At 36.2% G+C, this 72,089-nt stretch overlaps 3 non-coding genes across 3 annotated transcripts; all 3 read left to right on the top strand.

Moving 5' to 3' along the window:
* Positions 1–13,901: 13,901 nt before the first annotated feature.
* Positions 13,902–14,008, top strand: LOC121205847 (small nucleolar RNA R71). Its single transcript, XR_005900920.1, has one exon. It is a non-coding gene; the product is annotated as a small nucleolar RNA R71 (small nucleolar RNA).
* Positions 14,009–30,325: 16,317 nt separating this feature from the next.
* Positions 30,326–30,432, top strand: LOC121205569 (small nucleolar RNA R71). The gene has a single exon (XR_005900645.1). It is a non-coding gene; the product is annotated as a small nucleolar RNA R71 (small nucleolar RNA).
* A 12,526-nt stretch (positions 30,433–42,958) lies between these two features.
* LOC121205216 (small nucleolar RNA R71) lies at positions 42,959–43,063 on the top strand. The gene has a single exon (XR_005900301.1). It is a non-coding gene; the product is annotated as a small nucleolar RNA R71 (small nucleolar RNA).
* The last annotated feature ends 29,026 nt before the right edge of the window (positions 43,064–72,089 follow it).

Raw genomic sequence — 72,089 nt, 5'->3', positions numbered from 1 at the left:
GTGAAAATGATGGGTTTGCATGTCAAATTACCCAAAATTTGAGCTAGTGGTTGGCCATGCTATGGGTGGAAACATGTTGGGAACATGTTGGCCTAGTGAGGTATGTAGGAAAAAAATAAAATAAGGGGCATGGGCATAAAATAATGAAAAGGAGTATGATGAATACAAAAAAAATGTGTGTAGTTGTTTCCCCCCCCCATTGCCGTGAGCTAAAGAAAAGAAAGGAGAAAATTTTTGTTCATCCTTTCTCATCTTCATTTAGCCGAAACTAGAAAGAAAAAAACAAAGAAAAAAAATGCTCATCCTTTGGTTCATCCTTGGCCAAAAATTTTAAGGAGGAAGGAAGAAGAAAGGTTGAAGAGGTTCGGCCATGCATGTAGCTAGGCTAAGGTATGTTTGATGATGTTCCATGAGATGCATGCATGTTTTAGTTGTTAGCTTGAGTTCTACCTAGCCCATGGTCTAAATCTTGCTATGTGATGGAAATGACACTCGGCCATGGATGCATCATTCTTGGTTGATGTTTGATGTTGTGGTGATGAGGCATGAGGATGAGTTAAGATTCGGCCTAGGTGGAGTTTGTGTTAATGCCATTGCATGCTAAATAAGAAGCTTGTTAATGATGCATGTGATGGTGGCTTGATGATTCTTGAACCTCCTTTTTAGCATTTTTGAGTGAGCACATATGTGCATTGGTTGCTAAATGGAGAAGAATCGGCTAGCAAGTTGTGTGCTAAGGCCGAATATAACTTTTGCATGTTAATGAGCAATGCATGTGTTAAATTGATGGAAAGGGAGAGGATGCTTTACTAGTGTGTATATGTGTGTATTAGCCAAGTTTTGAACTTGAAACAAAAGGGTGTTTAGTCAATACAAGTGACCATACTTGTAGAATGTATTAAGTGTTGAAATCGGCCCCAAAATAGACATGCATATTCGGCCAAGGGGGAAAAATTAGCTAAAATGTTGAGTTTGATTCATGATTCCGTACATATGTGTGACTTTAATGTCTAATGTATAAATATGGGCTAAGTGCCTTGTGTTCCTCTTTTCGATGCTCAAATGATTAAATCAATTTATTTGTTTAATTAAGCTCAAGAGCAAAGGGGAACTAAATCCGATAAAGGGAAGGAAAAAGTGGTCGAATAGCTATCGGAATCGTTCGACAACACCCGAGGTAAGTTCTTGAGTAAGAGAGCTTAAATTATGATGTGATTAGATCATGTTTTAAGCAAATTAAAATCATGGTCTTTGTGTGGCTATTGAGCCGAATTTGCAAGAATGATAAATGTCTTGTGTTTGAGTTTTGCTAACGAAAATGAAATACGAATGGGCCATGATTTATTGTTAAATGTGCATGGTTATTTGAATGATGTCCGGGCTAAGTCCCGAAGGCTTGTGCTAAGTGACAATATCCGGACTAAGATCCGAAGGCATTTGTGCGAGATACTAATTCCGGGCTAAGCCCGAAGGCATTTGTACGAGATACTAATTCCGGGCTAAGCCCGAAGGCATTTGTGCGAGTTACTAAATCCGGGTTAAGTCCCGAAGGCATTTTTGCGAATTACTATAACCGGGCTATGTCCCGAAGGCATTTGAACGAGGAGCTATATCCGGTTAAATTCCGAAGGTACGTGATTTGGGAATGAATGAACTTGCTGTAAAATTCCAGTTAATACTCTCGAAACATCCCAACATTGAGGTATGTTTCGTATGTGCTTGAATTTAGTTGAGCCCTTACAAATAAGTATTCGCTCAGTTGATAAACGAGCTACCGGCCTTTGGATGAGTTGATCTTTTGTGTATGTACATAAGGGTTGATAATGTGAAGCAAGTACGATATCGTAAATTTGTGCATATGAAATTATCCGTTTAGCTATATGAATGCTATACTTTTGTTGTGCTGGAATTCCTTGCTCAAAACTTACTAAGCATAAATTGCTTACTCCGTTTCATTGCTCCTCTGTTTTATAGATTTGGTTCTCCAGCTATCGGACTCGGGATCTTGAAGTCAAAGTCGCCCACACTATCAAAGCCCCCCTTTTGGTACAATTTTGGTTGAACTTCGAAATGGCATGTATAGGACTACCCGTTTGTTGTGGGTCGTGGACCCTTTGGACTTGTATAAATTTTGGATAGCCATGCGAAAATGGCTTATATGTGTTTGAGTATAATGTTATAATCATTTGGTGTGGATATGCTTGACAAGGATTGGCCACGGGGATGGTTAATCACTTTCATAAATTGTGCTATTTATGCAAAAAGGGCTAGTTGAATCATGGAAACCATGAAATAGGTAAAGTCTACCTTAAAGGCAGATGCTGACAGCAGCAGTGATGTAGATTTGGAAAATCACTAAAAATAGTAGGAATGGAATTAAATAGTGAATAAATTATGTGAACAAACCTTGATGAATCTACTTTCATAGGAAAGTAACGAAACAATCATACGGACAGTATGTTAAGAGATATTCAGGTTCTCGTGAGACAGGGCCAGAACGGTTTCTGGATTCCCTGTTCCGACTTTGGAAATTCATTATAAATTAACCAGAGATAATTAGGAGTCATACCATATATGTATAGATTCCTCTCTGAGTCTAGTTTCTATAGAAACAAACGGCATCAGTATTGGAGCCCTGTACAAGGAGATATCCAAGTCGTAATGCACAAAGGTCAGGGTAGTCGATCCCTGTAACATGGGAGACTTTGACTAATAAACTGTACTAATTGGCCCAACCAAAAATTCTAGAAAAAATATGTAGATGGGCATATGAGTCTAGTTTCAGGGAAAAATCACGAAACTGATTTTCGAGTTGTGAAACTCAAGATATGATTTTTAAAGCGACTAGTACGCAGATTGGCAGTGTCTGGGAAATATTTTTTATAAGGGGTTTAAAGTCTGTTAACACCTCGTGTTCGACTCTGGTGTCGGTCTCGGGTTCGGGGTGTTACATTTGATTGGTATCAGAGCTACGGTTTAGTCGATTCTAGGACTACCGTAATGCGTTGGGTCTAGCTATACATGCCATTTTATGTGATTACTTGATAGTGTGGTGATTTCTGACAATTGTAAATGTGTTTATTTATAGTAATGGATCCCGATCCCAACCGAGAGGTAGCTGATGATCTTGAGAGTGTAGCGCCTGCTCCCGCACAAGGGACAGCGCCGGCGGACTCTCAACCTAATGCTAGTAACCCGAATGATGAAGCTAGACAAGCTTTCTATAGCGTGATGAATGATTGGTTCAACCAATACATTCGAACTAATACGGCTGTCCCACAACCTCCATTCCCAACTAATACCACCCCCGCACCTACAATACCTCTGGTAACTGACCAAATAAGGTCAAATAAGCCCCCAGTTGACAGAATCCGAAAACATGGGGCTACTGAATTTAAAGCTACGGATAGTGACGATGCCGAGCAAGCTGAATTTTGGTTGAACAACACTATCCGGGTACTCGATGAGCTATCTTGTACACCCGATGAATGCCTAAAGTGTACTATCTCCTTGCTACGTGATTCTGCCTATTATTGGTGGAGTACTCTGACTTCTGTTGTGCCCCGAGAGCAAGTAACTTGGGAGTTTTTCCAAACTGAGTTTCGGAAAAAGTATATCAGTCAGAGATTTGTTGATCAAAAACGGAAGGAATTTCTTGAGCTTAAGCAAGGTTCCATGTCAGTTACTGATTACGAGCGAAAATTTGTTAGACTTAGTAGATACGCTCGGGAATGTGTTTCGCCCGAGGCTATCATGTGTAAACGCTTCGAGGATGGGCTGAATGAAGATATAAAAATGTTTGTTGGCATTCTTGAAATACGAGAGTTCGTAGTACTGGTCGAGCGAGCTTGTAAAGCCGAAGAGCTTAGAAAAGAAAAACAAAAAGTTGATGTGGGAACTGGAGAGTTTCGTAAAAGATCTTCGGGAAAGTCTCTTCAACAGGCATCGAAGAAATTTCGAGATGATGCGGGCCAGTTTAGAGGCACTTCGGGCCTTTTTAGACGAGATCGTGATCGACCCCCTGTGGGTACACGAGGCACTTCGGTCGCCAGTGTTGGGAATGAACGTCGAGATAGAACGAAATGTCGATATTGTGGTAAATGGCATTCGGGGAGTTGTAGATTCCCTGACCGCTCCTGTTACAAGTGTGGATCAGTTGACCACTTCATTAAAGATTGCCCGAGGTTGTTTGAACAGAATGAAAATCAGAGTGGGAAACCGGGTGCTACCACTGCTCGAGGTAGACCATCTGGAAATACGGACAATGCTAGTGGTGGTCAGAGAGGATCTAGAGATGCTACGACCAGATCCGAGGCTCGTGCGCCTGCTAGAGCTTATGCTATACGTGCCCGCGAGGATGCTTCTTCGCCTGATGTTATTACCGGTACTTTTACTCTCTTTGATACTAATGTAATTGCTTTGATTGACCCCGGTTCTACTCATTCTTACATATGTGAAACCTTAGCATCCAGTAAGACTTTACCTATTGAGTCTACTGAGTTCGTAATTCGGGTGTCAAATCCCTTGGGTCGTTACGTGCTTGTCGACAAAGTGTGTAAGAAATGTCCCCTAGAAATTCGAGGTTCCTGTTTTCCGGCGGACTTGATGCTTTTGTCGTTTGATGAATTTGATGTTATTCTTGGTTTGGATTGGTTGACCGCGCATGATGCGGTTGTGAATTGCAAAAGCAAGACTATTGATTTGAGGTGCGCAAATAACGAAGTAATCCGAGGTGAGTCTACGGACTTGGAGGGGATGCCAGCTGTAATATCAGCAATGTTGGCCCAGAAATATGTAAGAAAAGGGTGCGAAGCATACCTTGCGTATGTACTGGATGACAAAGAATTAGACAAGAAACCCGAATCTGTGCCGGTGGTTTGTGAATACCCAGATGTTTTTCCTGAAGGATTACTGGGTTTACCACCTGTTCGGGAGGTAGAGTTTGGTATTGAGCTTGTACCTGGGACTATGCCGATTTCGATAGCTCCGTATCGTATGGCACCAACCGAGTTAAAAGAGTTGAAAGCTCAGTTGCAAGAATTGACGGATAGAGGTTTTGCTCGACCAAGTTTCTCACCTTGGGGTGCACCAGTATTGTTCGTGAAAAAGAAGGACGGAACCATGAGGTTGTGCATTGACTATCGTCAACTGAATAAAGTGACGATAAAGAACAAATATCCGTTACCGCGTATCGATGATTTGTTCGACCAACTGAAGGGATCCTCAATGTTCTCAAAAATAGATTTGAGATCGGGCTATTATCAGTTGCGAATTCGAGATTCGGACATACCCAAAACTGCTTTTAGAACGGGATATGGTCACTACGAGTTCTTAGTGATGCCGTTTGGGCTCACAAATGCCCCTACGATATTTATGGATTTGATGAATCGGATCTTCAGACCATATTTGGATCGGTTCGTAGTTGTGTTCATTGATGACATCTTGGTCTATTCAAGAGATGAGACCGAACATGCTGAGCATCTGAGGCTAGTGTTGCAAATTTTGCGGGATAAGCAGTTATATGCTAAGTTCAGTAAGTGTGAGTTCTGGTTAAGAGAGGTTAGCTTCTTGGGTCATGTGGTATCCGCATCGGGTATTCGAGCTGACCCGAGCAAAATTTCAGCCATACTTAACTGGAAGCCTCCAAGAAATATTACCGAAGTTCGGAGCTTCCTGGGACTCGCCGGTTATTACCGACGATTTGTCAAAGGTTTCTCGATGATAGCCACACCAATGACGAAGCTACTTCAAAAGGATGTTAAGTTCGAATAGACGGAGAAATGTCAGAAAAGTTTTGATCAACTAAACACTTATTTGACTGAAGCTCCAATTTTAGTGCAACCCGAATCAGGCAAAGAGTTTGTCATTTATAGTGACGCATCCCTACTTGGGTTGGGTTGCGTATTGATGCAAGAAGTTCGAGTGCTGGCCTATGCGTCGAGACAATTAAAGCCACATGAGAAAAATTATCCGACCCATGATCTTGAACTAGCTGCCATCGTATTTGCTTTAAAATATGGCGACATTACTTATTTGGTGAGAAGTGCCATGTATTTTCGGATCACAAAAGTCTCAAAAATTTGATGACTCAAAGAGACTTAAATCTGCGACAAAGACGTTGGCTTGAGTTGTTGAAAGATTACGAGCTTGTCATTGATTACCACCCGGGAAAGGCTAATATGGTTGCGGACGCCATAAGCCAGAAATCATTGTTTGCTTTACGAGCGATGAATGTGCACTTGTCTGTTCTACCCGACAATGTGTTAATAGCTGAATTAAAAGCCAAACCATTATTGATTCATCAAATTCGTGAAGCCCAGAAAGTTGATGATGAATTGGTTGCAAAACGGGCTGAGTGTGCTCCGAACAAGGAATCGGAGTTTCAAATTGATGATGATGATTGTTTGAGGTTCAGAAGTCGTTTGTGTATTCCAAGGAGTTCGGAACTCATTTCGATGATTCTGAACGAAGCCCATTGTAGCCGACTGTCAAGTCACCCGGGGAGTACGAAAATGTACAACGATTTGAAACGTTGGCTTTGGTGGCATGGTATGAAACGAGACATCTCCGACTTTGTTTCGAGATGTTTAATATGTCAACAAGTGAAAGCGGAACATCAAGTGCCTTCAGGATTACTTCAGCCGATCATGATACCCGAGTGGAAATGGGATCGAGTCACAATGGACTTTGTGTCCGGACTGCCATTGTCAACAAGTAAGAAGGATGCGATTTGGGTTGTTGTTGATAGACTGACTAAGTTGGCTCACTTTATCCCCGTGTGTATGGATTTTTCATTGGATAGACTAGTTGAATTGTACGTTTCTCAGATTGTGAGATTACACGGGGTACCTATTTCTATCGTGTCGGATAGAGATCCGAGATTCACCTCGCGATTTTGGAGGAAATTGCAAGAAGCTTTGGGTACCAAGCTGCATTTTAGCACTGCTTTTCATCCCCAAACCGATGGTCAATCTGAGCGGATAATTCAGATACTTGAGGATATGTTGAGATGTTGCATCCTCGAGTTCAGTGGTTCATAGGAACGATATTTACCTTTGATTGAATTCGCTTACAATAATAGTTTTCAATCAAGTATTAAGATGGCACCTTACGAGGCTTTGTACGGTCGTAAATGCCGTACACCGTTGTTTTGGACCGAGCTCGGTGAAAGTAAAATTTTCGGAGTTGATTTGATTAAGGATGCTGAACAGAAAGTAAAGGTAATCCGTGAAAGTCTGAAAGCAGCCACAGATCGTCAAAAATCGTATGCGGATTTGAAACGAAAGGACATTGAATATCAGGTGGGAGATAAAGTGTTCCTTAAAGTTTCGCCTTGGAAAAAGGTACTTAGGTTTGGCCGTAAGGGCAAGTTGAGCCCGAGATTCATTGGGCCGTACGAAATCTCCGAACGACTTGGTCCGGTTGCGTATAGATTGATTTTGCCCCCTGAGCTTGAAAAGATTCATGACGTCTTTCATGTTTCGATGCTTCGACGCTATCGATCTGATCAATCGCACATAATTAGCCCATCAGAGGTTGAAATTCAAGCCGATATGAGTTATGAAGAAGAGCCGATGCATATCCTAGCTCGTGAAGTGAAGGAGTTGCGAAACAAAAGGGTTCCGTTAGTGAAGGTGTTATGGCTCAAACACGGGATCGAGGAAGCTACTTGGGAAACCAAGAGCTCGATGAAAGAACGATACCCAAACCTATTTACCGGTAAGATTTTCGGGGACGAAAATTTCTTAAGTGGGGGAGAGTTGTGACAGCCCAAAATTAACCCTAGTCGGGAAGTGGTTTCGGGACCACAAAACCGAGTCATAAAAATAATTGATTTCCATATTCTATGCTTATTATGTGTGTACATGAGTATGTGGAAGTTTCATTCTCCAATTTTGCCAATTGCATGAGAAATTATTAAATAGGGATTGATATGAGACATGGTGAAAATATGATAGGCTAATTTAAAATGGTCTATTAATGCATGTTGTGAAAATGATGGGTTTGCATGTCAAATTACCCAAAATTTGAGCTAGTGGTTGGCCATGCTATGGGTGGAAACATGTTGGGAACATGTTGGCCTAGTGAGGTATGTAGGAAAAAAAATAAAATAAGGGGCATGGGCATAAAATAATGAAAAGGAGTATGATGAATACAAAAAAAAATGTGTGTAGTTGTTTTCCCCCCCATTGCCGTGAGCTAAAGAAAAGAAAGGAGAAAATTTTTGTTCATCCTTTCTCATCTTCATTTAGCCGAAACTAGAAAGAAAAAAACAAAGAAAAAAAATGCTCATCCTTTGGTTCATCCTTGGCCAAAAATTTTAAGGAGGAAGGAAGAAGAAAGGTTGAAGAGGTTCGGCCATGCATGTAGCTAGGCTAAGGTATGTTTGATGATGTTCCATGAGATGCATGCATGTTTTAGTTGTTAGCTTGAGTTCTACCTAGCCCATGGTCTAAATCTTGCTATGTGATGGAAATGACACTCGGCCATGGATGCATCATTCTTGGTTGATGTTTGATGTTGTGGTGATGAGGCATGAGGATGAGTTAAGATTCGGCCTAGGTGGAGTTTGTGTTAATGCCATTGCATGCTAAATATGAAGCTTGTTAATGATGCATGTGATGGTGGCTTGATGATTCTTGAACCTCCTTTTAGCATTTTTGAGTGAGCACATATGTGCATTGGTTGCTAAATGGAGAAGAATCGGCTAGCAAGTTGTGTGCTAAGGCCGAATATAACTTTTGCATGTTAATGAGCAATGCATGTGTTAAATTGATGGAAAGGGAGAGGATGCTTTACTAGTGTGTATATGTGTGTATTAGCCAAGTTTTGAACTTGAAACAAAAGGGTGTTTAGTCAATACAAGTGACCATACTTGTAGAATGTATTAAGTGTTGAAATCGGCCCCAAAATAGACATGCATATTCGGCCAAGGGGGAAAAATTAGCTAAAATGTTGAGTTTGATTCATGATTCCGTACATATGTGTGACTTTAATGTCTAATGTATAAATATGGGCTAAGTGCCTTGTGTTCCTCTTTTCGATGCTCAAATGATTAAATCAATTTATTTGTTTAATTAAGCTCAAGAGCAAAGGGGAACTAAATCCGATAAAGGGAAGGAAAAAGTGGTCGAATAGCTATCGGAATCGTTCGACAACACCCGAGGTAAGTTCTTGAGTAAGAGAGCTTAAATTATGATGTGATTAGATCATGTTTTAAGCAAATTAAAATCATGGTCTTTGTGTGGCTATTGAGCCGAATTTGCAAGAATGATAAATGTCTTGTGTTTGAGTTTTGCTAACGAAAATGAAATACGAATGGGCCATGATTTATTGTTAAATGTGCATGGTTATTTGAATGATGTCCGGGCTAAGTCCCGAAGGCTAGTGCTAAGTGACAATATCCGGACTAAGATCCGAAGGCATTTGTGCGAGATACTAATTCCGGGCTAAGCCCGAAGGCATTTGTGTGAGATACTAATTCCGGGCTAAGCCCGAAGGCATTTGTGCGAGATACTAATTCCGGGCTAAGCCCGAAGGCATTTGTGCGAGTTACTAAATCCGGGTTAAGTCCCGAAGGCATTTGTGCGAATTACTATAACCGGGCTATGTCCCGAAGGCATTTGAACGAGGAGCTATATCCGGTTAAATTCCGAAGGTACGTGATTTGGGAATGAATGAACTTGCTGTAAAATTCCAGTTAATACTCTCGAAACATCCCAACATTGAGGTATGTTTCGTATGTGCTTGAATTTAGTTGAGCCCTTACAAATAAGTATTCGCTCAGTTGATAAACGAGCTACCGGCCTTTGGCTGAGTTGATCTTTTGTGTATGTACATAAGGGTTGATAATGTGAAGCAAGTATTATATCGTAAATTTGTGCATATGAAATTATCCGTTTAGCTATATGAATGCTATACTTTGTTGTGCTGGAATTCCTTGCTCAAAACTTACTAAGCATAAATTGCTTACTCCATTTCATTGCTCCTCTGTTTTATAGATTTGGTTCTCCAGCTATCGGACTCGGGATCTTGAAGTCAAAGTCGCCCACACTATCAAAGCCCCCCTTTTGGTACAATTTTGGTTGAACTTCGAAATGGCATGTATAGGACTACCCGTTTGTTGTGGGTCGTGGACCCTTTGGACTTGTATAAATTTTGGATAGCCATGCGAAAATGGCTTATATGTGTTTGAGTATAATGTTATAATCATTTGGTGTGGATATGCTTGACAAGGATTGGCCACGGGGATGGTTAATCACTTTCATAAATTGTGCTATTTATGCAAAAAGGGCTAGTTGAATCATGGAAACCATGAAATAGGTAAAGTCTACCTTAAAGGCAGATGCTGACAGCAGCAGTGATGTAGATTTGGAAAATCACTAAAAATAGTAGGAATGGAATTAAATAGTGAATAAAAACCTTGATGAATCTACTTTCATAGGAAAGTAACGAAACAATCATACGGACAGTATGTTAAGAGATATTCAGGTTCTCGTGAGACAGGGCCAGAACGGTTTCTGGATTCCCTGTTCCGACTTTGGAAATTAATTATAAATTAACCAGAGATAATTAGGAGTCATACCATATATGTATAGATTCCTCTCTGAGTCTAGTTTCTATAGAAACAAACGGAATCAGTATTGGAGCCCTGTACAAGGAGATATCCAAGTCGTAATGCGCAAAGGTCAGGGTAGTCGATCCCTGTAACATGGGAGACTTTGACTAATAAACTGTACTAATTGGCCCAACCAAAAATTCTAGAAAAAAATATGTAGATGGGCATATGAGTCTAGTTTCAGGGAAAAATCACGAAACTGATTTTCGAGTTGTGAAACTCAAGATATGATTTTTAAAGCGACTAGTACGCAGATTGGCAGTGTCTGGGAAATATTTTTTATAAGGGGTTTAAAGTCTGTTAACACCTCGTGTTCGACTCTGGTGTCGGTCTCGGGTTCGGGGTGTTACATTGTATGTAGTAATGACATGTGTAAAAGAATGATGCTTTCCTAGCAACGTGAAATGTATAAGACATAATTGAACAATGCAAATTACATGAGAGATATTGACATGTGAATATCATGAGAATGAGCATGGTAAAATCATGGGTATGAAGTTTCCTAATCACTTTATTTAACATGCAATGTATAATAACTAACTAAAAATGTAAACAACATGATAAAGTAATGAACAGAAATGGAAGATAGTTCAAAAGAAATAGAAATTATTGTAATAATAAGCATTAGTAATCAGTAGAATAGAAGTGAAGAGAGTAAACAAACGCTAAGGAAGAGAGATTGGGCATCAAAAATGAAGTTGAAGGCGGCGCACGGGCGTGGCAGGGGGCTGTGTGGAGTTGCAACGGCTAGGGTTAGGGTTTTTGAATGGGGAAGAAAGTGAATAGTGTAGGGTATTTGTAGATTTTGGGGCACATGCCCGTGTCCCCCAATTTCAACCCATGTGATTTGTGAATTTCAAATTTGGGCGCGTCTGACATTTAGTACACGCCCGTGTTCTTTGGGCGTGTGGGTTCACACAGTCGTGTTTCACGGCCGTGTCTAGCTTCGTTCGCTTCTCCCATGCCCCTGTGTTCAAGCTCCACGCCCGTGTTAATTTAACAGGTTCAACCACGGGTCTTCTACATGGAAGTGTCGCACGCCCGTGTTGTTTTGGCAGGCTCGACCACGGCCATGTCGCATGACCGTGGCATTTTATTGTAGCCCGTGTTAGGGAAATCTTTTACCCTATTTTCACACAGCCTTAAGAACGCCCGTGTGCTTGGTCGTGTCTCTGTAGAAACACCTGTATTCAAGATCTCTATTAGTAGGTTAGGAGTTAAATACCAAAATTTAAAGAAATTAATAATATTAGTGCTCAGGTTGCCTCCCGAGAAGCGCTTATTTATAGTCTAAGCTCGACTTACCTCTTCAGTGAATGGTCATGGTGGTTTGAGGATTTTATACTCCTCATTCCTGCTATTAGTCTCATCAAAATAAGGTTTTAAATGGGTGTTGTTTACCTTAAAAGTGCCGAACCTGGGATGATTCACCTCCACCGTACCGAATGGAAAAATACTGAGTATCGTAAGAGGAATTTCCTCATTCGGTGTGGTAGTGACAATGTGGGGATCTGCGACATCTAGTAAGACTTTATCACCAACCTTAAGTCGATTTGGAGAGGTATCAGACTCATTCTGGCATAATTTTGGTTTATCGTGTGTTCTCGGTTTATGTGCTCGCCATTCGTCTAGCTCATCTATTCGTAGCCTTCGTTCTTTATGAATGTGTCCTCTGTCATTTCTGGAACATGGCTTGTGACCTTCTTTGAAGCTCAATTTCTACAAAGTCATTTTGTCAGTTTAAGTAGATTGGTGTGGACCATTACCTTCAATGTTCGATGTAATGCCAGAATTACGAGCTTGAAGGGTGATCGTTTCGTCTCTCACACGAAGTGTAAGCTCACCTGTGCCAACACCAATAATTGTTTTAGTAGTTGCTAAAAAGGGCCTCTCTAAAATCAAAGGGGTGTTATTATCCTCCTCTATGTCTAGAATAACAAAATCAATGGGAAATATGAACTTATCCACTTTCACTAGTACATCTTCAATAATACCCCTAAGAAATCTTATCGTTTTATCTGCCAATTGAATGCTCATTCTAGTTTGTTTAGGTTTCCCAAGACCTAGTTGCTTAAACATTTTGTAAGGCATGACATTAATACTAGCCCCTAAATCAGCTAATGCATGACTTATTTCTAAACTACCAATTAAGCAAGGAATTGTAAAACTCCCTAGATCTTTCAATTTGTGGGGTAGCTTATTCTGTAGAATAGCTGAGCAGACTGCGTTTAGCTCCACATGTGACGCTTTTTCCAACTTCCGCTTATTTACTAAAAGATCTTTTAAAAATTTCATTACATTTGGCATCTGCGACAAAGCTTCAATAAACGGTAAGTTAATATGTAATTTTTTCAAAAGTTTAAGGAATTTATTGAATTTTTCATCTGAGCTGTCTTTCCTTGTCGCGTTAGGGTATGGGACACAAGGTCTATATTCTTCATTCACCGTTTTGTTATGACTTACCTCACTTTTACCTTTGCTTACCACAGTTTCTTGCATCAATTCTGGCTCAGGCGCAATGAATCCTTCCTTATCTTAAGTACTAATTGCGTTGAGGTGTTCCCTTGGATTAGGTTCAGTATTACTTGGTAAGCTACCTTGTGGTTGTTCGGAGATTAGTTTGGATAGTTGGCCTATCTGAGTTTCGAGCCCTTGGATCGATGCTTATTGATTCTTAAGTGCTGTCTCAGTATTTTGGAAATGAGTTTCTGATACCGATATGAATTTTGAGAGCATCTCCTCAAGGTTTGGTTTCTTCTCTTATTGATAAGGTGGCTGTTGAAAACCCTGAGGATTTTGTGGCTTTTGATTCCCTTGACCACCCCAGGAGAAATTTGGGTGGTTCCTCCAACCTGCATTATAAGTATTATTGTATGGGTTATTTTGAGATCTAAAGTTATTGTTACCCATATAGTTGACTTGTTCCTCTTCGGTTGTAGGATTGAAGGATTGATATTCTGTATGCACACCTCCTCCACTTGAGTCACACCTCATTACTATATGTACCTGCGTAGAACCAAGTAAACCATCAATCTTTTTATTGAGAAGTTCTACCTGATTTGCCAGCATAGTAACTGAGTCGACGTTATAAATGCCGACTATTTTTGTTGGCTTAGTCCTCATGACTTGCCACTGATAGTTATTCAGTGACATTTCTTTAATGAATTCATAAGCTTATTCAGGTGTTTTATTGTTGATGGTTCCTCCAGCGGCTGCGTCAATCATCTGTCTTGTCGAGGGATTCACACCATTGTAGAATGTTTGAACTTGCAGCCATAGAGGTAACCCATGGTGAGGGCACCTTCGCAATAGATCCTTGTATCTCTCCCATGCATCATAAAGTGTTTCTAAGTCCATCTGCACAAAAGAAGAGATATCATTACGTAACCTAGCCATTTTAGCCGGCGGAAAATATTTTAGTAGAAATTTTTTGGTCATTTGTTCCCAAGTAGTGATGGACCCTCGTGGTAACGAGTTGAACCACTGTTTAGCTTTGTTTTTCAGTGAAAAAGGGCATAACCGAAGGTGAATGGCATCATCAGAAATGCCATTAATTTTGAAAGTGTCGCAAAACTCCAGAAAATTCGCCAAGTTAGTGTTGGGATCCTCATCCTGCAAACCATCAAACTGAACAAACTGCTGTATCATCTGAATTGTGTTAGGTTTCAGTTCAAAATTATTCGCAGCAATAGCAGGTCTAACTATACTTGAATCAGTTCCTATTAAAGAAGATTTAGCATATTCATACATAGTACGTGGAGCAGGATTTTGATTAGCTGCAATTGCAGGAGGTAGTTGATTGCCTTGGTTTTCAGCCATCTCTTCGGTTGGGGGTTGTGTATCGTCTTCTTACTCGTTCTCCATGTATCTTAAGCTTTGCCATATTTCTCTTTGGTTTCTATGAACTGTGTTATCGAATTCTTCGTCAAAGAGTAATTGTCCTAACGGGTTTCTTCTAGTCATAAACTATGAAAACCTACCAAGCGAAGGAAAAAGGAAGTTAATTAGTGATAATAATTAAATTAAATTGCAAGAAAAATAAATGGCTAAAGTAATAAAAATTGAGTGTTCCTAATATTTCAGTTCCCCAGCAACGGCGCCAAAAACTTGATCGCAAGGTTTCATGATAGGTTTTAAATATTTATAATTACTCGTTCTTGATCTAACTATTATCACGATGTAGGCAAGTGTACCTATCGAACAGTAGTATAGTTTTAGCAAGACCGGATTGTCGAACCCAAAGGAACTAAAAGTACTAGTAATGACTGTCTTTTTATTATCTAGCCTAAGGATAAAGAGGTTTTTTTTAATTAACTAATTATCTAAACTAAGAACTCACAGAGAAAAGAATTGGGGAACTGCTTTTGGGAAAATCGATTGAATGAAGACAATACCTAAGGAAAAATTCACCTAGACTTTACTTGTTATTCTGGCTCCGAATCGGACGATTTATTCATTCAACTTGTTCCGTAGAGAAACTTAAGTTATGTTATTATCCCTATTCAAGACTAATAACGTCTAATCCCTAAATTGAATAACCAAGACTTTTCTCTAATTAACACTCTAGGGTTGCATTAACTCGATCTATAGATCCCCTTATTAGGTTTCACCCTAATTCGGCAAAATCTTGTCACCCTATTTTTAGGCACGCAATCAACTCCGCTTAATTATGAAAAAAGTACTCTTAGACAGGTCTATTCCTCCTCTTAATAAGAGCATGTCTTGAGCCAGTATCCTGGGATATCAAAACAAGAATTAAGAACACATAATTAAGAACAAGTTAAATATTTATCATACGATTCAGAAAATAATAACAAGATTCGTCTTAGGTTTCATTCCCCTAAGGTATTTAGGGGTTTTAGTTCATAACTAAATAAGAAAACATCTCAGAAGAATAAAGAACAAAAACATAAATAAAACCCAAAATTCCTGAAGGGAAATTAAGGAGAGATCTTCAGTCTCGATGATGAATCTGGCTTTTGAGATGGATCAATCGACTTCCTTGGAGTAATTCATTACCCCCTCTTCTCCGTCCCCCTTTTCTCCTCTTATAGGGTGTATTTATAGGCTTTGGAATGCCTAGAAGCCCTTAAAAGTGGCCTTTTTCGAATTGGACTTAACTTGGGCTCGGCAAGGACACGCCCGTGTGACACACCCGTATGTAATTATTTCAGGCCGTGTTCGAGCTTGTTAGAATGGCACGGGCGTGTGCTATACCTGTGTGAGTCGTGCTCCAATTCTACCAGATTGACACGACCGTGTGGTCTGCTCGTGTGAGGAGGTCTAGGCCGTGTTGATTTCATACTTTGGCCCATTTTCTCTATTTTTGGCCCGTTTCTCGTTCCTTTCGCTCTCCTATGCTCTCCTAAGTATAAAACATGAAATTAAAGCATTAGGAGCATCGAATTCACCAATTATAATGAGAAATCATCCATAAAATGCATTAAATATGGGGTAAAAATATGTATAATTTATGGTTTGTCAAACATTCTTGTCTGTTTGGTCGGGCATTACCAACACTCACGATAGAAGTGGTTTGAACCTTAGACGCCGTGTACTGCTTATTCCTATTTCTACTCGAGAATCCCACTGAAGCATTCGATCAAGTAGTGAACTCTCTCCATCTCTTAGATAAGGTCTGAAACGATTTTCCCATTTGCCTTTTATTTGAGCCACGAGACTTGTTATTAGCTTTTCTCTTCTCCTTGACCAATTCTTCTGCCTTGCAAGCTCTCTCAACAAGCACCACAAACTCTCTTAACTTTAAGATGCCTACTAATAATCGAATTCCTTCATTCAATCCATCCTCAAATCTCTTGCACATGATGGCTTCGGTAGATACGCACTCCCTAGAGTATTTACTGAGCCTTACGAACTCACTTTCATACTCTGTTATTGCCATTCGGCCTTGCTTCAATTCTAGAAATTCCTTTCTCTTTTGATCTATAAACCTCTGGCTAATATACATCTTTTAAAATTCCTCTTGGAAGAACTCCCATGTAATCCTTTCCCTTGGTACAACCGACATAAGGGTGTTCCACCACTGGTAGGCCGAGTCTTACAGGAGTGACACAACACACTTCATGCATTCCTCAGGTGTGCAAGACAACCCATCGAATACCCTATTGGTATTTTCTAACCAGAATTTTGCCCTCTCTGGGTCATCATCTATATTCGCTCTAAATTTCTCAGCCCCCTGCTTCCTAATGCTATCAACCGGAGGTTTCTCCCTTCTTAACATCTCCATCGCTTGGGGCGCTATAGGGTTAGGCTGAGGGATTGGAGGGGGTAGGGGAGGTGGAGTGTTCAGATTTGCACAAATAAACTTTGAATACCAGGCATCCATCATATGGAAGTAGGCTTCTCTAGCCCCTCCGTCCTGACTTAGTGTCACAGGCCCACTCTCGACTAGCACGGTCCCTTCAGTGGGAGTCGGCGCATTACTCTCCACATCATCCGCCACTACTCCGTCGGGATTCATTTCCTATAAAAAAACACAATTTAAAGGTCAGAAGTCATCACACTATCACAATGAATTTATGGCATGTATAGCTAAACTTGTACACTCGCTACATTAGTCCGAGAATTGACTGAACCGTAGCTCTGATACCACTAAATGTAACACCCCTTGCCCGGGTTCAATACCGGAACATGATACGAGATGTTACCGGGCTTAAATACATACACAATTATTTTCAAGTTATAAATTTCACTTGATTTTTGAAACTTTCAAACTTTCTCTTAACGACCCTAATATAGACCTACGAGGTCCAAAACACGTTTTGGAAATTGTTCGAGAATAAACTAAACACTTTAGAAAACTTTGTAAAAGGTCAAAGCAAATAGGGGCACATGCCCGTGTGAAAGGGCGACATGCCCGTATGTCTTCTTAACATGGCCATGTTGAAGGCCCGTGTGGCTCACACGGCCTGAACATATAGGGACATGCCCGTGTCCCTAGTCCATGAGAATTTATTTCTCAATTCAAACCTATAGGGGTTTTCACACGGCTTGGCACACCCCTGTGTCCCCCACACGACCATGACACGTTTGTGTCTCAGCCTGTGTACAAAAACATTAACATTCTATTTCTGACGTCAGCAACCCTTTAAGGGCACACGAAAATGGTACACGCTCGTGTACTAGGCTATGTCCTCCACACGGTTGAGACACACGGCCGTGTCTCCACCCGTGTGGTTGCTACTGGGAATTCTGTTTTGCCAAATTTAGGTGAAGGGGACACACGGCCTTACTACACCCCATGGGGCAAACCGTGTGTCACACACAGTCTAGACACACGCCTATGTGTCTTCCGCATGGAAAAAAACAAGGCCATCTAACAAGCCTTTTTGCCACCCTCATTGCACCAACCTACACAACATCAAACATAACCAATCCAAGTATAAACACACATAATCAAAACAGCCACAACCATGAGAATTTTTGTCAAATGCATTTAATAGTAATCAATATTAGCCAACATTAATGGCCTATACAAAATGAATCTCACATCCATATGAGCCAACACTTGTGGCTAAACTAACATGACACTAAACAAAAAGACCAAGTCCCTATACATGCCACACTCAAAACATTTAAACTAACTATACCAAAAGTTTTAGGTGATGTGTGATTGATGCCTCCGACGTCCTTTGATTTCCGATGCTAGCTTGGCGGCACTATATGAAAATGGAAAAGAGAGGGAGTAAGCATAAAGCTTAGTAAGTTGCATATAAATAAGTAACAACATCATCAATGCATATTTAAACACATAGCATATTATAAATTAACATAACATTCTTGAGTGAACAAAGGTAAATATCACTACATGCTTATATATCACAAGTATAAGTCAAAGGTTACAAAATCGTCTCAAAATCATTTTCATAGCTAGAACTTACTTATGTCATTATTACCATTAAGGCATTCTAACTAGACTCATATCTTATGAGTTTCGAATAAGAACCTGTACCACTCACAACATGATTATATCATTCCATATATTTATCATAAGCTTTAAAATAACCCGTGAAACCATTTGAAATACTAAAGGATATCCGATAAGCCTCACACAAGAGGGTAAATTGTCGATGCCATGTCCTGGACATGGTCTTACACTGGCTCATTGTCGAGGCCGATGCCATGTCCTAGACATGGTCTTACACTAGCTCTCATTTCAATGCCAATGCCATGTCCCAGACATGGTCTTACTCTAGCTCTTGTAACATTGCTGATGCCATGTTCCAAACATGGTCTTACTCTGGCTCTCATAACATTGCCGATGCCATGTTCCAAACATGGTCTTACACTGGCTCTCATAACATTACCGGTTCCATGTTCCAAAATGGTCTTACACTGGCTCTCATAATGTGGCCAAAGCCATGTCCCAGACATGGTCTTACACTGGCTCTCATAATGTGGCTGATGCCATGTCCCAGACATGGTCTTACACTAGCACACATATCACCCAAATGTACTGGCATGGATATCAATCTATTCCTAGGTTTAACCAGGAATTTACCACATTAATTTCATCATGCATTATTCATAAGCATATTCAACCATATTATGCAAAATCAATCATTCAACACATAATAACGATAAAGTTGCCTTACGTACAACTTACCTCGGTATATAGAAGGTGAGCGACTAATCGATTTTTTATCCACTAGCTTGGTTTTCCCCTAGTCTAGGTCTGAATTTCATATTTCTTGATCTATAATGATAAAATTTACTAGTTTAATCATCACATTGATCAATGAAATTTCATAATTCATATTTTGGCAAAATGACCATTTTGCCCCTAGACTTTCACAAAATTACTATTTTACCCCTAGGCTCGTAAATCGATTTTTATCAAATTTTCACACTAACCAAGACTAGTTGAATTCTTTTTACACTAGAAGTAGCCCAAAATTCCAATTGTTACTCATGCTTATCACTCTTTTTGTCATCTTTATAAAATAGTCTATTTTAGGTGTTTTCATGAAAATCCTTTCACAAAAGTTGTTTTTTTAACAACCATGATTCATTTTCTTCCATAAAATTTCAGAAATCAACATGATTACTATCATTGCAAAACCCTAGACTCTCAACCATTTTGTAAAATAGCCCTCCCATTAGTTAGCTTAAGCTACAAGGGTCACAAAAGTACAAAAATAATCAAGAAAGACCATCAAAATCACTTAGTTGCAAGAGTCTAAAGTTGCTGAAAATTTCAAGCTCCCATGGCCCTCTTTCTTGAAGAAAATCGGTGGAGAAGAGAAGAAATGAAAAAAAGATGATAGCTTTTCCTTATTTTATTATATTCTAGTCAAATTAGTCACATTTTTTCATTTAATTTTGACTTTACAATTCCTTTGTCCTTATGTTCAGCCACTAACAACTTTATGGTCTATTTAATCAATAAAGACCTCTAATTTAATGTTCCATAGCTAATTGACACATTTAGCTAATTAAATAAAACTTTTGTCTCTTATGCGATTTAATCATTTTTTGAAATTAAGTAAGCAATCGCTAAAATTATTTCACCAAAATTTTCATGCACTCATATAATCATGCTATAACACATATAATAATATTAAAAATAATTTATCTAGCCTCAAATTAGTGGTTCTAAAACCACTGTTCCGAGTAGGCCCAAAATCGAGCTGTTACAAATCCAATCATCAGACCCGAGCTATAGGATGCTACAACTGTTAACAGAACATATTACATACAAATTCGACTTCACACATTCAAATAAACAATAAAAAATTTCATAATCCAAATATAATATGATCTATAGATAAATATGAATCTTAATCGGGCTTACAAAAGCTGTTAAATCAACCCGGGAATACATGAGAACTTAATTTAAAACTTAGCAAAATGCATGGAAATTTTCACAAACAGGGTTCACATGGTTGTATAACCAAGCTATGTCCATTTGGAAATTGAGTTGCACGGTTGTGTAGTTAGGCCGTGTATCACACTGAAGCCGTGTGGACCTAAATGTAAAAATTCATTATAAGTCACACGACCGTGTACTTGGGCCGTGTAACAAGTTGAGACCGTGTGCAAACTTAGTGACTATATCTACAGTGCTCACACGAGTGTGTGGCCAGCCCATGTACCATTCTGGGAACTATGTGGTATACATGTTTTCTAATTGCTAAAAAGTGACACAGGCGTGTGTCAAACTGTGTGGTGCAAAAATGTCCCTTTTTATGCAAGCTACCAAAATCAATTCCTTAATTGGACTATGCACTTATATAAACTTTTAGACTTGTTTATAAGAATGTACAATACCTACCATAGCATACCACAAATCAACATCCCTAACATCTAACCAATATGCCTCAATGGTACCATTCAAATATTTAATACCATTTTATAACAATTTGGATTATAACCATATAGGTCCACTATAAGCAAATAAAACTCCAAGTTACAATCACCTATAAGTGATCATATTATCAAAACGAATCACATACAATTTTGGTACTAATTCACACAAAAAACTTATACCAATTACACATTTATATCACCTCAAGCATACATCTAGAAACCTTATACAATCCACATGCCACATAATCGAATTCGGAACAAATAAAAGACTATCGAATTAGAGGCTTGACAGTGTAAGCTCCCAATGGATCTGACTGACGCGTTCCGCAAAATAACCTATATAAAGACAGAAAAGAAAACAAGATAAGCATTACAAATGATTAGTAAGCTCATATGAATTTAACACAACATACCTTGATCTTAAGCTAACTTAAACTATTAAACCAATTTGATAATTAATATGAGATCCTTGTCTTCCTTGTACTTTCGAATACATTCCCACAAAAAAAACCAATAGGTTAGTTTATTTATACATCAAGAACTGCTAATGCAAATCACATATACTTGTTTAACAATTTATTATAGCAAAGCATATGACATCTAATTCATCCTCAATTGATAAGCACATATACTTAAGTTCCTTTTTCATATCACATTCAATCATGCTCATTTGCAACATTATAATTTAATTCATTCAATCTTTTATTCACACAAAAATCATACCTGTAACAACCAGTTTCACATTTAATAATTCTATTCATTTCAGAATCATTTACTTACTGTTTTACCCAGAGAAATTTAGTAAATTAACCTCGTATACTCGGGATAGATTTGTTCACACGAATTATAATTAGGGACATTAACCTTTACTCGGTGTTGCTCACATGAGTTGTGGAGAATCTGCAACAAGTGTTGGATCTCAACCATCAGTAAGGTGTCCAACACCAGTACGTAGTACCTAATAAAATATGAACATTAGCACATTGTGTCTGATACAAAATAAACACAGGTACAAAGTACCTAATATAATATAGTGACTGATACATAGTACCTACTAGAATATGATCACCGGTACATAGTACTTGATACTATTAAACCCTAATGACATGTCATTTGTATCCTAATAATTCACTAAGTTCAAACGGGCTTTATCACTATCTTAATAACATTTTAACCTTTAAATAATCATTCTATACATATCATCATTTCACATAATTGTTTCATTTCATACAGCAAACATGTTTTCCATATTTCACATTGCAATCCAAATACATTTTAAACTGCACAATATCACCATATACTCATCATCCAATTGTATAAAAATTTCACATTCATTCAATACTACACATCCATTTATTTTATCATGTATTTCACATTTTACAATTTAATCCATTTGATGCCAAAAACTTTATATATGTATAACATTTCTAATTAATGGTAAAAAAATAATACAAAAATATCAATAATTAATAAAGTAAGTCCATACGAAATTATTTGAAAAATCAGCGACACACAAACCTTCAAGGACTAACCCGTAAAATTTACTTTTCCTCAATTATTCCCCAATTAGCTCAAATGTCGATCTATATAATAATTTATTTTATTTATCACTTTCAAACATTTCAAAACAACCTATTATAATCCTATATTAATTCAATTTAATTTTTTTAAATTTTCCTAATTTTTTCATTTTATTCAATTTAGTCCTTGAAACCAAAATAACTATATCTTACAAATTCAAGCTTCATTTTGCAACCCGATTTCAATTCCATTCTTGTACAGCCCTCTAAACTCAAAAATTATATAAATTTCATGTCAAATTTTTTAGCCCCTAAGTTCAAAACTAACAAAATTCACTTTACAATTTAGTCCATAATCAAATCTAAGCTTATAACCAAGCTATTTAACAGAAAAAAAAATCATAAAAAAACCATTAATGACAATATTTCAAAACTTTAACAATTTTTTGATTTAGTACCCTAGCTTGCTAGATTAAGCTACAACGATATCAAAAACCTAAAATTCATGAAAAATGGGCTTCGGGATTTGCTCACATGCAAGGGTTGAATGAGCTTGGAAAAACACAATGGATTCCTTAGTTTTCTTGGTCTTTCACGGTTGAAGAAAGAAGAAATAAAAATGGGTGATGCCTTTTGTTTATTTATTATAACATATAACTTAATTTTAATTATAAATTTAACATAAAAATATCTTAAACAATAGCACTAACCATCCATTCCAATTCATTATTGTAACACTCCTAACCTATATCCATTGCTAGGATAGGGTTACGGAGCATTACCGTAAAACTGTAACATCAACACATTCATTTCAAAACATTTCATGAATAATATCATATTTCATTCAAACACATGCATATCATTATTTATTCGGGCCCTCGAGGCCTTAGAAACATTTTAGAAATAATTCGAGACCAAATCAGAAACATTTAAAACTTTATGAAAGAAGATAGAAAAATTCACATTACAAGGGTTGCACGGCTGTGTAGGCATTCGAAGTAGGGACACACGGCCGTGTCCCAGCCTGTGTAACTCACTGACTTGGGTCAGACTACTAAGCCACACGTTCGTGTGCCAAGCCATTTAACCTCTTGAAGTGTAACCTTTAAAAACCTACAGCAGACACACGGCCGTGTGACTCACACGGCTGGGATACACGCCTGTGTCTCAGGCCTTGTGGATAAGAAATAGACCATTTACAGACCATTTCTCTCACCTAAAACATGTTCATACATACAAGTCATTTGCACCTATTTCGAACATTCAAAAATATACCTAAAACATACATAATAAAACTAGATCAATATGGCATTTTTGCATACAACGAACATGCCCTAAAGGCACGTTAAACATAAATCTTAAAATAAACCTAAACACATAAATGTTTTGGCATAAATCAATGACACAACCACAAATTATCATGCTAAGACATAGCATAATAGACTATATTTCAAACCTTAACAAAATATACCAAATTGATCATTAAAAACATACATTTACTTGACCATTTCAACACTAACCATTTAAGCACCAAAATGTCAAAACGTCATCACTCGTAAAAACACATATATATATACATGCCCACATACCACTTTGGCCATAAAACTATGCATCAATTTGATCATATTAACCGCAACCAACAAGGCATTAATATTACCTTAAGTACCTCAAATCCAAGGCAACATTTTGTGCCAATATCATTAACCAAAATGACATATGCATGCCAAACTCATCAATTAAACATTAGACATAATCCACCTATACATGCCATTATAACCATGACTAAAACATTAAAATCTACCAATAAATTTGATGGATAGTGTGATGGATCTTCGACTAGCTTACAACCCAATTGAGCTTCTGACAATCTGTCAAGTAAAGGAAAATAACTACGTAAGCAATGTATTCTTAGTAAGTTCATATAAACTTTAAGCATAATATTTCATTTCAATAATAAACTTTATAGAATAAACATAAATCTATGTCAATGCGATAAGATTCACAAATTGATATGATCATCAACCCATAAATGAGTAAGTTCATTAATGTCACATACATTTATCATTCATAGTATGATAGGATTTTATGGGACTTAATAGATAATCATCAACTTTTCTATAAAATTATACACTTTTCAATCTAGTTTCTTTTCATTCCATTCCCAATGCCTATCATAAGCCTAAACCACATTCTCAATTTCCGACTTAGTGTATTTATTCATGATATAGGTATATTCATTCATAGCATACGTAAACTTCTCACGTATAGTACATCATTCAAACACATTACTCTCTTTTCATCAAATTTCATTTCAACTATTAATTTACCATTTCATTACCTTTCCTCACCCGTTTCATATGCATAACACACAAGATATGTGCATAATATCAACCCTAAATATAAACTAGTGCATTTAAACATAGCTCGTTTGGAATCAACAATATAATCAACCATTTCACAAGAAATTACATACTTTGATTTATTTCACCTTTTCATGGACATAAGCACGTTACCAATTGAGCACTTACCATTTTAATGTATTTCATTAAGATTAAGCATGATATAATTCAATCATAAACTTGGCACAAGCCCAAGCACCAATGATAGCACTAGAAAGAACATATGTTTTTCTCTCTATTTATTGGTTAATTTGTCCCCGTTTAGTTATCTTTAGCACATATTTTGGCATTTTCAGTCTAGTAATTTACATTTTATAACTCAATGGATCATAGCTTAATTATCCTTAATTTTTTCATGTTTTGTTACTGATGTTGCTGCATGAGTATTTTTAAATTGTGTCCAGAATTGTCGCCACACCTGACAGCTCTCTGGATAGGATAAAAAATGCGTGAGTTGTACAGTTTGGTACAACTAACTTGTACGTATAGAGGTAACATGATTCTGATGATAGGACACCTGGGCTATTTGGAAAAATTTATATATTGACATAAAAAGAGGAAAATAAGGCTTTTTGGGAGGATTATCTTCTTCAACCTATCATTTGAAGCTTTCGACTTTGGCAGCTTAAGTCTTCTATGGGTGAACTGACTCGTGATATTTGTGATAAGTTTTAAATAATTTATAAATGATCGTTCTTGAAACCAACTATTATCATGATGAAGGCAAGTGTACCTATCGAATAGTAGTATAGCTTTAGCAAGACCGGATTGTCGAACCCAAAGGAACCAAGAGTAGTAGTAATTACTTTCTTTTTATTATCTAGCCTAAAAATTAAGGGATTTGTTTATCTAAACTAATTAACTAAACTAAGGGTGCAGAGAAAGGAAATTGGGGAAAATACTTTTAGAAAATTTGATTGATTAAGACAATACCCAAGGAAAAATCCACCTAGACTTCACTTGTTATTTGACTCTGAATCAGACGATTTATTCATTTGACTTGATCCGTAGAAAACCATAAGTTATATTACTTTCTCTCTCGAGACTAATAATGTCTAACCCTAGGTTGATTAATTGAAATCTCTTTTTAATTAACGCCGTAGTGTTGCATTAACTCAATCTATGGATCCCCTTATTAGGTTTCACCCTAATCTGGCAAAATCTTGTCACCCTATCTCAAGGTGTGCAATCAAATCTGCTTAATTATGACAAATTTACTCTTAGACAGGGACTTTTACTCCTCTGAATAAGTGCATTAACTAGAATCAATATTCCTGGAATATTAAGACAATAATTAAGAGCACATAATTAAGAACAAGTCAAATATTTATCATATAATTCAGATAATAATAACAAGATCTGTCTTAGGTTTTATTCCCCTTAGGTATTTAGGGGATTTAGTTCATAATTATAAAAGAAAACATCTCAGAAGAATAATGATTACAAAACATAAAGAAAACCCAAAACTTCTGAATGGAAATTGAAGGGAGATCTTTAGTCTTGATGAATAATCCGGCTTCTGAGATGGATCAATCGACTTTCTTCGAGTAATTCCTTGCTTCCTACTCCGTGTCTCCTCCTAAGTGCCTCCTTAGGTGTTTAAATAGGCTTTAGAATGCCTAAGAGCCCTCAAAAGTGGCCTTTTCTGAATAGGACTATACTTGGGCTCGACAGGGACACGCCTGTGTATGATTGCTCCAGACAGTGGTCAAGGCTGTTAAATAGGCATGGGCGTGTAGTCTACCCGTGTAAGTCGTGCTTCGATCCTGCGAAATGGACGGGGCCGTGTGGCTTACCCTGTGAGGAAGTCTAGGCCATGTTGATTTACCGTGTAGATCCATTTTCTCCGTTTTCGGCCTGTTTCTTGCTCTTTTTGCCCTCTTATGCTCTCCTAAGTATAAAATATGAAATTAAAGGATTAGGAGCATCGAATTCACCAAATCTAAGGATAATTCATCCAAAAAATGTGGTAAGCATGGGATAATAATATGTATAAATTATGGTTTATCAAATAATCCCACCCTTAAGCGTTTGCTTGTCCTCAAGCAAAATCCTCAACTTACAATCAAAATAATTTTTTCTCAATTTATAATCCCTATCAATAATATCTCAAAATAACCCATAAGTAACCATACATTGAAAGTTCAACTAAAAGTACATCAAAGTTTCAAACATTCCAAGTTGAGCATTTTATCACGAAGACACAGGTGTCCCCCCTCATCTAAGTAATCACCTTTGATCAAAATATCACAGAGTTTAGCATCCTCACTAAAGATTCACTCAAATCACTTGAGGTGTTTAAGGACATCAAATAAAGCACTCAATAGTCAATATGAAAAGTTATTACATAGGCTTGCATGACGTCAATCAAAAGATCTTTAGAGGGTTGTAACGTGGCTTTGGTTAGGGGGTGTGGTCACAAGCTGAAAGAAAAGGTTAGAATCGAGATTGAAATGAAAAATTACCTAACTTGAAAAATAACTAATCATTAATTGAATACATATGAGCTTCTTACCAGAATATGGAATTAAACACTTAAGCTCAAAAACAAAAATCGCTATAAATGTATGTATGTATTATTATTATTATTATTTAAGAACAAGTCAAATAATAAAAGCTATCTATCAAACATAAAACATAGTTAAGCAATCAAATCTCGACAAAAATAAGGATCAAATTAATATAAGGATTTTAACAATAATGGGTTATGGGCTAATATGGAGGGTGGATCAATGAATGGGTTGTTAGGCTCAAGGGGGTTCACTAAAGGTTAATTATGAAGGTAGGCTTTTATGGAGTGAGTGGGTTAAACCTAAGTGCCTTTATCATTTTGACATATCAAATCAAATGGTGTGGTCTTGACATGCATAATCAAGCAATTTCTAGAATAATGATTCAATATTGACGCACTCAAAGCAACAATAAAAGTGAGCATGAAAGAAATATGTAACATCTCGAAATAGGGCCTAAATGGAATAGTGGTTGCGAAACCATAAATCTAAGACAGAAAAGTTTATTTCGATTAATTTTTATGATTTACCGAGTGATTAGATGCATGTGTTAGAGTATTGATAAGAAATTTTATAGATTGCATGTTTAATTTGCCTATTAGGGCTTATTTGCAGAAGTTGCTGTAACAGCCCGATTTAGGGCCTAAACGGAACGATGGTTTTAGAACCACGAATTTGAAGTCAAAAAATTTATTCCGATTAAGTTTTAAGGTTTATTTATTGATTAAAATATTGTGTAAAAATATCGTTAAGAAATTTTACTGATAAAGTGCTTAATTGGACTTTTAGGACTAAATTGCAAAAGTTACAAAATATGTGCTCTAATTCATAAGTACTTGATTGAAATGGGAGTTTAAAGAGGAGGTCCTTAAATGGTAATTAGACCATTATATTTTGTTTGGACAGAAATGGGCATGAATAGGACAAAATTTTAAAGAAAGGCCTTAAAGGCATTTTAGTCATTTGGTAATTAAAAGAAATAAAAAGGGAAAATAAAGCCAAAATTCACTCATCTTTTTCATGGAGGCCAAAATTATCATGGGGTAAGCCATGGCTAGGGTTTTCAAGCTTTACAAGCTCAATAGTAAGTTCGTTCTAGCCCCGTTTTTCAAGTTCTTTACGTTTTTAGAATCCCGGTAACTTAATTAAGCTTATTCTAGCAATAATTTAAGCTAGGGTTCATATTTGGAAAAATACCCATAGGTGAAATGTATTTATTTTGATGTTTTATGGTAGAATATGAAGGCTAAAATTATGTTAAACAACTTTTGCTAAGCGGTTTTAAGCAAAAATGAGTAAAACAGCTTAATCGGTAAAAATTGTTATTGTTCATAACTATGTGTTAAAGTGAGAATTTGATGTTGCCATAGAAGGGAAAAATTATCAGTATGTCATAAAACATAAGAATAAGGGATGAAGTTTAATTCCCGAGCCTAGGGGCAAAAGTGTAAATATGCAAAAGTTTAGGGGCAAAATTGTAATTTTTCCAAAGTTTGAGTTAAGGACTGTTTTGAATAGTACATTAATTAAATAAGTAAAATATGATGTTTTAGATCCCAGAAAATGAGATTTGAACCTAGAATGGGAGAAAAATCGAAAATCGGGAAAGTTGATAAAATGGCCGTTTTAGTATCAAGGTAAGTTCATATGTATAATAAGCATTAATTTATGCATGTTTCAATGTAAAATTGATATATTTACTATGATTGTCGAGGTGTTGAAATTAAGTATAATTATGATGATTTAAATGTTCAATATTAATTCGACATGGAAATGAGAAAGTATGTAAGTTTGTATGTAAATAATACATTATCTTTATTATGGTTTTATATTTCAGCATATTTTATGTATTGTAGCTGATTTTTGAATCATAAGTGACTATTGGAAGTATGGAATCAAGTATTAGAAAGAGAGAGAAATCTCGGTTGAACCTTTAGAAAGATTGGATGATACAGATGGTATGTAGCGAGGTCACATGTATGGTGCTGAGTGCACATCATGTGTACAAGAGAGCTACGACACATTATGATGTAGCTAGGTCGCATGGGTGATACTATGTGTACACCATGTAGACAAGAGAGCTACGGGATATATGTAGCTAGGTCGCATCGTGGTTCCAGGTGAAGGACACCATGTAGACAAGAGAGCTACGAGATAAACTGGCTAGGTCACATGGGTGGTACTAAGTGTTCACCATGTGTACAAGAGAGCCAAAATTATGTTTACAATCGAGCTAGGTCACATGAGTGGTGCTAAGTGAAGGCCACTATGTGTACAAGAGAGCTTCGATTTTAAAGGTGGGCTGTGTGCGATACCATCGCATATCTGTTATTATTCTGAAGCGTTCACTTGGGAAATTGATTAAATGAAATTGTGTATGAATTTGTGATGATAAGTGTAAGTATATACATGTGTAACGTATGAGAAATATGCTCGATATGTGATTGGAAATTGGAAAGATTGTTATGGGTAAGTGATGAATACAATTGAAGTGTGAAAGATCAAAATTGACAATAAAACTGTTCTGGATAATTGCAGTGACATGAATCTAAAAATTTACCAAAAATAGTAGAAATTGAATCAGAGACTGAATGAGATACCAAATTAAAGATGAATGAGTTTATTTTCATATAACAGAAATAGAGCAAGAAAAGGAATTCTATATTCTGAGATATTTAAGTTTCTATGAGACTGGTTCAGAATGACTACGTGATCCCCTGTTCTAAATTTGAAAAATCATTAAAAATTGTAAAAACATAATAATGGGATATAATTTATATGTTTAAAATCCTTAATGAGTCTAGTTTCAAATAAAATAAATGATAACATCATATGAGTTCTGTACGAAGAGAAAATTTATTTGTAGTGAAGAGTGGTCAGGGTAGTTGAGCAGTGAAACAGGGGTAACTTCAATGAATATAAAATGTTTAAACCTGTAGCCAGAGTGGTAACCCATGGTGAGGGCACCTTCTCAAAAGGTCCTTGTATCTCTCCCATGCATCATAGAGTGTTTCTAAAAACATCTGCACAAAAGAAGAGATATCCCTGTTTATATTTATTGAAGTTATCCCTGTTTCACTGCTCAACTGTTCTGACCACTCTTCACTACGAATCAATTTTCTCCTCATACAGAATTCAAAGGATGTTCTTGTTTATTTCATTTGAAACAAGACTCATTAAGGATTTCAAGAATATAAATTATATCCCCTAATTATTTTGTACAATATTTAATGATTTTTCCAAGTCAGAACAGGGGATCACGTAGTCATTCTGAACTAGTCTCTCAAAAACTTAAATATCTCATAATATAGAATTCCTTTGCTTGCTCTATTTTTGTTATATGAAAATAGACTCATTAAGCTATAATTTTATATTCATTCAATCTCTAATTCAATTTCTACTATTTTTGGTAAATTTTTAGATTCACGTCATTGCAACTATCCAGAACAGTTTTATTGTCAATTTTGATCTTTCACACTTCAATTGTATTCATCACTTACCCATAACAATCTTTCCAATTTCCAATCACATATCGAGCATATTGCTCATAAGTTACACACGTATATACTTACACTTATCATCACAAAGTCATACACAATTTCATTTAATCAATTTCCCAGTTGAACGCTTCGGAATAATAACAGATACGCGATGGTATCGCACACAGCCCACCTTTAAAATCGAAGCTCTCTTGTACACATAGTGGCCTTCACTTAGCACCACCCATGTGACCTAGCTCAATTGTACACATAATTTTGGCTCTCTTGTACACATGGTGAACACTTAGTACCACCCATGTGACCTAGCCACTTTATCTCGTAGCTCTATTGTTTACATGGTGTCCTTCACCTGGAACCACACATGCAACCTAGCTGCATTTATCTCGTAGCTCTCTTGTCTACATGGTGTACACATAGTATCACCCATACGACCTAGCTACATATATCCCGTAGCTCTCTTGTCTACATGGTGTACACATAGTATCACCCATGCGACCTAGCTACCTCATAATGTCTCGTAGCTCTCTTGTACACATGGTATACATCCCGTACTACACATGTGACCTAGCTACATACCATCTGAATCTTTCGATTCCGATGGTTCAAATGAGAAGTATCTCACTTTCTAATACTTTATTCCATTCTTCTAATAGTCAATTATAATTCAAAAATCAGCAACAATACATAAAATATGCTGAAATATAAAAACGTAATAAAGATAATGTATTATTTACAAACAAACTTACATACTTTCTCACTTCCATGTCGAATTAATATTGAACATTTAAATCATCATAATTATACTTACTTTCAACACCTCGGCAATCATAGTAAATATATCAATTTTACATTGAAACATGCATAAATTAATACTTATTATATATATGAACTTACCTCGATACTAAAACGACCATTTTACCAACTTTCCCGATTTTTGACTTTTCTCCCATTCTAGGTTCAAATCTCATTTTCCGGGATCTAAAACATCATATTTTACTTATTTACTTATTGTACTATTCAAAATAGTCCTTAACTCAAAATTTGGAAAAATTACAATTTTGCACAAGGAGATAGGCACGAGATAGGCACGAGATTTAAATTGGGATTATTCTTAGCCAATTAGCCGAATCTGTTTCTTTTTATTTTCAATTGATTTTTATGTTGCTCATTCACTTTTCACAAAACCTTCTCCCTTATTCTTAATTTATTTATTCCTTTGATTTTCTTTCCCAATTAGCCGAATCTTAATCTCTTCTCTTTTGATAACCTCTTCTATTTTTGTAACCCTTTCTTTTTCGATTTTCTTTTTGAAAACCAAAATAAGCATCCCTCAGAATGAGTTTTAGAAGCTGAAACTAGGTCCTTTGTTGTTAATTTTCTCTTGGTTCAAACTCCTTCTTCCTTCCATTATTTTTAAGACTATAGCCGATTGCCTCAAATCCTGAAATCCCGAAAACTTTATTCCTCTTGTACCGATTTCCTTAGCCAATTCTCTTATTTTTCTCATCATCTTTGGCCAATTCTCTCATCCTCTAAACCCCAAGTTTCTGTCGACAGTACCACAGTAAAACCCTCATATTTTATCTTTCTCTACACTATTGCAAAAAAAGTCGAAAATCCCAACTATCCTAGGGACATAGCCGAATACTGAGATCACTGAAGGCTCGACTTTTGTTATCGTTTGAGGACTTAGAGCTGCATCAGAATCAAGTAGGAACTAAGGGGGGAACGTTGACTGAAAGAATCGGTGGTAAGTCTTTCCAACTTAGTCTATCTTTCGTATTTTAGAAAAAAGCCAAAACCCCTAAAGGTTAGGGAGGCTGTCGATTTGGGTTTATAGCCCTAAGGGTTGTGATAATTACTTTATTTTGATAATAGTGTGATCTAGAGGCTGTTGATCAAGGGCTTGGACAAGTGGAACAACTGGATCTAAACCTAGTCGCTAACTTCGGCAAAGGTAGGATCGCTAGTGCCTAAGGTGTTATTGGCCGAATATGGTAAGGAGTTAATATGTAGTTCATTTTCGATAGTTAGATTAACATGGTAGTATTAGAATTGTAGGCAGTTCGTGCGTGGATCTCATCAATGAATCTTCACAAAACAGGTGTGTAAACGACACCCACTCATAGACTAGATCGGCAAAAGCCGAAAAGCTAAAAAGCCGACATTTGTGAACTTGCGAGCGTGCGAGCGCTTGTGAGGTGGTTTGGTTGTTAATTTTGGTAATCGCAAGCAGTATGATTACAGAGTGCGCAATTTCGTGCACTTAGGTATATTTGGGTTTAATGGGCCGAAAACGGGTTAGTGGGCTAACGGGCCCAATTCAGTAAAAATGCTCGGTAAGTGATTCTGTTAATGTGTTAATGGTTATAATATGTATGTAAACTCTAGAATAGTAAATTTTACTAAAATACCCCTAAGTATGAAAATTACCATTTTACCCCTAGTGCAAAATGACCGTTATACCCCTAGGGTTAATTTTGACTGAAATGTATGATATTCTGATTATGTTTGTTGTATGCTATGACATGTATATCTGTTGCATGGGGTTGGGTTTTGTTATGGAGGAAGAACCCGTTCTGGTGGTTGTGCCATGTATTCTGCTATAAGTAGCTTTGCTGCGGATTATAGTTAGTGCCGCAACCGGTGCTAACACTGTAAGTGTAGGGATGGCGTGGGTGATTTATTCCCTACAGGAAGTGTAGGGATGGACGGAGGCAAGTGCAGGGTTGGATGGGGTTATCATGCATTAATCATATGAGACTGTATTCAAATGGGCCCAACTGTGCTGATATGGGCAAGGCCCAATATATCTCGACTTGTATAGGGTTACGGCCCAGATTAATACTGATATGGGCTAGGCCCAGTATACTCTGTTACTGTAAGGGGCTATGGCCCAGATTAATATTGATATGGGCTAAGGCCTAGTTAACACTAAATTCTAAATAGGGCTTAGGCCCAGTAAAGCTTGAACTGATTTGGGCTCTGGTTGGGATACTTTACACACTGAGTTTTCCAGACTCACCCCCCTTTTTCCCATCTTTGCAGGTGAGCCTTAGATCGATGGACTTGGAGCTGGGCGGGATTCAGAGTGGCCACGAAGATTAAGTTTTGTTTTCTTTAAAATAAGTTTCGCATTTATTATTTGATTATTTTTATTCTGGTTAAAGTTGTAATAAGGCCGCTCTTTTTATTATTTTTAATATTTTGGGTTATTAAATTGGTTAGCTCTAGGGCGCGTTTTATAAAAGTTACTTATTTTTAAAATATCACGATAACCGAGCAAAGCTTCCGCAACGTAAATGTTTTCAAAGGAAATAAATATTTTAAATAGACTTAAACTTAATTTGTTGTTCGTGGACAAGTAATAAGCTTAAAGTGTGGCAATGGATGTATGCATGTCTAGGATTGGATCATAGAAGAGCTAGGTACTTAAGCAGTCTAATTGACTCACCTCCTCTTTTCTTGAATCCTACCTGGTGTGTAGTATCCATTCACTTTAAGCCATGACAAAGAAGGTTTGATTTTTTTCGATACTTAACTGTTTTTTTAAAATAACATGTTTCTGCTACTACAAAGGTTTACAAGTTTTCAAAGTTTCCCATAAGATTTTACAAGGTTGTTAACAATGCTTTGATTATTACAATGAATCACGTTTTGGAAAAAAAATAAGGCTAAGGTTTTATTCAAGTTTAAACGGTAAAAGTTTCTAAACATCAAGAAGGGTTTTCAATGAAAACATGGTTTTCGAAAAACACTTCGATGTGACACGCCGGATTCAGTCATAACGTCTGGGCCGGGTTTGGGGTGTTACATTTAGTGGTATCAGAGCCTAGGTTGCAATAACTCGGCTGTGGATCGGGTCCAAAAATTTTTCGAAAACTTAGGCCTGTGAAGGGTATTTTTGGAGATGGTTTTTGAAAAGTTCATTTTAAAGATGTTTTGCGGAGTATATATGTTAAAATTGGTACAAGTTTTTCTATTTTAAACAAGAGTTTCAAAATAAGGCTGCTTTCAAATCAAAATTTTTAAATTTCTACCTTCTATAAGCAAAAATATGGCTTTTTGAGTTTTAAATGGATTGGAGAAAGAAGTGGCGCACTGAATCCCCAACACCAAGTCTGTAAGTATACTCTTTTTACGTTATGTGATATTGATATGATGCTATGAATAGAACTGAGACCCTACTATGATACTCTAGATAGGGTAGAACTGTAAAACCCTAGAATACTGAGACTATAGCTAGGCTTTGATTCTATAAAAACAAAAACTTTAAAATACTCTCTCTGCATAAGACATATGAATAAATAGTAAAACATTTTGATATCTTTGTAGTTATTTGATATGTGTACTGGTAAAGTAGAGCATTGATATGGATTCTGCGGGTAAACAAAGTCTACCAACTTCGGGTAGCGGTAACTCGGAGCTTGGTACTGAGGCACTGGCCGAGTTAGTAAGGAAAGTAGTAGAGGAAGTATTGGATACCAAAATTAAGGAAATTAGAGAAACGCTTCAAATAGGGTGTTTGGAGTGTAAGAAAGGGAAGGATCCTAGTTCTCAGAGAATAGAGCCTCGTTCTGTGAAACATGTTAAGGCACGACCAAACTTTCCAACCTGCAAGAACTGCAACAGACGTCATCCGGGTGAATGCCATAGGAAGACAGGAGCATGTCTTAGATGTGGGTCCAAGGAACTCAAGACGTCAGCAGGTAAGGTTTAAAGGTAAACGCGACGCTATTATATAAAAGAAGGAGGCCCGTCCCAGTGGTCAGCAGTGTGTGGGGCACCCTGGAGGTCCCGTGTTCGAGCAGCGTTGCGTGCAAGAGGGGGTGCTCCTTTTTGATGTGCGCGCATGAAAAGGACCGTACGGGATTGAAACTCCCCCCAGTAGCAAGGTGCGAGGTGAGTCATCCAAGCGGCGGACTCCTGCTGTTGTTTGCACAAGGAGAGTTTGAATTAAATTCAAACTATGTTGTTGGCTATAAAGAAGGAGATAGGCACAAGATTTAAATTAGGATTATTCAGCCAATTAGCCGAATCTGTTTCTTTTTATTTTCAATTGATTTTTATGTTGATTTTTATGTTGCTCATTCACTTTTCACAAAATCTTCTCCATTATTCTTAATTTATTTATTCCTTTGATTTTCTTTCCCAATTAGCCGAATCTTAATCTCTTCTCTTTTGATAACCTCTTCTATTTTTGTAACCCTTTCTTCTTCGATTTTCTTTTTGAAAACCAAAATAAGCATGCCTCAGAATGAGTTTTAGAAGCTGAAACTAGATCCTTTGTTGTTAATTTTCTCTTGGTTCAAACTCCTTCTTCCTTCCATTATTTTTAAGACTATAGCCGATTGCCTCAAATCTCGAAATCCCGAAAACTTGATTCCTCTTGTACCGATTTCCTTAGCCAATTCTCTTATTTTTCTCATCATCTTTGGCCGATTCTCTCATCCTCTAAACCCCAAGTTTCTGTCGACAGTACCACAGTAAAACCCTCATATTTTATCTTTCTCTACACTATTGTAAAAAAAGCCGAAAATCCCACACTATCCTAGGGACATAGCCGAATACTGAGATCACTGAAGGCTGGAATTTTGTTATCGTTTGAGGGCTTAGAGCTACATCAGAATCAAGTAGGAACTAAAGGGGGAATGTTGACTGAAAGAATCGGTGGTAAGTCTTTCCAACTTAGTCTATCTTTCGTATTTTAGAAAAAAGCCAAAACCCCTAAAGGTTAGGGAGGCTGTCGATTTGGGTTTATAGCCCTAAGGGTTGTGATAATTACTTTATTTTGATAATAGTGTGATCTAGAGGCTGTTGATCAAGGGCTTGGACAAGTGGAACAACTGGATCTAAACCTAGTCGCTAACTTCGGCAAAGGTAGGATCGCTAGTGCCTAAGGTGTTATTGGCCGAATATGGTAAGGAGTTAATATGTAGTTCGTTTTTGATAGTTAGATTAATGTGGTAGTAATAAAATTGTAGGCAGTTCGTTAGATTAATGTGGTAGTAATAAAATTGTAGGCAGTTCGTGCGTGGATCTCGTCAACAAATCGTCATAAAACAGGTATGTAAACGACACCCACTCATAGACTAGATCGGCAAAAGCCGAAAAGCTAAAAAGCCGACATTTGTGAACTTGCGAGCGTGCGAGCGCTTGTGAGGTGGTTTGGTTGTTAATTTTGGTAATCGCAAGCAGTATGATTGCAGAGTGCGCAATTTCGTGCACTTCGGTATATTTGGGCTTAATGGGCTGAAAACGGGTTAGTGGGCTAACGGGCCCAATTCGGTAAAAACGCTCGGTAAGTGCTTCTGTTAATGTGTTAATGGTTATAATATGTATGTAAACTCTAGAATAGTAAATTTTATTGAAATACCCCTAAGTATGAAAATTACCATTTTACCCCTAGGTGCAAAATGACCGTTATACCCCTAGGGTTAATTTTGACTGAAATGCATGATATTCTGATTATGTTTGTTGTATGCCATGACATGTATATCTGTTGCATGGGGTTGGGTGTTGTTATGGAGGAAGAACCCATTCTGGTGGTTGTGCCACTTATTCTGATATAAGCAGCTTTGCTGCGGATTATAGTTAGTGCCGCAACCGTTCTAACACTGTAAGTGTAGGGATGGCGTGGGTGATTTATTCCCCACAGGAAGTGTAGGGATGGACGGAGGCAAGTGCAGGGTTGGATGGGGTTATCATGCATTAATCATATGAGACTGTATTCAAATGGACCCAACTGTGCTGATATGGGCAAGGCTCAATATATCTCGACTTGTATAGGGCTACGGCCCAGATTAATACTGATATGGGCTAGGCCCAGTATACTCTGTTACTGTAAGGGGCTATGGCCCAGATTAATATTGATATGGGCTAAGGCCCAGTTAACACTAAATTCTGAATAGGGCTTAGGCCCAGTAAAGCTTGAACTGATTTGGGCTCTGGTTGGGATACTTTACACACTGAGTTTTCCAAACTCACCCCCCTTTTTCCCATCTTTGCAGGTGAGCCTTAGATCGATAGACTTGGAGCTGGGCGGGATTCAGAGTGGCCACAAAGATTAAGTTTTGTTTTCTTTAAAATAAGTTTCGCATTTATTATTTTGATTATTTTTATTCTGGTTAAAGTTGTAATAAGGCCGCTCTTTTTATTATTTTTAATATTTTGGGTTATTAAATTGGTTAGCTCTAGGGCGCGTTTTATAAAAGTTACTTATTTTTAAAATATCACGATAACCGAGCAAAGCTTCCGCAACGTAAATGTTTTCAAAGGAAATAAATATTTTAAATAGACTTAAACTTAATTTGTTGTTTGTGGACAAGTAATAAGCTTAAAGTGTGGCAATGGATGTATGCATGTCTAGGATTGGATCATGGAAGAGCTAGGTACTTAAGCAGTCTAATTGACTCACATCCTCTTTTCTTGAATCCTACCTGGGGCGTAGTATCCATTCACTTTAAGCCATGACAAAGAAGGTTTGATTTTTTTCGATACTTAACTATTTTTTTAAAATAACATGTTTCTGCTGCTACAAAGGTTTACAAGTTTTCAAAGTTTCCCATAAGATTTTACAAGGTTGTTAACAATGCTTTGATTATTACAATGAATCACGTTTTGGAAAAAAATAAGGCTAAGGTTTTATTCAAGTTTAAACGGTAAAAGTTTCTAAACATCAAGAAGGGTTTTCAATGAAAACATGGTTTTCGAAAAACACTTCAATGTGACACACCGGATTCGGTCGTAACGTCTGGGCCGGGTTTGGGGTGTTACACTGATCATTTTTCCCTTCTATGGAAACATCAAATTCTCACTCTAACACATAGTTATGAACAATAACAACTTTTACCGATTAAGCCGTTTTACTCATTTTTGCTTAAAACCGCTTAGCAAAAGTTGTTTAACATAATTTCAGCCTTCATATTCTACCATAAAACATCAAATAAACACATCTCACCTATGGATGTTTTTCCAAATATGAACCCTAGCTTAAATTATTGTTAGAATAAGCTTAATCAAGTTACCAAGATTCCAAAATCGTAAAGAACTTGAAAAACGGGGCTAGAACGACTTACTATTTAGCTTGGAAAACTTGAAAACCCTAGCCATGGCTTCCCCCATGCTAATTTCGGCCTCCATGAAAAAAGATGAGTCAATTTTGGCTTTTTTTCCCTTTTTATTTCTTTTAATTACCAAATGACTAAAATGCCCTTAAGACATTTCTTTAAAATTTTGTCCTATTCATGCCCATTTTTGTCCAAACAAAATATAATGGTCTAATTACCATTTAAGGACCTCCTCTTTAAAACCCCATTTCAATCAAGTACTTATGAATTAGAACACATATTTTGCAACTTTTGCAATTTAGTCCTAAAAGTCCAATTAAGCACTTTATCAGTAAAATTACTTAACGATATTTTTACACAATATTTTAATCAATAAATAAACCTTAAAACTTAATCAGAATAAATATTTTGACTTCGAATTCATGGTTCTAAAACCATCATTCCGTTTAGGCCCTAAATCGGGCTGTTACAACAACTTCTGTAAATAAGCCCTAATAGGCAAATTAAGCATGCAATCTATAAAATTTCTTATCAATACTCTAACACATGCATCTAATCACTCGGTAAATCATAAAAATTAATCGAAATAAATTTTTCTATCTTAGATTTGTGGTTTCACAACCACTATTCCATTTAGGCCCTATTTCGAGATGTTACATCTGAAGCTTACAAACAGAAGATCACTACTAATATGTATACATTTTTTAAGAACACATTTAATTACAGAGTAGAATAAAACATAGCTAAGCAACTATTTCAATTCAAATCTCGACAAAAATGGGGCCTAAATTAATTTAGGGGATTTCAATAATAATGGGTTAAAGGTTAATATTAAGGGTAATACAAGAAATGGCTTGTTAGGCTTAAGGGGGTTCACTAGGGGTTAATTATGGAGGTAGGCTTTTCATGGTATGAGTGGGTTAATCCTAAGTGCTTTAATCATTTTGACATATCAAATCAAATGGTGTGGTCTCAACATGAATAATCAAGCAAGTTCCTAGAATAACAGTTCACTACTGACGCACTTAAAGCAATAATAAAAGTGAGCATGAAAGAATTAATAGATGCTCAAAAGGCTCAAAAATCTCACAAAAATTATCGCTTTTTGATGTTTAAAACTTGTGAATCCCAACTCAAAGTAATACCTAAATTTGGGGAAACAACCTAAAATTTTAAATTCTTAAAAATCAACTTATCATGCTTGATTCTCTAATGTCTTAAAGTATAAACAATCAATGCATAAATGTCTATATTTTAATTCAAGATATATCAATCAAAATCATAAATCAATCAAAATTTATCGTAAATATGATATGGGAGCTTTTCAAGAGAACAAGGCAATCGTTCAAGGATTTTTCTGATAATGAAATAAATACCCCCCCCACACTTAAGATGTACATTGCCCTCAATGTACAAAGATAGATATTAGAATATAAAAATAAGATAGGGAGAGGAGACAAACTTCCTGATTGAAAATAGATGAAATTTCTGGATTAGCGAGAGTGAGTTTCTGGGATTACAACTGGAAGACAAACATGATTCTGAAGGACAAAAGGATAATTGGGGGAATAATTTGATAGTAATCATAAAGATAAGCTTTTTTAAAAACAAACGAATCTTCAAAAATAAATAAATAAAATCGATAATCTAATTTCTAGGTTTTTCTTAAGCGGCACGGCCGATTCATACGCCCGTGTTCCTTGGGCGTGTGGGTTCAGACGGCCGTGTCGTACGACCATGTCTAGCTTCGTTCGCTTCTCCCACACCCGTATTAATTTGAAAAGTTTGACCATAGGTGTTAGACACGCCCGTGCTAGTTTCTCAGTTTCAACCACGGGTCTTCCACACAGGCGTGTCGCACGCCCGTGTTGTTTTGGCAGGCTCGACCACGGCCATGTCGCACGGCCATGGTGTTTTATCATAGCCCGTGTTTGGGAAAATCCTTGCCCTATTTTCACACGGCCATAAGCATACCGTGTGCTTGGCCGTGTCTCTATGGAAAACCTATATTCGAGAGCTCCGTTAGTAAGTTAGATGTTGAAGACTAAATTTTTAAAGAAGTTAATACAGTTAGTGCTCGGGTTGCCTCCCAAAAAGCGCTTATTTATAGTCTAAGCTTGACTTACCTCTCCGTTGAATAATCATGGTGGTTTGAAGAGTTTATACTCCTCATTCCTGTCATCAATCTCATCAAAATAAGGTTTTAAACGGGTGTTGTTTACCTTAAAAGTGCTGAACTTGGGGTGCCTTACCTCGAACGTACCGAATGGAAAGATACTAAGTACCGTAAGAGGGATTTCTTAATTCTGTCGTAGATTCGGTTTGTTGGGTGTTCTTGGTTTATGCGTCCGCCATTCATCAAGTTCCTCGATTTGTAATCTTCGATCTTCATGAATAGGTCCTCTACTATTGCTTGAGAATGACTTGTGTGCTTCCTTCAAACTCATTTCCTGTAAAGTAGGTTGTACCATATTGTCAGTTCTAGGAGAATGGGTTAAATGATCACCTTCAATTCCCGATGTGTTGCCAGAATTGCGAGCTTGAAGGGTGATTGTTTCGTCTCCTACACAGAGTGTGAGTTCACCTGTGCCAACATCAATAACCATTTTAGTAGTTGCTAAAAAGGGCCTTCCCAGAATTAAAGGAGTGTTGCTATCCTCCTCTATATCTAGAACAATAAAGTCAACGGGAAATATAAATTTATTGATTTTAACTAGTCCATCTTCAATAATACCCTAGGGAACCTTATAGTTTTATCTGCTAATTGGATGCTCATCCTAGTTTGTTTGGGTTTCCCGAGACCTAATTGCTTAAACATTTTGTAGGGCATGACGTTAATAATAGCCTCTAAATCAGCTAATGCATTATTAACATCTAAACTACCAATTAAGCAAGGAATTGTAAAACTCCCTGGATCTTTTAGTTTGTTCGGTAGTCCATTTTGGAGAATAGCTGAGCAAACTGCGTTTAGCTCCACGTGTGACGCCTCGTCCAACTTCCGCTTATTAGCTAAAAGTTCCTTTAAAAATTTCATTACGTTTGGCATCTGCGATAGGGCTTCAATAAACGGTAAGTTCATATGTAATTTTTTTAAGAGTTTAATGAATTTACCAATTTGTTCATCTGAGCTGTCTTTCCTTGTTGTGTTGGGGTATGGCATACGAGGTTTATATTCGACATTCACCGTTTTGTTTTAATTGTTATCTACCTCACCTTGACCTTTGCTTACCATAGTTTCTTACCTCAGTTCTGAACAACTCCTTCTTCATCTTGAATATTAATTGTGTTGAGCTGTTCCCTTGGGTTGGGTTCAGTATTACTTGGCAAGCTACCTTGTGGTCGTTCAAAAATTAATTTGGAAAACTGGCCTATCTGAGTTTCGAGCCCTTGGATCGACACTTGTTTATTTTTAAGTGTTGTTCGGTGTTCTGGAAACGAGTTTCTGACACTGAAATAAACTTTGAGAGCGTCTCTTCAAGGTTCAGCTTCTTTTCCTATTGGTAGGTTGTTGGTAGCCTGGAGGTGGTTGTGGTATTTGATTTCCTTGACCGCTCCACGAGAAATTAGGGTGGTTCCTCCAACCTGCATTGTAAGTGTTATTATATGGATTGTTTTGAGGTCGAGGATTATTACCCATGTAGTTTAATTGCTTGTTATCCATGTTATGGCCATAAGGTTGGTATTCCGAATGGCTTGTTCCACTTCCACTTGCTTCGCAGTGCATTACTGGGTGAACCTGTGAAGAACTAAGAAAACCATCAATCTTTTTATTTAAGAGTTCTACTTGATTAGAGAGCATGGTGATCGAATCGATGTTATAAAAGTCAGTTGTTTTCATTGGCTCTATCCTCATGACTTGCCATTGATAGTTATTCAGTGACATCTCATCTATAAGCTTATAGGCATCTTCAGGTGTTTTATTATTGATGGTTCTGCCAGCAGCTACGTCAACCGTTTGTCGAGTTGAAGGATTTAGGTCATTATGGAACCTTTGAATCTGTAGCCAAAGCAGTAACCCATGGTGAGGGCACCTTCTCAAAAGGTCCTTGTATCTCTCCCATGCATCGGAGTGTTTCTAAATCCATCTGCACAAAAGAAGAGATATCATTACATAATTTATCCATTTTAGCCGGCGGAAAATATTTTAGTAAAAGTTTTTCAGTCATTTGTTCCCAAGTAGTAATTGACCCTCGTGGTAACGATTTCAACCACTGTTTAACTTTGTTCCTCAATGAAAAGGGGAATAACCAAAGACAAATGGCATCAACAGAGACACCATTAATTTTAAATGTATCACATAGTTCTAAGAAGTTGGCTAAATGAGTGTTGGGATCCTCATCCTGCAATCCATCAAACTGAACAAATTGTTGTATTATTTGAATAGTGTTAGGTTTTAATTCAAAAGTATTTGCAACTACAGCAGGTCTAACTATGCTCGATTCAGTTCCTATTAAAGAAGGTTTAGCATAATCATACATAGTGCATGGAGCAGGATTTTGATTAACTACAATTGTAGGAGGTAGCTGATTGCCTTGGTTTTCATCCATCTCTTCGGTTGGGGGTTGAGTATCGTCTTCTTGCTCGTTCTCTGTGTATCTTAAGTTTCGCCCTATTTCTCTTGGATTTCTACGAACTGTACAATCGATTTCTTCGTCAAAAAGTAATGGTCTTGACGGATTTCTTCTAGTTCTAAACTATAAAAACCTGCCAAGAGAAGGAAAAGATAAATTAATAAATAATAATAAAAAATTAAAGTGCACGAAAAATAAATGGCTAAAGTAATAAAAATTGAGTGTTCCTAATATTTCAGTTCCCCGGCAACAATGCCAAAAACTTGATTGCGTGATTTCGTGATAGGTTTTAAATATTTATAATTACTCGTTTTTGAACTAACTATTATCGTGATGTAGGCAAGTGTAACTATCGAACAGTAGTATAGTTTTAGCAAGACTGGATTGTCGAACCCAAAGGTACTAAAACTACTAGTAATGACTGTCTTTTTATTATCTAGCCTAAGAATAAAGAGGTTTTTGTTTTAACTAACTAATTATCTAAACTAAGAACGCTTGGGGAATTACTTTTGGAAAAATCGATTGAATGAAGACAATACCTAAGGAAAAATCCACCTAGACTGTATTTGTTATTCTGGCTCTGAATCGGACGATTATTCATTTAACTTATTCCGTAAAGATCCCTAAGTTATGTTATTATCCCTATTCAAGACTAATAACGTCTAATCCCTAGATTGAATAACCGAGACTTTTCTCTAATTAACATTCTAGGGTTGCATTAATTCGATCTATGGATCCCTTTATTAGGTTTCACCCTAATCCGGCAAAATCTTGTAACCCTATGTCTAGGTGCGCAATCAACTCTGCTTAATTATGAAAAATGTACTCTTAAGCATGGTCTATTCCTCCTCTGAATAAGAGCTTATCTTGAATTGGTATCTTGGGATATCAAAACAAGAAGTAAGAACACATAATTAAGAACAAGTCAAATATTGATCATACAATTCAGAAAATAATAACAAGATTCTTCTTAGGTTTCATTCCCCTTAGGTATTTAGAGGATTTAGTTCATAACTAAATAACAAGCATCTTCGGATAATAAAGAATACAAAACATAAAGAAAACCCAAAACTCCTGAAGGGGAATGGAGGAGAGATCTTCAGTCTTGAGATGATGAATCCGGCTTCTGAGATGAATCAATCGACTTTCTTGGAGTAATTCCTTACCCCCTACTTTGTCCTCTCTTTTCTTCCTTCTCTAGGGTGTATTTATAGGCTTTGGAATGCCTAAAAGCGCTCAAAATTAGCCTTTTCTAAATTGGACTCAACTTGGGCTTGGCAGGGACACGCCCGTGTGTGATTACTTCAGGCCGTGCTCGAGCCTGCCAAATTGACATGGCCGTGTGGTCTGCCCGTGTGAGGAGGTCCAGGCCATGTTGATTTCATACTTTGGCCCATTTTCTCTGTTTTTGGCCCGTTTCTCATTCCTTTCGCTCTCCTATGCTCTCCTAAGTGTAAAACATGAAATTAAAGCATTAGGAGCATCGAATTCACCAATTCTAATGGAAAATCATCCATAAAATGCGTTAAACATGGGGTAAAAATATGTATAAATTATGGTTTATTAGCAGGCCTAACTATACTTGACTCAGTTGCTATTAAAGTAGGTTTAGCATAATCATACATAGTGCATGGAGCAGGATTTTGATTTACTAGATCAGCAGCAATCGCAGGAGGTAGCGGATTTTCCTGGTTTTCAACCATCTCCTCAGTTGTGGTTGAAGTATCATCCTCTTGCTCTTTCCTCTGTGTATCTTAAGCTTCGCCTTATTTCTCTTCGGTTTCTACGAACTGTACGATCGATCTCACTATCAAACAATAATGGTCCCGATGAGTTTCTTCTAGTCATACACTATAAAAACCTACCCTGAGCGAATAAAATAAAAAATTAGAAAAGAAAATAAAAATTTAAATTGGAAATAAAGTAAAATGGCTAAAATACTAAAAATCAAGTGTTCCTAATATCTTAGTTCCTCGGCAACGGTGCCAAAAACTTGATTCATGATATTTGTGATAAGTTTTAAATAATTTATAAATGGTCGTTCTTGAAACCAACTATAATCACGATAAAGGCAAGTGTACCTATCGAATAGTAGTATAGCTTTAGCAAGACCAGATTGTCAAACCCAAAGGAACCAAGAGTACTAGTAATTACTTTCTTTTTATTATCTAGCCTAAAAATTCAGGGATTTGTTTATCGAAACTAATTAACTAAATAAGGGTGCAGAGAAAGAAAATTGGGGAAAATACTTTTAAAAAATTCGATTGATTAAGACAATACCCAAGGAAAAATCCACTTAGACTTCACTTGTTATTTGACTCTGAATCAGACGATTTATTCATTTGACTTGATTCGTAGAAATCCCTAAGTTATATTATTATCTCTCTCGAGACTACTAACGTCTAACCCTAGGTTGAGTAATTGAAATCTCTTTCTAATTAACGCCCTAGTGTTGCATTAACTCGATCTATGGATCCTCGTATTAGGTTTCACCCTAATCCGAAAAAATCTTGTCACCCTATCTCTAGGCGTGCAATCAACTCCGCTCAATTATGACAAATTTACTCTTAGAGAGGGACTTTTGCTCCTCTGAATAAGCGCATTAACTCGAATCAATATTCCTGGAATATTAAGACAAGAATTAAGAACAAATAATTAAGAACAAGTCAAAAATTTATCATATAATTCAAATAATAATAACAAGATCTATCTTAGGTTTTGTTCCCCTTAGGTATTTAGGGGGTTTAGCTCATAATTACAAAAGAAAACATCTCAGAAGAATAATGAATACAAAACATAAAGAAAACCCAAAACTCCTGAATGGAAATTGAAGGGAGATTTTCAGTCTTGATGAATAATCCAGCTTCTGAGATGGATCAATCGACTTTTTTCGAGTAATTCCTTGCTTCCTACTCCGTGTCTGCTCCTAAGTGCCTCCTCAGGTGTTTAAATAGGCTTTAGAATGCCTAAGAGCCCTCAAAAGTGGCCTTTTCCAAATAGGACTATACTTGGGCTCAACAGGGACACGCCCGTGTGCAATTACTCTAGACCATGGTCAAAGCTGTTAAATAGGTACGGGCGTGTAGTTTACCCATGTAAGTCGTGCTTCGATCCTGCCAAATGGACACGGCCATGTGGCTTTCCCATGTGAGGAAGTCCAGGCTATGTTGATTTCCCATGTGGATCCATTTTCTCCATTTTCGGCCTGTTTCTCGCTCTTTTTGCCCTCCTATGCTCTCATAAATATAAAATATGAAATTAAAGGATTAGGAGCATCAAATTCACCAGATCTAAGGATAATTCATCCAAAAAATGTGTTAAGCATGGGATAATAATATGTATAAATTATGGTTTATCATGAACCGACGTGAAAGGGATGGAGACCAACCCTTGACGAGGAGCCCTAAGTGCGACACAAGAGGGAATAGAAAGGTTCAAGTTAAGTTGTCTAGGAATAGTATTCTCCACTTGTTTCTTTTATTTTTCTTTACTAAACACTGGTGATTACTTTTTATTTCATGTTAATATCGAAGTACACATGATTTCTGGGTTAAATGTTATTTTATTCAACCTTGCTTCTACTGTTTAATCTTTGGGTTTGAATTTTTTAGCACAGAAGTGTTATTGCGGTCACTAACATTGGAAGGTGTAGTGACAGTTCAAACTAACAAGCATGACAACAGAAGTTGCTTGAGGATTAGAGGAATTTAATCCATTTTTTCTTAATATTGTTCCATTTCCATCATCGGAAGGCGTGGCTAATGTGCATGTTTAAGTCTTTGAGTAAATATAGAAGTTAAGCTTGGTAAGATATTCATTGCAATTTATTGCATCGACAATCACCTAACCTTTTATACCTTGTGAGCACTTAGCATTTTGTTGAATATTCACATTGGGGATCCTAGTTTATCATTATCATATTTTATCTTATTCTTTTCAAGTTATTACTTCAACACCTACTCTCATAATTTATCTTGTTTCTATCCATTTATTGCACTGACATTGATAGACAAAACACTCATATCTATCTACTATACTTGCATCGACAGTGTACGCTTGTACATTATTGCTATAACGTTAAACAATCGATCAACCAAAAACAACACATGATAGCATAATTGAATATAATTCATGTAAAATTAACATAGATAATCATTATACTTTAGCATGATCGAATTGGATCTATTATCTTTCATAACATATCATGTTTTCCATGTATCATCATTTCAATAAGTTTCTCACACACATGTCTTAGTTCATATTGAACACTAATCATTGTCACAGGCTAGTGATTAAAACATAATTTAGCAATATCATCACATGGTAAGATATGGTATATAAACATAGCATCACTTAAATCATACCTTTCAAATCATGAATATTCATACTTTGATCATTGATACATCATACATTTCCATATTTTTCATAGTGAAGTCAATCGAAACCCTTACCGGAGCTCACACAAGTGTGCTAAACGAAGGTCAAAACCATCCATTTTATTTAATCGATGGTTGAAATCATTCCTTTTCATATTCGATAAACACTGTAAAGACGATTGAAACCCCGGTACATGTTTCATATTGTGCCATAGTCCAACTATGGTCTTACATGTGCACTGCCATAGCCTTGCCATGGTCGTACGCTTATAGTACTATAACCCGGTTATGGTCTTATCATTAGAATGTCATAGCCTAGCTATGGTTTTGCATATAGTATACACTGCCATGGTCCAACCATGGTCTTACGTCTGAAAAACTACCATAGCCTTGCTATGGTCTTACGTAAACATTGGCATGGTCCAATCATGGTCTTGCGTCTGAAAAACTACCATAGCCTCGCTACGGTCTTACGTAAACATTGCCATGGTCCAACCATGGTCTTGTACATCTTTATGTTGTGCTGCCATAATGTCTTATTCGTTTCCTTCAAGTTGACAAATTTGATTCACATATATATACAAATAGATAATAATTTATCGAAACAATAATTAATTGAACTAACCAAGTTACGAACTTACCTGGCTAAATCGCAGAAAAGACAAAGTATAGGGGCATTTTGGTAATTTTTCATTCTCCTCGATTTTCCACTCGATCTTGATCTAAATTAATAATTTCATTCTATTTATTAATTTAGAAAATAAAACAATGTATTTTATGCAATTTAGTCATTTTTAACATTTTTACAAAATTTCCTTAACATTTTACTTTTATTGAATTTAGTCCCTGGGCCTAAAACATTAACCATTTTTAATGCCAATTCACATTATCCGAATATTCATGGCACACAAAACAGCCCAAATTTGCAATAATTTCACATAAAATCCTTGTAATTTTACTATTTCAACAATTTAGTCCCTAATTAGCAAATTCATCAAAAATCACTTAACAAAATACTTTTAAATAACAACTAATATTTCGAATTCATTATTTAACATAAAAAATCACTAGATCCATTAACATAAAAAATCACTAGATTCATCAATGGAAACATTCAAAATCTTTAAAAATTTCAAAATCAAAGATACGGGCTAGATGGACCTAGTTGCAACGATATCAAAAACATAAAAATTATTAGAAATGAGGCTAAATCGGACTTACATGCATCTTCAAAGTGAAAGCCAAAGCTTCAAGCTTCTCCCTTTCTATTTCCATGGCAAATTCAGTGATGAAAAGCAAAATGGGGAAGAAAACATTATGTTTTCTTTATTTTAATCTTTTGTTTCTTTATTTTAATAATAAAAATATCATATAAACATATAAATTTAAAAGAATTTAAAGCTTTAACCGTCCTATAACAGCCCAATTTTGGGCTCAGTCGGAATAGTGGTTTCGAGACCACCAATCTAAAGTCGGAGAAATTATTTTAGTATTATTTTAGAGTTATAGCATGTTTATATTAATGTATGAAAAATTTGGTGAAGTAATTTTAGTGTTTGTGAGCTTAATCGCGAAAAATGACTAAATTGCGTAAAGTTCAAAAGTCTTGAATGAATAGCTAAAGGTGTTAAATTGCCATGAAACTTAAATTGGGGGTATTTAAAGGGCAAATATACCCTTAAATTTTAGCTTGTCCGGCCATGAGACAAGAAAATTCATCTAGTCAAAGGGTTAGGTAAATTAATGACTTAATGTTGTCTAGAAATAAAATAAAAGAAAAATGTTGTCATCTCTTCTTACCTTTCCTTCTTCCACCAAAAATATCAGCCATTAGAGGAGTTTTTGAAGCTTGAAATTTCAGCCACTTAGTCTCTCTACAAGTAAGTGATTTTGAGGGCTTTTCTTGAATATTTTTATACTTTTGAGATCCTTGTATCATGAGCTTTCAAATGAGTGGACTAATTTGCAAAATGGTTGAAAGTATAGGGTTTTTATATGATTGTAGACATGTTTTTTTCTGAAATTTTATGGAAGAAAATGAACCATGGTTGTGAAATAAACAACTTTTGTAAAGAGATTTCTCATGAAAACCCTAAAAAGGTCCATTTTGCATAAGTTGTAAAATAGGTGATAAATGTGTGAAATATTGATAATTTGGGACTACTTATAGTGTAAAACGTAATCGACTAGGCTTAATATATGATGAAATTTGATAAAAATAGATTTTCGGACCTAGGGGTAAAATGGTTATTTTGCAAAAGTCTAGGGGCAAAATGGTCATTTTGCCCAATTTTAAATTGTTGAGTACCTAGATTAAGAAAATTATTAAATTCATAAATTTTTATCATTCTAGATCAAGAATTACAAAATACGGGCCTAAACTGGGGAAAAGCGAAGCAAGTGGACTAAGCCGAACTAGCCGCCACATTTTGAGTGTTGAGGTAAATTGTATGTAAATAATACAACTTCATTATTATTATTATATGTGTTTGAATTGATATAACATAAATTGCTTAATTATGGTAATGAAAATACATGATGATAATTGAGATAATAGAACTCCTGGGTGAACCTTGGAACAAATCGTATATTCGTGCCATGACATTTGGGTCATTTGTGCGCTAGTGTAAGACATGTCTGGGACATGCATCGGCCACATTATGAGAGCCAATGTAACCATGTCTGGGACATGGCATCGGCATTGAGACGAGAGCTAGTGTAAGACATGTCTGGGACATGCATCGACCTCGAGATGGAAGCCAGTGTAGGACCATGTCTGGGACATGGCTTCGACCTCGATTTTGATAGTTAGTGTATGACCATGTCTGGGACATGGCATCGACATTACACCTTATGTTTGAGGCTTAATGAATATCCGATAGCATTCCAAATAGTTCAATGGTGAAAGTCACAGTTTAAGTTAAACAAGGAAAGTATAACCATGTTGTGAGTGGTACAGGTACCTATTTGAAATGTATGAGATGTGAGCTCAATATATGCTATGTGAAATGTATTGGCTAGTGACGAGTAAGTTATGCTTATGCCTACTTAAGTACTATGAGCATGATGATGTATGGTAAAGTTGTTGTTATATTCTTTGCATGCAACTTACTAAGCTTTATGCTTACCCTATTTCTTTCCATTTTCTTATAGTACTGCCTAATTAGCTTGTGGATCAACGGACATTGGAAGCATCGATTACACTATCAATCGAAGCACTTGGTATAGTTAGATCTATTTATTTTGATTATGGCATGATAGGACCCTGACTTTAGAATTTTGTGTCATTGTTAATTGGCCAAATGTGTTGGCTTATTTTAGCATTTTGATTCATTTTGTATAAGGCCACAAAAATGGATAACGTTGAAAGTTGTTATATCAATACAAGAAGTTATTTCATGAATGGGTAATTTGTTGGTTGTTTTAGTAAACATGAAATGTGTAAAGGCCTTAGATGTGGTTGTTGGATTGGGGAATCATACTTGATGATCTTTAGCATGATGGATGTTGTTACTTTATGTTTCAGGGTGGCAAAGGGCTTGGTAAATAGCTCTATGTTGTCCACACGGGTAGACACACGAGCGTGTGTTTATCACACATGGCCAGCCCTGTGGGCGTGTTGTCCGGCCGTGTGTCCCTTGCATGTAAAATTTTCAAGTTAGTATGCATGGTAGTAAACACGCGGGCAGTGACACGGGCATGTGTCTCAGCCGTGTGAAGGATATGGCCTAGCAAACGGGTATGTACCTTGGCCGTGTGACCTTTAAGGATTGCTGACGTCAGAAACAGAATGTCAAGATTTTTAAACACGAGCTAGGACACGGGCATGTCCTGGCCGTGTGAGGGACACGGGCCATGGACATGGGCGTGTGTTAGGCTGTGTGAAAACCCCTGTAGGTTCAAATTTAGAATTGAATTCACACGGACGTGGGACATGGGCGTGTCGCTAGAGGCTTAGGCCGTGTGTGTCACACGGGCTATCAGCACAGCCGTGTTATAATGAACACACAGGCGTGTGCCCTATTTCAAGGGTTATTTTTTTATTAAGTCGGTTTAAGGACTCGAGTTGGTTCCTAATGGTTTCTAATGAGAGTTTGAGGCCTCGTAGGCCTACATTAAGGAGTTTAAACAAGGTTAGAAAAATTTTTAAATTTGATCAAGTTTTGGTGACTCGAAAATGATAGTATGCATGTGGTTAAGTATGGTAATGCCTCGTGCCCAGTCCCGGCCTCGGACTCCGGTAAGGGGTGTTACACGTCCACCATCTTGAAAATGAGTAATTAACCCATTAAGGCCATCCAATTATAATTCTTTAATCAATTTAACACCTTTAAACTAATAGCAATTGATTTTTTTAACTTTAACAATTTAGTCCTTTTTAATTAATTAACTATTGAAACGTTAATACCACTTTAATGACGCTCCGTAAATATTTATAAAAATATTTATGGCTCAGTTTATAGAAACAAGGTCCCGATACCTCATTTTCTAAACCACTTGACATTAGAGTCTTACCACTTGAACTTAATAAATCGCTTATATAACATAAATTATCAAATCAAAAGTCTTTTGAAAATTACACTTGACTCGTAAATATTAAATAATAATATTTATGAACTTACTTATCAAATTTGGTGGCCCCAAAACTACTGTTTTCAACACTACTGAAAAACGGGCTATTACAATTATGGTCTAATTATCACATAAGCGATTGCATAAATCTTTTTTAGGTCTTTTAGCTAATAGAAATCAATAGCTATTAACTTTTATGATTTTTTACTATTTAGTCCTTAAACCTCAATTAGCGATCAAATTACTAAAGTTTTTGAACCAAATTTTAATTCACCTATATTATAACAGCTAAATTTACAGAAATGAGGTCTCGATATCTCAATTTCCAAGACCACTAACTTTTGAACTAATACACTTGTACATTGACTAACTTTCCACATAACTAAAATTATTAGACCGAAATTCAACATAATAGGGTAATAATCTTGTAAATATTAATAATAATATTTACTGACTTGATCATCAGTAAATGGAGTTTCGAAACTACCATTTCTAGTAACATTGAAAATCGGGTTGTTACATTAAGGATATTCTATAAGGGTAACACACTTATGAGAAGGTCATTGGAGGAGTACTGATTATGTTGCTTTCGTAATGGTATGTCATTAGGGAGAGCTTAGTCATGATACTACTGTGACATTCCTAATTTGACCCTAGTCGAGATGTGGTTTCGGGACCACAAAATCGAGTTATAAAATTTATTAAATATTAAAATTCATATCTACTATGTGTGATAGTGCATGTGTGAAATTTTGATGCTTAAATACTGTTAGTTGAATGTGAATTTTAGTCAAAGGGCTTATGTGAGACATTTGTGAAATAGGTTAGGTAAATATAAAGTGATCTATTAATGCATGTATTCAAAAATGTGGACTTGCATGTCAAAATACCCATTTTTGGGATAGTGGCCGGTCATGATATTGTTTTATATATAATATGTATTTTTGATTTAACATTTTATATTACAAATGAATTAATAAATAAAAAGGAGATATTAGATAATAGTTAGTGGGAGGAGAAACCAAAGTTGGTTCATCCTTGTCCTCCATTGCCGTAGCTCAAAGTGAGGGAGAAGAAAGTTTTGTTGTTTGATTTTTGGCTTAGATGATGGCTAGAATGAGGTATGTATTGAATAATTCTTGAAAATTTATGCATAATTGAGATGATTAGTTCAAATTTTACTTATCCCATAGATTAAACTTAGGTTTTTGAGGTTGGAAATTCGGTCAATAAGCTTGAACCTCATAGTAGATATTTTTTTTGTGACATTAAGATGGTTGGTTATATATTGACTTATTAGCTTTGAAAGTTGAATGACATTGGTTAATTTGTTTATGTGGGTATTTGGCCTTGTGAATGTTATGGAATAAGTTTCAATTATGTACATATGTGATTTTTTGAATAATCGGTCATTTATCTAGTATATGTATAAATGGTAAATTGTTTTTAACTTGAAAGTTGAGATTAGTGTATTTAAAGAGAGTTGCTGAATGTGGTCCTTGAAGATGTTTTAACGAATAAAATGTGTAGTTGAGTTATAACATTCGGTTAAGGATTAAGGGTTCTAGCAAGTTTGGTATAATGTATAGTTGTAAATCGCCTTGTATTTGACGTTTTTTTTAAGGATAGGAAATGGCTAATTAAGATGTTGTTGGATAAAATTCTAGTTAGGTTATGTTAAAGCATTCGCATTTCTTATAGTATTGTATACGAGAGTGGGAAAAGATTAGTAATTATTCTAAGTGAGTTATGATCTTAATAGGAGCAAAATAGAATCGGCTATAATTATGATGGAGTGATTCAGTCATTGTTTGGCATAGGTGAAACCATTATGAAATTGCTACTTTGATCTTGGAATGAAAATTTTAAATGGAGGTTAAATTTGTTTGGTTAGGGCTAAATAGGGTTTATAAGTTAATGGTATGCTATATATATATATAGTTAAATTTGTGTATATGAAAGCATGGTAAGTAATGTGAATTTTTGTTTGTGCATGTGAATTAGGTATTGGTATAATAAGCATAAAAGTTAGTCATGGCATATTTATAAACATATTATGCATTGAAGTTATATGATTGTAAAATGTGACTATTAAGGAAGTAATGTTGAATAATTAATTAAACATATTCATTTGTTTTAATTAAGCTCATGAGCAAAGAGGATCTAAATCAGATAAGGGAAAGGAGAAAGCAATCAAGTAGCCTATCCGCAGTTGTTCAAATAAATCCGAGGTAAGTCTTTGAGTAATGGAACTTAGCTTAAGATTTGATAAACGATGATATATATTTATATGAACATAATAAATAAAATGTGATCTAATGGTTCTACTTGAATTACATATTGAAATAAATAAGTTTCTAGCATATAAGTTTAGTTATAATGAAGAATGATATGGAATACGGGTAAAGATGGGACTATGAATTGGTGTAATTACCTATAGTAAAATGATAAGGAATAAGTTACTTCTATGAGCCTTAGCCGATTGGTTATTAGAAAAGTGATATTTAAATTATGATTTGTATGTGATAATAAGAAGTACTTATATATGATGATATGTTTTAAACTCAAATGGTAAGTTCTTAAGTGTTTGGACTTGGAAATTTAAGAGCAAATTGTAATAATCTGCTTAGGACAGCAGCAGTAGCGTGATTTTTGAAAATCACCATAAATTTTTGGAGTGGAATTAGAAACTGAATAAAATATGTAATCAAAGATCAATGAGTCTAGTTTCTTATAAAATAAACAGTGCAAGCAAAGGAATTTCCTATAGAGAGATATTTAAAGTTGTGTGTGACAGTGTCAGAATGAATCTGAAATCCCCTGTTCTGTTTTTAGAAAATCATTATAAATAGTACAAAAATTGTTATAAGATAAAATTTATATTCTTAGACTCCTTAATGAGTATAGTTTCAAATGAAATAAACAAGAACATATTATGAAATCTGTACAATGAGAAATTTGATTCGTAGTAAAGAGTGGTCAGTATAGTCAAACAGTAAAATAGGGGAAATTTTAAGAAAATTCTGGTTTTGATTGGCCAAACCAAAAATCCTGAAAATTTTATGGATAGAAGATATATGAGTCTATTTTCACGGAGAATTTACGGCACTTCATTTGGAGTTTCGTAGCTCCAGTTACAAATAATTTAATGATTGTTGCTCAAGAAAACAGCTTGTAGTGAATCTGTGATTTTGTTGTAAACATTGATGAAACTAATTGAGTTGCTTATAAGCTATTGCTGAATTGATGTACAAGATAAATATATAGGTGGTGAGGCCAAAATGGCTAAAATATAAATGTGTGCAAGTTATCCGAATGACTATTTTATAAACGTAAGCAATGTATATGTAATATGTGTTGATAGTTTTATAAATTGAAGGTGTGGTGACTTATATGTTGTTTAGCCGAGTGGTTGTCATGAGAAGAATGTAAGTCATGTGTGTATTTTCTTATTTAGTTGGAAGTTTATTGAAAGGGATATATATATGTATATATAAATATGTGTTAAAGTCGAATGCTATTATGACATGAAGTTAAGGTACATGCTATACGCTTATATTCGAATGAGGTTAATGAATTACAATGGTGATAGTTTGTGTGAAATGTGGTAACATGTGATTAAATATACATGGAATTTGGAAAGTATCCGGGTTAAGACTCGCTGACTGCGTGATGTGGCCTAATGGCTCTTGTGAAATGAGACTAGCTATATTGAGATACGAATAAGTTCGAATGAAGTGATACCTTATTAATGTGTTTCCGTGTTGGAAAAATCGAAGGTATGTGAATTGATGTGTATACAACTTGTGAATTAACTAAGATGATATATCCGGGCTTAAAGTCCCGCAGGCTTGGTACTGGTAACTGGATTCGGATTTTTTTTTAAAACCTAGCAGGCTATGGGTAAGTGCCTTGAATTATTTCAAACCGAAGACCATTTGTATATCTTTAAGATAAGGATTTAATTAGTTTCATAAAAATTTACTAATTTGAGTTGTATTCGGCAGGATGTGCAAATACAAGGTATGGATTGCGTTTGGTCATTTATGTATATGTGATAAGGAATATGTTTGGTCCTTTATATACGTATACGAAACTTTAATACTTGTCATGATTTGATTATTTGAAATATTAATGTGAATATGAACTAAAGAACTAAGCTCCTAAATACATATATACAATTATGTATGTGCACGAAATGAGTGCATATGATTAAGTGGTTAGAGGTATTGAAAGATTGAATTGGTAATTGGTAACTATAGAAACGGTAAGTGTACAAAGGTTAAGTATATGGTAAGTGATACTTACTTGCTATGTGAACTCGATTTCGTTTGTATTACAAATGTACTTGGGGAATCACTTATGAGATGGTTATAAGTTATATTCAACGAGTATTGACTCTATCAAATTGTTTATGTAAGATGAAAACATGAATATGTGCTTCCAAATATGGAAACCGAATGTGATTATAGTGTTATGTTTTAGTTCGATTGATTAAACTAAAAGTAGCATTGATGTTTTTAAATGCGAAGGGGTATATACTCTTAAATTTGGATGAAATAGATGAATTACATGTGCATACATAGGGTTTAATCTATTTGACCGAATGGTGATATATCTTGAGATTTCAAAACGTGATTTGTGTAAGGCCTAATCTTAAGCGACTTAGTAATAAATCAACAATTACGGATGATCAGCACATTAAGTTGGCCAGGTATGTATTATGTACTTGTGTAGGCTTATTAAGCCCATCGAGACTTCACTTGGATTTTGTGTAAGTTATAAATGTATTTAATCCAGCAAAGTTAATTGTTTTACTTAAGACTTACTAAGCCTTGAAAGCTTACTCTGTTGTTACGTTTCTCTGTTTTATAGATTATCAAATTTGGCCTTTGCTCGGGGATCGTCAACAACTCGTCACACTATCACTATCCACTGTTTGGTACTGCTATGTTTTTGATTATTTTATGGCATGTATAGAATAAACTAGTAGCGGAATAATATTCTGGTTAATGTATATAAGCCATGCAAAAATGGCATCTTTTGAATGTGTACTTATAGAAGTTTAATTTTATCCCTGGCTGTATTTAGCATTTATCTAAACGAATGATCTTTATTCCAAGAAAAAAGTAAAAAAAAATTTACTGTTCTGACATGAGTTACAAGTCTGGTAATACCCCTTTCCTATTCCGACAACGGTTACGGGATAGGGGTGTTACAACTACAATGGAATGACTTCGTGACTGAATGAGTTTATAATTAATAGGCGAAAAGCTAGAAATTAATTTTAAATCATTTGAACCCTAATCATAAATGTCTAACTAGTCCCTCCGCTAGCACGTTGAAACCATAAATGAACTGCATGTTGAATCAAATGAATAGAAACGGTAAAGTTAGAGAATGGGAAACATTTCAAAGTGAATTTGGTTTTCTCACTAAGTATGAAAATGACCTGAGAATTAATTTATGGTTTTTTGAATTATTATTTAATTAATTAAATAATTGAAGTTGAAAAATGGAATTAAATTAATTAATCATAGTGAATCCATTGAATGTAGAAAAGTTAAATATATTTTCTCATAGGTTCTTTTATAGTAAAGTTGCCATGATTTTAATAGAATTAGGACTGGGTTGATAAAATTAATTAATTGAAAATTTGATTTAAATTAATTTATGATGTTTATTTTGGAAAATAAGAAAACATGTATTCGATTGGATTGAATTATAAAGTGCTAGGCTAAAAATTTAGGAAGTACTTATAATTGGACCTAATACAAGAGAGACCCGAGCCCCCATTATAATACATATAAGGGGAAACAAACCCTATTATCCCCTCTCTCTCTCTCTCCTAGTTTGTAACACCCCTAACCTGTAACCGTCGCTGGAATAGGTTAAGAGGTATTACCGGACTTGTAACTCAATTCAGAACAATCATTTATCAAATGCCATCTCATTTCAGTAAATATCAATCATTCACATTCAATATGTACTTAAATCGAGCATACAAAGTTTAAATCATGCATTTAGGACTAAATTGGTAACATATGAAAAATTTGGAAACTTAGAAAAATTTCAACATTTCAAGTATCACACACCCGTGTAAACAGGCCGAGTGCCTCACACGGCTAATAGACATGCCCGTGTCTTAGATTGTGTAGAAACAGGGCATACATATTGACTTGTGTCACATGGCTAGGGACACACTCGTGTGCTAGGCCGTATGCCATTTTGGGGGTATACTGACTTGCACCACACGGCCGGTCACACGCCCGTGTATGAGGCCGTGTGAAGCATACTGACTTTCATTCCAATTCAACGCCAGGGGACACACAGCTGTATACTTGACCGCTGTCACATACGGCTGAGACACACACATGTGTCCCTGCCCGTGTGGACAAAAATAGGCTATTTGCAAAGCCATTTTGCCACCTTATACACACAAGCATTCACAAGAATAAATGACCACATTTCATAACTCAATTGGCAATCATAATAACCATTTCAATGCACATTATATATCAATTCAACATGATACTCAATTATATAATTAATATCATGCATAATCCATTCATATGCCAAATACATATCAAGACATCATTTGCACATTTTCATTCCATCTATTTCTTACCAAAACATGCCATATTATAAAATTTATACAAAATCAAACATGGTACCAAAATAAGCCAAATCACATGGCTTAGATTATACAAAAGTTATACCGAAAACCATAATTCTTAAGTAATCATAACTATCACCATTTCAACTAGCCTATGCATGCCATATTTACAATTGTCCACAAGTTCAAAAGTACCAATCGAAAATTGGATAGTGTGATGTGCAACTTTGACTTGTCCGAAATGAGCAAGCTATCGAACCTCTATAAAACATAGAAAAAGAAACAGAGTAAGCTTATAGCTTAGTAATCCCGTATAATTCAGAATTAAACTTACCATTATACATAATGAAAGCAATTTATTCAAGTTATAATCAATTCAAGTACCAAATGCCTAAACACAAACATTCATCCATAAGTTAGTCATATAATACATGAAATCCTCCATTATCACAATTCAATACTCAATATATATAGCATTCAACATTTCATTCTCAATTTTATTATAACATCCCAAATTAGGGTCTAATCAGAACAGTGGTTTTGAGACCACAAATTTGAAATAGAAATAATTATTTTATGATAATTTGATGATCCATGATATGATTGCGTGTTTGTGTGAAGTTTTCATGAAGAAATTCTATGCCTAAGATGTCCAATTTGACTTTAGGGACTAAATTGAATAAGTTGTAAAACTTGTATTCTAGAAGCTTCAAGCATGAAATTACATTAGATTATTAAATAGAGGTCCTTAAATAGAAATTTGACTAAGTTCTAAAATTTTGGACAAAAATGGGCATGAATAGGAAAAATTTGAAAGAAATGCCTTAAGGGCATTTTGGTCATTTGGTTAATAAAAGAATAAAAAGGGAAAATAAGTAAAAAGTGTGCTCATCTTCTCCAAGTGCTAGTCGAAATTTCCAAGAGCTAGAGCTAGGTTTTGTTCATCTTTTCAAGCTTGATTGTAAGTACTCTTAAGCCCCAGTTTTAATGTTCTTTACATTTTTGAGATCCTTAAAGCATGATCTATCCATTTCTAGCCATATTTTGAAGTAGGGTTCATGTATGAAACTTGAACCAATTGTGGCATGGTTGTGTTTTGATGTTTAATAGAGGAGTATGAAAGTTTGATGTATGATAAACAACTTTTACTAAGTAATTTTTAGTGAAAACACCTAAAAAGGACTTATTTGTAAAAGATGAAGCAATGGGTAGTAGAAATGTGGTTTAATGTGAAATATGGGCTGATATGAGTTAGAATATGAATCGGCTAGACTTGGGCAATAAAGAGAATGCCTAGGGACTAAAGTGTAAATAAGTGGAAAGTTAGGGGTAAAAAGGTAATTTTATGTGTTATGGGTTGATATGAGCAATGTGTGTGTTAAACAAGTTAAATTTGGCATTATAGATCAAGAAAAAGGTGGTTCAGGTCTTGATTGAGGGGAAAAACAAGGTTTACGAGGATTAGGCTCATTTCTATCATTTTGTACCGAGGTAACTTCATTTGCAAATAATGCAACATGTACCATACTTTAAATGCTTTAATATTGCATGTATGGTAAGTACATACATATTTAATGTGATGTTGTATCATGTGTTTATTGCCTAAATTTTATCATGAATTATACTTCGATTATCCCATGAATATGTGATTGGTACTATGAGTATTGAAATTAATGTTACGAGCAAGTTCGACAGAAATGTGGTATCAAATAATCCCGTTTGAAACTTAGGAATAGTTTAGGATACAAGTGACATGTCACTAGGAACTATGTGATCTGAACTCATTGAGTTGTGGTCTGAGTTCATGATGTATGTGGCACATATTTCGGCGTCCGGGTACTGGTCTCGTATATTCTACCAGTGGTTGGGTAGTTCGGTATGTATTGCTGATACCTGATAGTCCATGTGAGCAGACTCGTGAGTAGCTCGAAAGCGAGCAACATGTGATATGTGAAATGAGGTAGAATTGACTACATATGAGGCATTTAAGTGTGAGATTCTGTTGTATCTGATAGTATTCCAAGTGTTCAACGGGTAGTTCTAAAGGAACTTCAATGAGTAATCTTGATGAATATGTTGAAGACGAGAAAGTAAGTTATTATGTGCAAGTGGGCACAGGAATGTACATCGAACTCATGAGAATATCATGGGTAATCTTGATTAGCCAAATATGTTGGCTCATGAAAGTATTATGATTATTTTGTATATGGCCATGAGAAGTGGCTCATACTGAGTATTTGGGTTGTAACCCTAATTATTGGTGCATGCATGCAAATGTGCTTATGCTTTAATGTGGTTATGGTTGCTTATAGTTAATGAGTATGATGGATAACATGTATGTTTGGTGTATGAAATATGATTAATATGTATGACAATAAAGGTGATGCAAGTGGGTAACTTGAAAGTAGGTTAGTAAATATGATAGACAAATATGAAATTGGTGTGGAATGCCATATGAAGCATGATAGTTTAAATAAGTAATATGTGGACATTACCAAGTCATAATTTAACCATGAATGTGAATGCTTGAGTAGCTAAATGTGCCATGTTGCATGCCATGAAGTGAGTATAAGTATGTGAGTGTTTAAGGGTGGCAATTGGCTTGGAAAATAGCCTAGAAATTGTCCACACAATTAGACACACGGGCATGTGTCTTGGCCGTGTGTGACACATGGTCTGCCCCATAGGTGTGTGATCCGACCGTGTGTCTCCTGCACCCTAATAATGCAAAATAGATTGCCAGTAGTAAACATACGGGTAGAGATATGACCGTGTGTCTCAGTCGTGTGAAGGACACGACCTTAGGACATGGACGTGTGCCTAGGCCGTGTGTAACACCCCTATCCCGTAACCGTCACCGGAATAGGTAAGGGGCATTACCGAACTTGTAACTCATGTCAGAACAGTAAAATTTTAAACTTTTTCTTGAAATAAAGATCATTCATTTAAATAAGTACTAAGCACAGCCAGAGATAAAATTTAAACTTCACTAAGTAAACATTCAAAAGATACCATTTTCGCATGGCTTATATACATTAACCAAAAATATTCTTCCGCCACTAGTCTATTCTATACATGCCATAAAATAGTTCTAAACATAACAGTAACAAGCAGTGGATAGTGATAGTGTGACTAGTTGCTGACGATCCCCGAGCCTGTAGCTTCGCAATAAGATCTATAAAACAGAGGAACAGAGTAAACGGAGTAAGCATTACAATGCTTAGTAAGTTTTAAGCAGTGTCAACAGATAACAATCAAATTATAACATAGTTGTTCATATTTTTATTTCACTCTTCCTTCGGGCATACCATCCCTTTACCGAATATGCACATCTCATCATATACAATAGGCAGATAAACTTTCACATAAAAGTGAGCTCATGTGACATAGATATATCGTATGATTTCACATAACCTCTCACACTGATCCGATGTCACATAATCATAGGAATAGTCTCATAGATTGCTCTCGTATGCATCACATAACTACCTTATGATTTAGTGCAAATCAAGCTCACATATAAACTTGGAGTACATACCTGTTTAACCTTTCGCATTGAATATATTTATAAGCAATTCTTATTACGAAGTCTTATGGCTTTAACCTCTACTCGAATTATCGGTGAGACCTTTAGCTGAGACGAAATCTCCACACGAAGTTATCGGGTCTTACCCGGACAAAATCTCCACACGTAGTCATCGGGTCTTACCTGGAAATAATCTCCACACGTAGTCATCGGGTCTTACCCGGACATAATCTCCACACATAGTCATCGGGTCTTTAGAGCTCGGATATAGTACGAGCACGAAGCTTACGGACATTAATCAATGATAATATTCTCGCATAAAGCCTGCGGGGTTTTAACCCGGATATAGTACTGACACAAATGCCCTTCGGGACTTATCACATTTATACACTTTCACATCCATCACGTTGGCCACTCGGCCCTGTCACATATATACACTTTCACATTTATCACATCGGCCATTAGGCCTTATCACATATATACACTTTCACATTCATCACATCGGCCATTAGGCCTTATCACATATATACACTTTCACATTCATCACATTGGCCATTCGGCCTTATCACATATACACACTTTCACATTCATCACATCGGCCATTAGGCCTTATCACATATATATATACACTTTCACATTCATCACATCGGCCATTAGGCCTTATCACATATATATACACTTTCACATTCATCACATCGGCCATTAGGCCTTATCACATATATATACACTTTCACATTCATCACATCGGCCATTAGGCCTTATCACATATATACACTTTCACATTCATCACATCGGCCATTAGGCCTTATCACATATATATATACACTTTCACATTCATCACATCGGCCATTAGGCCTTATCACATATATATACACTTTCACATTCATCACATCGGCCATTAGGCCTTATCACATATATATATATACACTTTCACATTCATCACATCGGCCATTAGGCCTTATCACATATATATACACTTTCACATTCATCACATCGGCCATTAGGCCTTATCACATATATATACACTTTCACATTCATCACATTGGCCATTCGGCCTTATCACATATACTATCATGTACAGACTTGGTCTTGGTCGAATCTACATCCATCACTTTCCAATGAATAATTCAATTTTACGCCATACTATCATTTCATATTAGAATACTCATAAGCTTACAATATCACGATTTAGAATTCAAGTATGGGTTTAATCACTAGCTTATGAGCAACTAAAACAAGTTTTATCCATGTTTACAACAAAATCACATATTCACTACGAGCTATTTTCCTGAGCAATGGTCACTAAATTATTTATAACCGGAGCTACAAAACTCCAAATCACTTGCCGTTAATTTTTCCTGAATATATACTTGTATATCTTCCATCCATAAAATTTCCAGAATTTTAGGTTTGGCCAATCAATACCAGATTTTTCTTAAAGTTTCCCCTGTTTCACTGTTTGACTAATCTGACCACTCTTCACTACGAATCAAATTTATCATTTTACAGAATTCAAAATGTGTTGTATTTGATTTCATTTGAAACTAGACTCATTAAGGAGTCTAAGCATATAAATTTTATCTTATAACCATTCTTGTACAATTTATAATGATTTTCTAAAAACAGAACAGGGGATTTCGGAGTCATTCTGACACAGTCCCGCACAACTTTAAATATCTCTTTATAGGCAATTTCTTTGCTTACACGGTCTCTTTTATAAGAAACAAGACTAACTAAGCTTTGATTACATATTTTATTCAGCCTATAATTCCACACCAACAATTTATAGTGATTTTCTAAAATCACGTTACTGCTGCTGTCCAAAGCAAATTATTACAATTTGCTCTTAAATTTCCAAGTCCAAACACTTATGAACTTACCATTTGAGTTTAAGACATATCATGGCCACATCATATCTTATTAAATCAACTCATTATGTCCTATTATGATTGAATTTACTCAACGTTTAATCACTTAAAACTTACCTCGGAAGTTGCCGAACGATTACGACGGCTCTTCGATCACTTTTTTCCTTTCCCTTATCCAACTTTGATCCTCTAGGCTCTTGAGCTAAATCAAACAAATTTACTTCTCAATCAAACACATACATACGGCAACCATATACATTTCAAAAACCAATTCATTTGTATCATTTGTCCATATATTAGCTTTTAGCATATTTGGTCATTAGAGCGACCTATTTAACTTTCAAGCATTCATTTCTAATTTTAATTAAACAATGCCGAATGCCATTAGCTACTAATGCCACACACACACATGTGCATAAAATTCATCCATACATAACCTCTAGCTCATTCGGTCATTCATCTCTCAAACCTATCAAAGTTTCATGTCAAACTTCCCTGGCCGAATACACATATAAGCACATAATGCACATTTAGAATTTTTTTATTTACTTCATGATACATTCGGCCTTGGCCACAATTTCATTAGAAATCCCTATTAGCCACTTCATCAATCAATTATATCATCTACTTAATATTTCATAACTTATCATGCTAGCTGAATATTATTTATTCAAGTTCATCATCTTCATATTCAGCATTAGCATCAAATATAATAGCCCATTTCTTCCCACTTTGAATCTATGCATCCATTTAATCATAGTTTGTTCAAGCACTCATACAACAAGATTCATCCAATTTAACAAGAAACAAAAACTTTATTCCTCCATAGCTACAATGGCCGAAAGATCTAGACATCTCAATACCGAAATTTCTAACATGGGTTGCCTAAAGAATTTGGTAGGGAGTTCAAATTTATCTAGCATTTCAAGTAACTTAACACATCCATATAGCTAACATGCTAGTAGTATCAAGGCATCAACTAAAATTTTGAAGCCTCTTAGCCGAATCCTAACTCTCCAACAACTCTAATTTCATCCATGAGATAAATAGAAGTAGGCTAACCCTCCAAAGGATGTGTAAACCTCCAAAAGCAACATTGAACATACCTTAATCTCAAGAACCACCTTGGCCGAACTTCCCCTCTTCTTCTTCCTTCCATTCACGGCAATGGAGGAGCAACCTAGCTCATTTTTTTGTTTCTCCCCTACTAACCACTATTATTTTATTACCCATGTTCTTTATTTTATTAATTCTAACATAAAACACTAACATAAAATGTTTATAATACATTTTAACCCATAGCATGGCTGGCCACTAGTCAAATTTTGGGTACTTTGACATGCAAACCCACAACTTTAATAGTTTAACATTTTAATCACTTGGACATTTGCCTATCATTTTTTTAAAGTTTCTCAAATATGCCCTTTTTAGCTAAATTTCACATCCAAATGACAAAATTAAAGCATGAAATTTTCACACATACTTATTCACAAATAATAAGCATAGAATATAACAATTAATTATTTTTGTAACTCGGTTTTGTGGTCCCGAAACCACTTTCCGACTAGGGTCAAATTAGGGGTGTCACACCGTGTGAAGTCTACACCTAATTTTTGGAATTTAATTCATCAGACAGCCCAAGCAAACGGTCGTGTGACTTGGCTATGCGACCTTATTTAGTTGATGATGTCATAGTCAGAGAGTTACATGGGTTGAGGACACGGGCGTGTCCCAAGCCACACAGGTGTGTGAGACCACATGGCCTACCCACACAGGCGTGTGACTATCCAAAGTATGAAAATTTTCTAAGTTTCCCAAAGGTTTCCAAAGTTCTCGGTTTAGTCCCGAACCACTCTTAAGGTACGTTTTGGGCATCGTAGGCCCATACAAAGGACGTTTTGCTTGTAAATGAAAAGTTTTAAATTTGGACGGAAATTCCTGTCTTAGTTTTGTATGTTTGAAATGAGTTTAAGTCCAGTAATGCCTCGAACCCTGTCCCAGCTTTGAATACGGGTAAAGGGGTGTTACATTTAGTGGTATCAGAAGCTACAATTTAGTCGATTCTCGGGCTACGTAGCATGTGTTTGAGTCTAGCTATACATGCCATACATAAATCGTGATAGTGTGACGACTCCTAATGATTTTAAACTATGTTTTTCATATAGTAATGGATCCCTACAGAGCATAATGCATCTGCTCCTACTGAAGGAGTGGTGCTGTCTAATAGTAGACCCAAAACTGTTAGTAGAGGAGAATGAGGCAATGAAGCCTTTCTTCGTATGATAAATGCTTGGCACGCGGAGTTCGTTCGAATGAACCTGAACGCTCAACCTCCCCCACCCCCTCCAAATCCCCAACCCGTACCCCAAGTGCCCCAAGGTATGGAATTTATGAGATTTCATAGAACCCCAGTTGATAAAATTCGAAAGCAAAGAGCAGAGAAATTTAGGACCAATCCTGATGATGGCCCCGAGAAAGCAAAATTTTGGCTTGAGAATTCTATTTGAGTATTCAATGAACTATCGTGTACACCTAAAAAATGTTTGAAGTGTGCTATTTCCTTGTTGAGAGACGTGGTCATTGGTGGAAGACGACATGTCAGTGAGCGATTCATTGATCAAAAGCGTTAGGAATTTCTTGATTTGAAACAAGGCGGCATGTCAGTTACTGAGTACGAAAGAGAGTTTGTACGTCTCAGTAAGTATGCTCGAGAGTGTGTATCCTCCGAGGCTAAAATGTGTAGAAGGTTTGAAGACAGACTTAATGAGGATACTAGAATGTTAGTGGGTATTCTTGAGCTGAAGGAATTTGTTGTGCTCGTTGATCGGGCTTGTAAAGCTGTGGAACTGACCAAGAAAAAGAGAAAAGCCGAGGCTGAGGCTAGAGATATAAGGAAGAGGCCGATGAGCAAATCACTCCCGTCCTAGTCTAAGAAATCCAAAGATATGTATTCCCGTTCTTATGTTTGGGCTGGGCATTTGTACAGAAACCGTAAGAAGAAAAATTCGGGTTTTAAATCTCAGGCTACATCTGTGGCTAGTGTGGGTAAGAGCTTCCAGACCCGAGTGCCAACAATATGGTAGAGGTTATTTTGGTAAGTGCAGGGTAAGCGATAGATCTTGTTTCCGATGTGGTTCTTAAGATCACTATATGAAGGACTGTCCTAAGATGGTCGAGAAAAAAAATTCAGAGTACAAGGCTAGGTAGTACGGCTACAAAGGGGAGACCCGTCGAGAATGCTGATAATAGGGCTAGAAGTAAAAATGTAATCATGGATACAGCAGTGAGATCTGAAGCTAGAGCTCCAGTTAGATCCTATGCCATAAGTGCGTGTAAGGATGCATCTTCTCCTGACGTGATTATGGGTATTTTTTCTCTCTATGACACTTCTATTATTGCCTTGATTGATCTTGGTTCTACTCATTCATATGTGTGCATGAAATTGGTATCCAATATGAATATGCCTACTGAGTCTACGGAATTTATGATGAAAGTGTCAAACCCATTAGGCAAGCATGTTTTAGTTGAAAAGCTATGTAAGAAATGTCCTTCGATGATTAGAGGTCATTGTTTTCCGGCTGACTTGATGTTATTGCCATTCGATGAATTTGATGTTATTTTGGGCATGGATTGGTTAACATTTCAAGATGCTATAGTAAATTGTAGACAAAAAGTTATTGAATTGAAATGTGAAAATGGTGAAATTCTCTGGGTTGAATCAGATTAGTCAGCTAAGTTGCCAATAATGATTTCTTTGATGTCTGCTCAAAAATGTATTAGAAAAGGATGTGGAGCTTATTTGGCTTATGTGTTGAATACAAAAGAGTCTGAATTGAAGATTGAATCAGTGCCTATTGTATGTGAGTATCAGAATGTGTTCCCGGAAGAGCTGCCTGGATTTCCTCCTAATAGGGAAGTTGAGTTTGGTATTGAGTTAGTCCTTGGTATAGCACCTATCTCAATTGCTCCATATAGAATGGCCCCGAATGAATTGAAAGAACTGAAGTTACAGTTGTAAGAATTGACCGGCAAAGGTTTTGCGAGACCGAGCTTTCGCCGTGGGGTGCTCTGGTATTATTCGTAAAAAAGAAAGACGAATCTATAAGGTTATGTATAGATTATCGATAGCTCAATAAGGTAACAATTAAGAATAAGTATCGTTTGCCAAGGATTGATGACTTATTTGACCAGTTGAAAGGAGTGACATGGTTTTCTAAAATAGACTTGAGGTCCGGTTACTACCAGTTGAGAGTGAAAGACTCGGATGTGCCAAAAATTGCTTTTTGGATGAGGTATGGTCACTATGAATTTCTTGCCATGCCTTTTGGTTTAACAAATGTCTTGCCGCATTTATGGACTTAATGAACCGTATTTTCCAACCATACTTGGATAAATTTGTTTTTGTTTTTATTGATGACATATTGATTTATTCTTGTGATGAATCTGAGCATGCTGAACACTAGAGAACTGTTTTGCAAACCTTGAGAGACAAGCAATTATATGCTAAGTTTAGTAAAAGCGAGTCTTGATTCTTGGGCCACATTGTTTCGGGTGATGGTATTAGAGTTGACCCGAGTAAGATCTCGGCTATTGTTGAATGAAAATCGCCGAAGAATGCAACTGAGGTTAGAAGCTTTCTAGGCTTTGTCAGTTACTATAGACGGTTTGTTGAAGGATTCTCCATGATTGCTACTTCGATGACGACGTTGTTACAGAAAGATGTCAAGTTCGAATGGACAGAAATGTGCCAGTAGAGTTTTGAAAAATTAAAGGCATTGTTGACCAAGGCTCCGATTTTGGGACAACCCGAGTCTGGTAAAGAATTCGTGATCTATAGTGATGCTTCCTTAATTGTTTTGAGACAATTGAAGCCTCACGAGAAGAACTATCCGACACATGACTTAGAGTTGGCCACTATAGTGTTTGCTTTAAAGATTTGGCGACATTATTTATTTGGTGAAAAATGCCATGTCTATACCGATCATAAAAGTCTTAAGTACTTGGTGACTCAAAAGGATTTGAACTTGCGGCAACGAAGATGGTTAAAACTGTTAAAAGATTATGAGCTTGTGATTGATTATCATCAGGGTAAGGTGAATGTGGTCGCCGACGCTTTGAGTAGGAAGTCGTTGTTTTCCTTGAGGGCAATGAATACACGGATGACTTGGTCCAATGATGGTTCGATTCTAGCTGAGTTGAGAGCTAGACTGACTTTTCTTCAACAGATTTGTGATGCTCAAAGAGTTGATAAAGAGTTTCAAGCTAAGAGATTTTAGTGTGAGTCCAACAATGAACCAGATTTTTTGAGTGACCCTGATGGTTGTTTGAGATTTCGTGGTAGGATTTATGTTCCAAAGGACTCTAAATTGATTCAGAATATTTTACGTGAGGCATACAATGATTGTTTTTCAATTCACCCGGGCAGTACAAAAATGTATAATGACTTGAAGAAAATGTATTGGTGGAATGGTTTGAAAAGAGATATCTCAGAGTTTATATCAAAATGCTTAGTTTGTTAGCAAGTAAAGGCTGAACACCAAGTACCTTCAGGTTTACTTCAGTCCACCATGGTTCCCGAGTGGAAATGGGACCAGATTACTGTGGACATTGTGACAGGTTTGCCTTTAACTCCGAGAAAGAGAGATGCCGTATGGGTTATTGTCGATAGACTGACTAATTCAGCTCATTTTATTCTAGTGCGTATCGATTACTCACTTGATAAGTTAGCTGAATTGTACGTTGGTGAAATTGTTACACTTCATGGAGTACCTATATTGATTGTATAGGATAGAGATCCGAGGTTCACTTTACGGTTTTGGAAAAGGTTACAAGAAGCTTTGGGTACAGAGCTGAATTTTAGTAGCTTTTCATCCACAGACTGATGGTCAGTCTGAGCGAGTAATTCGAATCTTGGAAGACATGCTCTGATGTTGTGTATTGGAATTCCAAGGTAGTTAGGAAAAGTACTTACCGTTGGTGGAGTTTTCCTATAACAATAGTTATTAATTGAGCTTGAAAATGATGCCTTATAAGGCATTATATAGGCGTAAGTGCAAAACATAATTTTATTGGAAAGAGCTCAGAGAAAATTAGATTCACGGAGTTAATCTGGTCAAAGAAGCTGAAGAGAAGGTGAAGGTAATTCGTGATTGTCTGAAAGCCGCTTTGGATAGACAGAAATCCTACGCGGATTTGAAATGGAAAGAAATTGAATATAAAGTCAGTGATAAGGTATTTTTGAAAGTGTCTCCGTGGAAAACGGTTTTGAGATTTGGCAGGAAGGGCAAGTTGAGTTCTCATTTTATAGGGTCGTATGAGATCATCGAGAGAATAGGGCCGGTTGCCTATCGGTTGCCTTTACCATTAGGGTTGGAAAAGATTCATGATGTATTTCATGTATCTATGTTGCACCGATATAGATCAGATCCTTCACATGTGATTTCACTAACAGAAGTTGATATTCGGCCAGATATGACTTATGGTGAGGAACCTGTTAAGATTTTGGCACGAGAAGTTAAACAATTGAGAAACAAAAGCATTTCCTTGGTGAAAATGTTATGCCAAAGACATGAGGTTGAAGAGGCTACATGGAAGCCCGATGAGGCCATGAGGAAACAATACACAAACCTTTTTACAGGTAAGATTTTCGGGGATGAAAATCCCTAAAGGGGGAGAGTTGTAACATCCCAAATTAGGGTCTAATTGAAACAGTGGTTTTGAGACCACAAATTTGAAATAGATATAATTATTTTACGATAATTTGATGATCCATGATATGATTGCATATTTTTGTGAAATTTTTATGAAGAAATTCTATGCCTAAGATGTCCAATTTGACTTTAAGGACTAAATTGAATAAGTTTTAAAACTTGTATTCTAGAAGCTTCAAGCATGAAATTGCATTAGATTATTAATTAGAAGTCCTTAAATAGAAATGTGACCAAGTTCTAAAATTTTGGACAAAAATGGGAAAGAATAGGAAAAATTTGAAAGAAAGGCCTTAAGGGCATTTTGGCCATTTGGTTAATAAAAGAATAAAAAGGGAAAATAAGTCAAAATTTTGCTCATCTTCTCCAAGTGCTAGCCAAAATTTCCAACAGCCATAGCCAGGGTTTTGTTCATCTTTTCATGCATGACTGTAAGTACTCTTAAGCCCCGTTTTTAATGTTCTTTACATTTTTGAGATCCTTGAAGCATGATCTATCCATTTCTAGCCATATTTTGAAGTAGGGTTCATGTATGAAACTTGAACCAATTGTGACATGGTTTTATTTTGATTTTTAATAGAGGAATATGAAAGTTTGATGCATGATAAACATCTTTTACTAAGTGATTTTTAGTGAAAACACCTAAAAAGGACTTATTTGTAAAAGATGAAGAAATAGGTAGTAGAAATGTGGTTTAATATGAAATATGGGCTGATATGTGTTAGAATATGAATCAGCTAAGCTTGGATAACAAAGAAAATGCATGCATTTCATTTTTCAAACCTAGGGACTAAAGTGTAAATAAGTGGAGAGTTAGAGGTAAAAAGGTAATTTTACCAAAGTATGTGTTATGGTTTGATATGAGAAATTTGTGTATTAAACAAGTTAAATTTGACATTATAGATCAA

Source organism: Gossypium hirsutum, chromosome A08, assembly GCF_007990345.1.
Source record: "Gossypium hirsutum isolate 1008001.06 chromosome A08, Gossypium_hirsutum_v2.1, whole genome shotgun sequence".
Classification (NCBI taxonomy): Eukaryota; Viridiplantae; Streptophyta; class Magnoliopsida; order Malvales; family Malvaceae; genus Gossypium; species Gossypium hirsutum.
The sequence above is the reverse complement of the archived record's forward strand: the minus strand, read 5'-3'. Positions and strand labels throughout refer to the sequence as shown.